This window comes from Malus domestica, chromosome 17, assembly GCF_042453785.1.
Source record: "Malus domestica chromosome 17, GDT2T_hap1".
NCBI classification, from domain to species: domain Eukaryota; kingdom Viridiplantae; phylum Streptophyta; class Magnoliopsida; order Rosales; family Rosaceae; genus Malus; species Malus domestica.
In genome coordinates this window covers 31,880,485-31,931,029 of record NC_091677.1, presented here as the reverse complement: position 1 = coordinate 31,931,029, position 50,545 = coordinate 31,880,485, and the positions used below count along the sequence as shown (strand labels likewise).

The window sequence follows — 50,545 nt, the reverse complement described above, 5'->3', positions numbered from 1 at the left end:
GCCGACCCTAGCTTCGGCCGGGGTCGATTGTCGTTGCCTTCTTGCTTTCTTTCTCTTTTGTTTTCCTTGCTTTTGCTTTTTCTTCCAAATTTCTACTCTGATCTGTTATATTCCTCTATCCTTGAAGGTATTACTCTTCCTTGCTCCGATCTTCAACCATGAATCCTACTGAGATTGTGCGTAGAGTTCCAGTGTATCAACCAGCCCGTATGTTTCCAACACCACCATTTTCTCATTGTTGTCCGCCAGTTCTGGCAGTGTCGTTTGTGGGTTTCCACGAGCTTCATACTAATAGTTGGCTTCTCTCTCTTAGTTGTCGGCTATCCCTAACTTATGGTTGTGCTCATGTAGCAAATCGAAGTTGCATGTGGTGTCTGTTGAGGTGGTGCTCGACAGTGGACAAGGAGTCTGACGGATGGACTGGAACTGGACTGGTGGAGAAAGCTGTGGAAACCTATGGATGCTTCTAGTTTCGGAAGCTTGGTGTTAAACTTGGGCCTAACTGTTTCTGGGCTAATTTTGTGTTTTCTAGTGTTTTAGGCCTATTTTTGTTTGTTAATAGTAGTCTTTGGCCTTGGTTTGCTCATATGTTTTTTTAGTGTTTAATAAAATATCATTTTACCAGCACACACAAGCCATTATAAGGTGGGTTTGTGTGTATGCAAATTCCAAACAAGGTTAGATTGACGAAATCACACTTGCAAAATTATAATTATTAAAAAAGTAGGTTGCCAAAAGGCCTCTGAGGCTTAAGTTAGAAAAGTAGATTGAAAGAAAAGGTTGCAAACCGTACTAGGCAAACAACTATGTTCTGCTAGTGATGGTGCATGCTAGTCTCAACGGTAACTTTCTAGTAGTTCGAGAGGTCCCTAATTGGTTGGAAAGCAAGAAAGCCGGATACCCAAGGAGAGGAGTCTGAAGAGTCCGCTTTGTACTAACTTGGGTTTGGTATGGCTTGGTGGTAGGACACCATGGGCACAATGGGCACTATGGCGACCGAATACCTTGTACCTACAAGAGAGGTAGATGCCTCGTCCCTTGAGATATTATGTAGTTTGCTCGCAACGTGAAGGGTAAAACTGTCATAGCGAGATTAAAGTCCGTGTGTCATTCTCGTATTAGATGCGGTTATTTTATGTCTCTCCAGGTTAGGTTGCCGAGTTTCACGAGCTGATCAATTACCTTTTTTTCTTATTCCTAAAGTAAGTGTGAGTAACAAATATTTAAAAGGACAAATTGTGACCGCCATTAAGGTCTTAAACTTTTGAAAATTAGACATTTCCCCCTTGCCGTTATATTCCATTTACTATTCCGTCAAACTTAGGGGTAAATTAGTCTTTTCATTCTTCATTCTTGTTTGTCAGCTATAACTATTATACATATAGGATAGCAGAAAACCATCCTTATGCATGTGTGAACATCGAGAACTAGGGCACCATCTTTAAAAAAACAAACGCGGCCTAATTACCATCATGGGGCATAACCCCTAAAGCCTAAAAGGAAACTCAACTGTTTTTATGAGAATGTTGTATTAGAAATCTTACTCAAACTTCTCATTAAGTCTTTGTTGGTTTGCACTGTATTGTCCAAGAGTTATAAATACCGGATCCTGAGCTCGTACTTCATTAAAAAGCATCGCATCATAACACTTAAATCTAATTACAAGAATGGAATTCCACCCTTCCTGCTCATGAGAGTGGCATCATCACTAGCCACATAACAGTCTTATCACGCATAATTAAAGAGGTTCATTCTGTCTAATATGGTGACCAAACTTTTGACTAGTACTCCATGACATAATACACACTTGCTAGCAGGAAAGGTTTTTGCAATTCTTCTCTTTGTGTGGTTGGAATTTGTAACGGTCTTACCTGTCTCGCATCTATTTCTTCTATCCTTAATGCGTACATTAGGTCCATGAAGGTTTAGTTTTTGAATGATTGTGTTCCATGAGAAGATATAACCAAATACTTCACCATTTGCAAGACAAACAAGACCGTTACAAAATCCAACCACACGAAGACAAGGATTGCAAAAACCTTTCGTGGTAGCAAGTGGGTATTCTCTCATGGAGTACTGGTCTAAAGCCTGGTAACCATATTAAGGTTGTGTTTTTGCTACCCTTAGTTTGTCGGGTACTTGGGCAACTCCTCATTGCCATCTCTTTATTATATATGATAAACATTGAGGTATGGTCTAGTATTATTTTATTTTATTTTATTTTTATACAAGTGATATTTTACACTAATCTACATTAAGGAGAGATGGAATGTTTAAACCCGAAACATAGTGGATTAAAAAAGAAGGTCCTCAGCTTCAAAGCAATCAATTAGTTGCTTGATGTAGTCTAATATAAGGGGGATGTAGTCAAACTCGGATTTGAGAGGATATTAAAAGACTTTAAAATCCTAGTGTAGTCAATTAAAAGATTTTAAAGGATTTTAGAATCCATTCAAATATAGGTGTAGTCAATTAAAAGATTTTAAAGGATTTTAAAATTCATCCAAATCTAAGTGTATTAAAAAAATTAAGGGGGGTGTAGTCAAATTAGGATTTGACATGATTTTAATGGACTTTAAAATCAGAGGGTAGTCAACTAGGATTTTAGAAGAGGATTTTAAAAGACTTTGAAATCATGGTGTAGTCAAATTAAGATTTAAGAGGATTTTAAAAATACATCAAAATCCAGAGGTAGTCAAGTGAGATTTTAAAAGACATTTTTAGAATTATTCTAAATCTATGGGTATTCAAACAAATAAAGATTTGGTAGGATTTCATGAAGAAGTGGATTTCATTGGATTTGAGAGCTTGAAGTATATATACCCAACACCAAATACAATCTCATCTCAACCCCTAGGATTTCTTTCAAGCTTATGTTCCATTCTCTCCCTTTGGCCCTTACTTATCACCATAAGCAGTAAGAGAACTACTTCTCTAGTCCATATATTGGTGAATCAATACTCACTCGCACACCTTTGACCCTTTCCACTATTGTTCTATATATTTTTATGCCTTAATTTGGTAAGGGGTCGGTTAAACTCATTGAATCTGCTATGGAAGTGGTAGGTTTGTCAATAGAGTTGCAGATTGACTTGAGCTACAGAAATATACCATTTCAAATCAAACCCAGAAGTTTGATTACCAATCCAATCGGCAAAGTAAGACCAAAATTCAAAACCCACCATCTATAATGTAAGAACACATCAACCCACTGGTAAAAAAATCAAAACCAAAGAAGAAGAATTTGATTTGCACCTGAAAATCCAATTGAATCACTCGTCGATGCCTCGAATTGAATTTGAATAAAAACAATCATTCTTTAGGGAGACAGAAAATGGATAAGACAATTAAAAAGTGTGAATTGGGTTGAGATGCCGGCTTGAAAAGGAAGCAGCTGCATAATCATGTTTTAGGGCACGGAGGGAGAAAATGGTTTTTCTTTTGTTATTTGAAAAAAATAAAAACAATCTGATAAAGATAAATGAAAAGAAAATATGTTGCGATTTATATACTAGTTAAAGTGTAAATAGTAGTTTATTGTCTCACATTGGTGAAGTACATATGTAATACCAATTGTAATTCCTATATATACTTCACTTTGGAGATTAATGAATACATAAGAAATTCCTAAATATTGTCATATATATTTTTCGTATTTACCATGTTTAGTTTAATATTGGTATTTACCATGTTTAGTTTAATATGGCATCAGAGCAGTTCACTCTTGGTGACATGTGTGTTTTAATTTTGTGCCCACATTTTTCGTGATTTCCTTCGTGAAAAAAAAAAGTGAATAGTGTCGCACTACAGTACAACACTTTGCTACAGTGCATGAACAGTGGTCTGCTTGTGAACAATGATCATCTACATTGCCGTAAACAGTGATTGCTACAGTGTCGTGAATAGTCTCTGCTACAATGTCGTGAACAGTTATTGCTACAGTGTTTTGGTAAATTGTTTTCATTCCGCTGCGTATCTTTTGTGCCTTTATTATTCGTGATTTTGCTCAATGACTCAATATAATCATAGTGTTGTTATGCATCTTGATGGAACAAATAAATGGATAATTGATACTAGGGCCACTGATCATGTGACTAATGACCCTAGAGTGTTTGATGAGTTATGTGACTATGTTCGTGATCCGTATATTACTAGTGCAAATGGAGCATTTTCCCCTGTGAATGGTGAATGCACTATCTTTCTGACTCCAACCTTATCATTGGTCCGTGCTTTACTTGTTCCTGATGTTAAGTGCAATTTTTTGTCGGTTGGAAAACTTCTTAATACCTTTTATTGTTCTGCTCACTTCTACCCTACGTATTGTTATTTTCAAGACATTCAAACTCAGAAGATAATTGGTTGTGGTAAAAGAATAGGAGGTTTGTACATCTTGACTATGGAGGATACTGTTGTTTCTGGTTCAAATAATCATCAAGTTTTAAGTGCTAAAGTGGATGACAAACATCAAATTTAGTTGTGGCATTGACGATTAAGACATCCATCATTCAGTTATATAAAGCATATATTTCCTTCTTTGTTTCACACTTGTAGTGATTTAGAGTTCAAGTGTGAAACATGTATCCTGGCTAAGAGTCATCGTGCTTCCTTTCCTGTAAGTGATTCTAAAGCTACTTTGCCATTTGATTTGATACATTCTGATGTGTGGGGTCCAGCGAAAGTTACTTCTAATGGATTCCGTTGGTTTGTTACTTTTATCGATGATTGTACTCGGTTAACTTGGATGTTCTTGATGAAGAATATGAGTTATGTTCCATTACTTCTTCAAGAATTTTGTACAATGGTGTCTACTTAGTTTCAGACCAAAGTTAATGTCTTCAGGTCTGATAACGGAGGAGAATATGTGAATCACACTTTGGCATGTTTTTTTCGTGATCATGGTATTATTCACCAGACGGCTACTCTGTTTACACCCCAACAAAATGGTGTGTCCGAACGGAAGAATCGTCAAATAATGGAGGTTGCTCGCTCCTTGATGTTGGATAAATGTGTTTCTAATCATTTCTGGGGTCATGCTGTTTTGGCTGCTGTGTATTTGATCAATTGTGTTCCAAGTAGTGTTCTTGATTTTCAGACACCGTTTGATGTGCTACAAAAACATGTTTATCTTGTTTCTGTATCAAAGCTTCCTCCGAAAGTGTTTGGGTGTATTGCGTATGTGCATGTCTACTCTTATCAGCAGAGTAAACTTGATGCATGTGCTTTCCGGTGTGTCTTTATTGGGTATGCTAACAATAAAAAAGGCTATAAGTGTTATCATCATCCGACTAAAAAAACTTATATTACCATTGATGTCACCTTCCATGAGGAAGTTTCGTATTTTGTGAAGCCTTCTTCCGACTCTCCACTTCAGGGGGAGAGAGGGGGTGAAGTACAAATTCGAAGATATGTTGTGGATGATGTGTTATAGGCAGAGTTGGGAACAGAACCTATTATGTTATGTGATACTGATCAGTCGGCTATAAATAGTGATCGGTCACTTGTCATTCCCAAAACTATTTCTACTGACGACATATTAGATGTGCCCATGTTTGACGACTTACCTTCTGATGATCAGTTGCCTGCTGTTGATATGTCTAACGAGTTGCCTGATGATGGTTCGTCCAATGATGATTCTTCTAACAGTTTGGTGCAAGATGTTGGCATACATGAGGTAAATTCTAACGATTATTCTACTTATCAGTTGTCTCCACGAGTGGAAAACCTAAAGTACAATATGAGCCTGATATGCATGTCAAAGCCAAATATCCTATCAATAATTATATGTCTACTCATCGTTTGTCCAAACCGTATGCATCTTACATATGTCAGCTATCTAGTGTATCAATTCCAACAAAATTGCAAGATGCTTTGTCTGACCCTAATTGGATTAATGCCATGCAAGTTGAGATAAAAGCTTTGGAAAAGAATTCTACTTGGTATTTGGTTACCAAACGGGAAGAAAGCCGTTTGATGTAGATGGGTGTTTACTATTAAGCACAAAGTAAATGGTTCTATCGACCGGTATAAAGCCAGATTATTTGCTAAGGGTTATACTCAAACCTATGAGGTGGATTATCAGGAGACGTTTGCTCCTGTTGCCAAACTTAATATTGTGCGTGTTTTTTTGTCCTTAGCAGCAAACTAGGATTGGCCTCTGTTGCAGTTTGATGTTAAGAATGCTTTCCTTCAAGGTGATCTTAAGGAGGAAGTTTATATGGATATCCCACTTGGTATTGGAACATCTCCTAGAAAATGTGTTGTATGCAGGTTACGAAAGGCTTTGTATGATTTAAAACAATCTCCTAGAGCGTGGTTTGGGAGGTTTGCAAGTTCAATGAAGGAGTTTGGGTATATCCAGAGTCATTCAGATCATACTTTGTTTCTAAAGTGACAAAATGGTAAATTAATTGCATTGATTATTTATGTTGATGACATGATAGTGACTGGTGATGATCAGAAGGAGATACAACGCCTTCTAAAGTACCTAGCTACTGAATTTGAGTTAAAAGAATTGGGTGAATTGAAGTATTTTCTTGGAATCGAGGTTGCACAATCCAAGCATGATATTTTTCTGTCTCAACGGAAGTATGTTCTTGATTTTAGCTGAAACAGGTATGTTAGATTGCAAACTTGTTGATACTCTGATTGAGCTGAATCATTGTCTGGGCTTATTTCCATATTAAGTTCCTACTTATAAGGAACTGTATAAGAGGCTTGTGGGGAGATTAATTTATTTGTCTCACACTCGCCCTGACATTGCTTATGCAGTTAGTGTGGTAAGTCAGTTTATGCACTTACCTAGTGAAGCTCATATGGATGCAGTAACCCGTATTTTGAGGTACTTGAAGATGGCTCCTGGCAGAGGCTTGGTTTTCTCCAAGAATGGTCATTTGAATGTCGAAGGGTATACAGATGCAGATTGGGCAGGTTCTATCACTGATCGGCGATCTACATCTGGATACTTTACGTTTGTGGGTGGTAATTTAGTTACTTGGAGAAACAAGAAACAAAAAGTGGTGGCTAGGTTAAGTGCAGAAGCTGAGTTTCGTGGTATGTCTCATGGTGTATGTGAGTTGTTGTGGTTGAAAAAATTGTTGAGAGATCTTGGGTTTAAACCCAAGGGTGCTATGAAACTTCATTGTGATAACAAGGCTGCTATTGAGATTGCTCATAATCCAGTGCAACATGATCGAACAAAACATGTGGAATTGATCGACATTTCATTAAGGAAAAACTGGATGCTGAAATTATTATGTTTCCGTTTGTGAGATCTGAAGATCAATTTGCTGATATTCTTACTAAGGCTGTGTCTAATAGTGGGTTTTCCAACTCGCTTGACAAGTTGGGCATGTGTGACATCTTTGCACCAACTTGAGGGGGAGTGTTGCAAGTTATATATTAGTTAAAGTGTAAATAGTAGTTTATTGTTCCCTATTGGTGAAGTACATATGTAATACCAATTGTAAGTCCTATATATATTCCACTTTGGAGATTAATGAATACATAAGAAATTCCCAAATATTATCATATATATTTTTGGTATTTACCATATTTAGTTTAATATTGGTATTTATCATGTTTAGTTTAATAAAAATGGTTTTTCTTTTGTTATTTGAAAAAAATAAAAACAATCTGATAAAGATAAATGAAAAGAAAAGACTATGCAAATCCATCAAAATCTACAAATAAAATCCATACAAATCCATAAAAATCTATATTATAAATCTGTCAAAATCTATATAGAATTGTAAGTACATTAAATTCCCTTGAAATCTGTCACTTAAAAAAAGTCTATTAAAATCCCTTGAAATCCATATTGACTACACCCCCTAAGATTTTGGAGGATTTTAAAGGTCATTTTAATTCTTTCAAAACATGAGCATTGTGAGGTTTAGAGAAACCATGCAATGAATGTAAAGGTGTGACTTGTGTGTGGTACTTGGAACAACACTATAGCTTTGAGATCCAAGTAGGGGTTTTTTTATGGAGCTTATCACAATTGGGAGGTTGTTTTGGTATATTTGAAAATTAGGTAAGACTTCGTGAAATATGCATATACTTGATATTACCCTCTAAGGGTGCGTTTGTTGCACCGGACTGTCTCGGACAGAACTAGCTGCAGGGACTAAGTTGGACTGGCTTAGACTAGACTAAGTTGGACTTATTGAAGCGTTTGGTGCAGTATCGGACTAAGAAGCAGGATAATGAAGAAAAAAAAAAACCAATGATATATAACAAAAAGGGTGTGCTATCCACACACCCCTTTTTACTTCTCACACACCCCTTGTTAATTTCTGTCCGTTGATCTTCTTCAATTCATCTGATCCGACGGTCGAAAACCAAAAAGGTGTGGGAAAAGTAAAAAGGGGTGTGTGGATATCACACTCCATAACAAAATATTAAAGTTATTTGCTTCAATCCAACAAAAAGTAGCAGATCTGTAATAAAAAGAAATCGAGGAACAAAGCTAAACATAAGCAATTCTTGGAAACGAAATTGAGAAAACAAAGAAACAATTCTAGAAAATATAACAGTTGACTCTAAGCCACTTATCCTTTACATTCCCAATTCTTGTCTTGCCTTTGGAGTGCAAGGAAGGAACTGAGGTTCTTTGCCATTAACGAAACTTCATCCAATTAACAAAACCCAAAATCCCCATTTATGGCTACGAATCCCCATTTATGGCTACGAATCCCTACATAGCCAAAGGGGAAATTGCAAAATAGCCCATAATCCACTCCAAGTTTCATCTTTTAATCCCATAAATTAACCAAATTTCATCCAAATTAACAAAATCCAAAATCCAAAATAACTAGAAGAAAAATAACCAGAATCCAGAATAACTAGAACCCATAACCCAATTTGAAAAACAAGTAATTAGACGCAAAAATGGAGACGATGATCAAGTTAGAGAGAGGGATGAGAGAGAGACGAACAGGAAAGTGAACAATGGACGCATGGGTGATGACGATGTTGGGCTGTCTAGGGGTTTTCTTTGCGTTCTCAAATGAGAAGTCGAGCCGGACGAGGATGTATCGAGTAGGAGGAGGACCAAGTCGAGCAGTACAGGGACACAATCAAGCAAGATGAGGATGCGAGCAACGATGGTCTTAGCAGTCCGCTGGTTTTTAGAGTGCCTCGCTAAGACCGTTTAGCGATGGATTTAGTCAGGGCAAGTCCCCCTAATCCCATTAAAATTAGTCCCTCCAGCTAACAAACAATAGACTACTCTAATCTTTAATCTAGTCTCGTCCAGTGAAGACTAGTGAGGCCAAACAAACATCCCCTAATTGATGTAATTGCTTATTTTGGAGAATGTCTTTTTAATTATTAATGATTTAATTATCATGATAATGTCGATTATTATACTTGAAATGCACATATCATTGCATATTAGAGAACTTTATAGGTGTATTTGAGATTGAGTTATGAAAACATAAATGATATTTGGCGTGGGTGAATTCAGCTATCGCAAGGATTAGTTTGGGTGACAAGGGTGCAATTATAGAAATGTTTTGAAGTAATGGATAATTAGGAGACCGATTTTTTTATACTATTGTACCAAACACATGCATTCATTACAGCACCTTTATGCTAAATACATAAGGGAATCGAGGTTTTGGAACCCCTTTTTCTATTCGAATGAGAAAATCCGAGCACCCGCCGAATTGGTAAGGCAGATGTATCAATCCAACCCATACGATTCATTCATTAAAAAATAGATTGACAAGACTGTTAATGTAGTAGAATTTGTCTTGGCTGTGCTACCGGAGGCTTTCAAGAAGTTTGCAATCCTTGTTGGCTTTATAAATGGTCTATAAAATTGGCATAACTCTTCACTATGGTCCCTCACAATGAAAATTGATATGAGTAGTTCCCGAAAGTCATTTTGGTCATTCCATGAAAAATCTGTCAATATCCTCGTTAAGTGGATGGGTTGTTTGACAAAAATACCCTTAAAAAGGTGGTCACGTGGTTATTCATGTGACAATTTAATGAGGATATTGACAGATTTTTTACAATATGACCAAAATGATTTATTGTGGACAAAAAACATAGACCATTTCTATCAATTTTCATTGTTACGAACCAAAGTGAGGAGTTATGCCAATCTTAAAGACATTTTGGCTAAAAATCGGCCTTTATGTTACTTGTGCCCCAATTCATAAACTTATACGTATGTACTTTGTGATATCAATACAATTATGCAATTCACATGATTTTACATAGACGACTATCATAAAAGGGAATTGGGATGGTTGAGTTACGTTGGGTAAGTTTGTATACTCAACCAATTCAGAAGCTTGATATAAGGCGTTGTAGGCATGATTATTCTATTCTAATGAATTATCGGGTTGAGTATTTGCTACGAGCACATTCGTCGTATTTAGTTGCCACCATTGAGTTTGGAATCCTGAGTAGACGGTTGGACAAGATAACTTCAAGTAATCATGCCCCATATGCCAAGGGGGACACACGTGCTAGCAAAATTGGCCGGGACACGGGGTTGTCATTTAGTGAAGGGGAGTTAAACTGCATTCATGAAGTATCACTTAAATATTAACTTATGAGAACATGCTAATTGAATTACATGTGTGTCATTTGTTTAGCACTAAAAATTATCCTTGCTAAGATATATGTTCCCGTTCAACAATGGTTCCCTCACCCTATTATATCGACCGCACAGTTCTGGAGCAGGAATGCGAGACTAGAAAGAAGGAAACACACTTAGACCAACCCAATACAAAAAGGCCCATCTTTGTGTTTTCAACCATATACCCAAAAACAATTATTAAAATTAGCATATGGGAACACACAAAGTGTGTAAGAAATTTTTTAATTTTTTATTTTGAAATAGAAGGAGAGAGGAAATGAGTGATAAAGAATGTGGGAGTTGAAATATTATTATTTTTTTAATTAGAGATATGTTAGGATTACGTATAAATGAGATTTTGAAAAAATATAACAAAATTTAATTGTATGAAATTATATTTTTACCCAATATTTCTTATCCATGTTTTATTTTAATTAGATGACTAAACTGTTAATTTTATAGAATTTTGGTTGCTGTGTTTTATTAATCAGTAGAGATAAACAAATTAAAAAAAAAAAAAACAAAGAAACCCCCAACATTTGTGACGTTCTCTCGTCTCGCGGGTTCTCTCTCGAGTCCATTGAGAGGTTCATCGTTCATCAATTTTGATTTTCCGGAGCAATCAAGCAATCAAGACTCCCCTTTTCTTCTTCTGATTCAATTTCCACTCCCTTACTCTCACCTCTTCGACTTCCCGCTGCCGAAATTTCTGAGGAAATATAGCAATTTTGGGCTTCTGATTGAAAGGTAAAATTTGCTCAGATTCTTCTTCTTCTTCTTCTGTTGCTTTTTGGGCATGCATTGTTTCACCTATTCGATAATCGTAACCCGTCTCGAATCGCTGATATGTTGAAGGTTAGATCTTAGAATGTACTGATTGGGTTGGAGAATTTGACTATTGTAGTATTCTAGGGTTCCCTGTAGGGCAAATGAATGCCAAAGAATTGATCTTGTTATCAAACACATTAGTTTAGTGTGTAGGATTTTCACTTAAACCCAGTACTGCAAATTATCGAATAGTTTCATAGTGCTGCTCAATTCAATGCTAAACAATTTACTGTTTTATGCAGTAGCTAATCGAATTCGAATATGCAATACCTGTTTCATTTCTTATTTACGAGTTCGATACAGTACAAATTTGATGGTTAATTCGAATGGAATTATATTGTAATTTATACTTGTGATGTAGCAGGTGTACTATGTAAGGTTTATTAGTTTGATAATTTGAACTTAATATTCTTTCCTATTTACTTTTTTCAAATATATATAGTTTGAGGCTGTTTTTGTATGAATTTTTGTAGGTAATTACCATATTTCTTTTTCTTAAAAAAAAAGTGAATGTGAATGGATGGCACCATTTTAAAATTCCGCCTTGGGTCCTCAAAAGTTCAGGGAGAGTCGCCCCGAGAGATCACCTCTCGGACGAACCTGTCGAGTGACACCAGTGAGAATGGGTGGCTCATACGGTTCTTTGACTCAGCATTTTTCTGTGAGTGGATAGCTGTTAGCTACCTGTACAAGCATGACCATGCAGGGGTGCGCGACTACCTCTGTAATCGAATGTACACTCTTCCCTTATCGGGAATTGAGAGCTACTTGTTTCAGATATGTTACATGTCAGTGCACAAGCCAAGCCCGTCTTTGGATAAGTTTGTTATTGATATGTGCTCTAAGTCGCTTAAGATAGCTCAGAAGGTGCATTGGTTTTTATTGGCGGAGCTTGAAGACTCAGATGATAATGAAGGAATTAGTAGAATTCAGGAGAAGTGTCAAATTGCGGCCACTTTGATGGGTGAGTGGCCGCCTTTGGTACGTCCTCAAAATGAGTCAGCTAGCCCTGGGAGCAAGAACCAGGTATTGAATAGAATATTGTCATCAAAACAGAAATTGTTGTCACTAACGTCTTCACCACCTGCCCAGAGGTCATTTTCTTTCTCGCCTTCATCGGTAAACAATTTGCAAGAGGATGGTGGTCAGTTCTCTCCCGATGAGAACAAAATTTTTAAAAAATTCATACCAGGGCCGAAGGTTCGGGATGCATTGCTCTTTAGGAAGTCAATGGAGAAAGGTGATGATGACTCTGAAAAAGATGGATTCTTTAAGAGGCTTTTAAGAGACAGTAGAGGTGATGATGAGACAGGTTCTAAAATTAGAGATTCATTGCTTTTTAGAAAGTCCTCAGAGAAGGATGATGATGATGCAGAGAAGGTTGGCTTCTTTAAGAGGCTATTAAGGGATAGTAAAGGCGACGATGAGGAATTGACATCGAGCTCAGAGGGTTTTTTTAAGAGATTGTTTCGTGATAGTAAAAGTGATTCTGACGATAAATCAATCTCTAAATCAGTGAAAGATGAAGAAAAAGAAGGGTTCTTTCGGAAGTTTTTCAAAGAGAAGTTTGAGGACAAAAAGGACCGGATTGATAAGAATGAAGATGATGATGCACCATACTCTGAAGAAAAAGATTTGAAATCTGCTGAAGATGATGAAAAAGAGGGGTTCTTCCGAAAAATTTTCAGAGATAAGTTTGATGACAAGAAAGATGGGAATGATAAAATCGAGGAGGGGAGTGCCAATGGAGACGAAGAAGAGCCTTCTGACTTCCCATTGTTTCGAAGATTGTTCCGTGTGCACCCTGAAGATGCAAAAAGTACCGTTGCAAATGAAAACAGCAGTACCGGGGGCTTGCTAGAAAGTAGTCCGGGGACTGAGAACTTTTTTCGCAAATTGTTTAGAGACCGTGACCGTTCAGTTGAAGACTCAGAGCTATTTGGTTCAAGAAAACACAAAGAGGTAAGCCCGTATCTACTTATCTATTGTTGCTTCGCTGTTAGTGGTAGTATGGCTTTGCAGTTTGTGCTTTTTGTTCATTTTTTTTTCTTTTGTTTTTGAGAAGGAGGCTATTTTATTGAAAGAAAGACAATGAAACAAAGGCCAAACAAAGTGGTCAGGAAGACCACTAATAAAGAGAAAAGTACAGAAAGAACAAGAGCCTGGTAGCCACTACTCCCACTAATTGTAAAGGATCATTGTCTTCTATACATTAAATTTGTTTTAATTAAATAACTTTTTCCTTCAGTTTTTTTAGATTCAGTGTTATGAGCTGAAATATGTAATAATTAGCTCTTGAAAATGCTTAAGCTGCTTTGTGTGAAATTCCCTCAACTGTCAAATTCTTGAATTACATTACAAATTTTTCTTTCAATGGTGAACATATCCAGTGAGGACGAGCCTTGGCTCAACGGAAAGGTTGCTCCTTTGTGACTGAAAGGTCACGGGTTTGAGTTGTTGAAACAGCCTCTTTGCAAAAAAAGCAAGGGTAAGGCTGTGTACGATAGACATTCCCCCCCGCGGGCCCTCACAAAGTGAGGAGCCTTGTTGGCTTGGGGTTGGTGTATGTAATCCAATATGATCTAGTTTGTGATTTTTACGTTTTAGTAATTAGTTTTTCTTGAAAGTTAGAAACATTAGAACGTTACTTTTGGTCATATAGGCATTGCCACTGGAAATATAGTTCTAGATGGCCACTGAACTCTCTGATCTCGTGTATAGGTTGCAGTTGCCGACGTTATGGGTATTTGTGCTAGTCGATAATTGGTTTCTTTGTTTATTGGGGAGTTAATCAGTAAATAATCAGGCTGGGATGGCATGGAATACCAAACATGTTCGGTGATGAAGTTAGGAAACACTGATTTTGTGGATTTGATATTTACATTCATCTGTAGTGTAGTTTTGATATATACATATGTGCAAATGCATAAAGATTTCAGTGTTTATTCATATGTTTAGTTTTAGTTTTTTAAAAGCTTAATTTTTATTTTATTTTATATAAACCTCGTAACAACATATATAAATATTTTTATATGAACCTCGTAATACCATTTTTTGTGAAATTAACTTAAACTGGTCATCCGATCTCCATTTTAAGTTAAAATTTCAAAACATGTATTATCGAACATAATGTACGAACGGTAGAGGTGTTCAAATTTGAACTTTGACTGGGTAGGGTTATATTGCAGATTTTCCCCTAGTTTGACTGGTTGAAAGAGAAGTTGATTTCCCCAACTTCAATAGCAGAAGAGCGGTTAATTCTACCTATTGTTTGTTTTATATTTTGTGTTGTGATATTAAGTGATGCATTGACATAATAATACCTCTAATCTTGCCAACATATCATGGCACGGTTTGAGCTCTTGGCCTCTTAGACTACACTCATTTGCAAGATGAGGGAATTATAGGCAATACAGTTACATTCTATTGTATTCACTGTGGTTAAAGTTCATTTCAAAGAGATGCATACCTTATTTGATGACTCATATTTATTCACTGTTATTATGTTTTGACAGAAACGCCCTGGTTCTCCAAAGCAACAAAATGAAAAGTCAAGTGCTAAACCCCCACTTCCAAATGCTACAGCATCCCAATACCGTAAAGGGGCTTATCATGAGTCGCTGGACTTTGTGCAGTCACTATGTGAGACATCTTATGGCTTAGTGGATATATTTCCAATTGAGGATCGCAAGAGTGCTCTTCGTGAGGTTGATGGTCATCTGGCTTATCATATACATTTACCCTGCACACACAGCATATAGAGGCATGGCTGATTGACACATGCAAAACTATTTACTATCTTTTAACTTTTTATTTTCCATCAATCCTTCCGTTGATTATATTAATGCTCAAGTCATGCTTACCATATGTGTAAAATATCAAGTCAATCCAATATCTCTAGCAATTCCATATTCATTGTATTAATAGTTAGCTCCATACTAACTGTTACAAGGAACCTAACGAACCTAATACAAAGGGTCTTAACTTTTTATTTCATATCACAAATAAACGTGCATGTTTTATTATTTTTAATCTTTTGTCTGACATGTGTTTGTTATTCTTGCATATCTAGTCACTTGCAGAGATCAATTTGCACATTGCTGAGGCTCAAAGTAGTGGAGGTAATTCTTAGTCAACATTTCTGGGCCCTTTGTGTTAAGTTTACCAAAGTATGTTTTGGAAATTGAAAAGATTGCGGAAATGTTTTTTTAAATTCCATAAATTCGATTTCTGATCAGTATGGAATATGTATACATAGCATAATATTAGTTCCAAAAAATATTATTTCAAAGATATTGGAAATGTTGCAGAATGCCATACTTGGAAGGGATCATTTTCGTAGATTTGAGATTTGTTTTGTCTGAGAATCATATAGCATAAATTGATCTTGTTTTCTTTTGTTTCACTTTTTCCCTCCCAAAATTATGTTCATGGGAAGTTTTACTACTGTGTGCGCATTCATGTGGTCTGCCTTGTGCATTATCTTTTATTTTAATGTGAAAGTCTTGATTCCATGAGAATCTAGGTATAATGTTATTTGAAAAGGAATCCAATGAAACTAAGATGTAGAAATTGGACGGAATTCCTACTATTCTGAATATTGCTTTACCCTTTTAGTTAAGCGAAATTCTACAGTCTAATGCTTTTGGGGCATCTGTATTGACAGTTATCTCCACATACTCTTAATTGAATATTGCTGATGATAATATTAGGAGTTTGCTTTCCAATGGGTAAGGGGATGTATCGCGTGGTTTATATACCGGAAGATGAAGCTGTTCTTTTGAATTCTAGGGAAAAGGCACCGTATCTCATCTGTGTTGAAGTCCTGAAAAGTGAAATTCCTGGGTATGCTTACAGTTCACTATGGTCTAAATAACCAACCACCCCCCCCCAAGTTTCCATGTTTGATAATCAAAATTCCCTGGTAATTGTTTGAAGCTGAAATAGATTCTATTTCTTTTGCTTTATTTTGTGAAAACTGTTTAAGCAGTGCAAAGGATGCATCTGGTTCTCAAAGGCTTTCTCGAGGAGGAATTCCTTTAGCAAATGGGGATGCACTTCTGCCAAGACCGCCTCCGTGGGCATATCCTTTGTGGACTGTTCAGGAGGTCTATCGCAATAGTAATGATAGGATGTCGAGTTCTACAGCTCAAGCAATTGACCAGGCGATGTCATATACGTCCGAGGCGAAAGTGAAATTTGTTACTGTAAAAATATCTGTGGAGAATAAATTGCATAGTCATACAGTAAAAGCAGAGAATATATCAAGGAGTTATCAACGTGGAGAGGCTGCGACTTGTGCACAAGGGAGTGATTTGGAGTGGGTAAGGGTGGTGCTTACAGCAGACCCTGGTGTTAGAATGGAGGACATTGAGGATCAAGGACCCCCTCGGCGGAAGGAACACCGTCGTGTACCAAGTACAGTGGCTATAGAGGAAGTAAAGGTGGGCTTTGTTAGGTCTTCATCACCAATTGATGTTAATTTGGCATTTATTGATGTTTGAATGAAACCACATTTATCTTGTAGCTTATCTTTTTTTGTACTAATATCCTCCAAATTTGATGTAACTGGTTCCAGTGTGCATATGTTTGTCTCATTTCTTACATATAGTACTATTTTCTTGTCTTCAGCATGAAATCCCATGGTTTTGAAATTTTTCTTGATGTACTGTTTTTCTTTAAGTTTTTTTATTCACCAATATCAATAGACTGATAAACACACACACACACACACACACACACACAACACACCCAAATTTGTTCTGGTGAACTGGTTTTTTCTAAGTTTGATTATTCACACACACAACACACACAACACACACACAGAGATAGTCATTTCTTTGGGGCAATTTTCTCCTCCCAGTCATTCTACTATATTATATAGTCAAGTTCTGTGTTTGGAACATTGATCAGGGGCTTTTTTTTCCGACTCTGTAGTTTTGATGGTTGTCTAACCACATAACATTCTAGATTGTCTGAACATTGACCATTTTATAATGAGGTGAAATACTAACGATATGATCTTGCTTACTGTTAGGTTTTTCCAGCCCATGATAAGTTGTCCTAAGTCTATAAGGAATTATAGTCTTAGAGGATTAAATTGTTTTCCCAATTGGAGTTGTTTACCCAGTTGGAGTTAGTTTCTCAATTGGAGTGGGATTCATAACTAGATTCCAATTAGGATTAATAATCCTTATTGAAGAAGACCTTTATTATGTCAATATAAAGGGGCTATCGTGCTAAGTTTGAAAAAAGGGAGCAAAACAATAAATTGTATACCACTCAAGGGATTAGAGTGAGAGTGAGAGAATATTGTAAAGTGTGTGCGAGAGAAAAGAAAAGAGATAATGTATTTCTTGTTCTTGTTCTTTCAGGTTTTTCATCAAGTCCTAGTTCTAGAGATTTGGCAAGATTATTGGTTGTACTCATTATTGATATAGTGAAAGATTGTTGTTGCTGTCCCGTGGACGTAGGCACATATTGCCGAACCACGTAAATTCTTGGTGTTATTTATCTTGGTTATTTGTTATCAATTTCCGGAGTTTGTTCAATTTTCCCATTCTTAAACGCGATATTCTCAACACTTACACTATATTACAGTCATTTCACATTTTATTCAAACGGTTGAGAAACTTGTTCTTGTATAAGAGTTGTTGATTTATTTCTTTTTTAAGAATGCTTACGGACCAGGACCTTAATCTGGCACCTTAGACATTCCTGTATAAGAGTTCTATTAGAGAAGAAATCATATCGGTATTATACTTCATGAATCACTTTGCAAAATGGAAAGCTATTTCCTGTTTTTCTTGTTCAACTTGAGAGACAAACCTGATTCCCTTCTCTTGTGCACGGATTTATTTCTTGCCTCATAAATTGACATTGCAGTAGCATAGGTGCTTATACATTCATGCACAGGTTAATTGTAATGGCATTGAAGCCTTAAGTTAAACAAATAAGATTGATGCTTTCTGAAATAACGTATTTATCTGTATCATTTTTGGATTCTTTTATGTATTCTTGAATATATATTCTAATTATTCCTTGCTCTGTTCATAAAATTTAACTTTCTTCAGGCTGCTGCAGCGAAAGGAGAAGCACCTCCTGGACTTCCTCTGAAAGGGGCTGGTCAGGATTCATCAGATGCACAGCCAATGGTGACAATATCTATAATTTGCAATTGTGTTAAGAGTTATATCATGGAGATGCTTAATTATATTATCTGACAACATTCAAAATTTTGACCAGGCTAATGGTGGTATTCCCAAGGCCAGCAATGCCTTGTCTGGCGAACTTTGGGAGGTAAAGAAGGAGAGAATAAGAAAAGCTTCAGTTCATGGAAAGTTACCTGGTTGGGACTTGTGCTCCGTGAGTACTTCCCGTCTCGCTGTTGTTTCTGCTTCTTTCCTCTTTTAATATAATCGTTTCCTTTTAAAGAGAACTTAGTACAATCAAGACTGTGTTGGTAAGGTTTTCACTTATGAACTAGATTTCTAGTAAAGTTGAGGAAATGTGGAAATTGAGTGACTATGTCAGCCCCGTTTCTCACTTGAGTGAGATTACTTTGAAACATAATTTTGAAAAATTACGTTCTTAAATTTATTTTCTCATTTTTCAGATGAAGCTGGTTAACAACTAACATAATTGTTAGTCTATTATGAAATTTTATTGGATAATAGAAACTGTACAGAAAAGTGGACAAGTAATCCACCATGAGTAGAAGAGAAAAGAATTTTAATTTAACAAACTACTTCTAGCTTAAGACACCAGAATTAATCATGACACTACAACTTTCCACGCTAGAACAATATCAAATAGAGGTTTGTCCCTGAAAACAGGAAAAACAGAAGCCCAAAGCACCACCATGAGTAGAAGAGAAAAGAATTTTAATTTAACAAACTACTTCTAGCTTAAGACACCAGAATTAATCATGACACTACAACTTTCCACGCTAGAACAATATCAAATAGGGGTTTGTCCCTGAAAACAGGAAAACCCAAAGCACCACCCAAAAGCTGGACCTTCTTTCACACCTCCTCCACTTTCAATCCTTTAACGTCCTTGAAGATCCGCTCAAGCTGTCAGGTACAACTGCCAGACCCCAAAGGCTCAAGCTTTTCGGGAATGGTCAATGATTTATCTTGAGCTAAGACCAGCCGTGGCTTGCAGCCTTATCTTGCGCATTCAGAGACAGGCAACGAGAAACATATAGGTGCAGCCCCACTCTATAAATGAAAATTTGGGTATTGGGAATAAATTTTTTTCATTCCAGGAGTTTTTTTAACCAGAGATTCAATACCACATTAGATCACCATTGGACCTGAAAAGCTTAAGCTGTCGGTGATAACAAATAATACATGGCAAACTAACTTGGTCACCCCTTGAAAGGGTGGAAAGATTAAATTTGGTTATTTTTTCGCTTGTCTTTTTCTCTTCCAAAACTCCGCCTATGTCTTACATGGCCGGTCCCAAGCCCGGATAAAGGAGGAGGGGGAGGGCGTCAGGTAGTCGACAGCCGGCACTCCATGATCACGTCGAATCCTTATGAAAATGAATCCAGAACAAAATCGCGCTAAAGCTAGGGCGTCACCCGTAAGTGGCGCGCTGTGTGGCCTGAGCACAGTGATAAGTGAGCAAGGGTCGCTGTATCTCCATCGGCACCCGGATGCAGTGTTAAATGAGCAAGGGGGCCATAGAAACTTCTTTTCGAACGACTCCACTCAAAGTTGTTTGGGAGCATATGCTCCTATCAACTTTACCCGGGACACACAAAAGAAGTACTTTGATCCTATTAGACGGGGGAGGGTGAAGAAGCTAGGACAGAAGGGTAGAGTTCAAGAGAGCAAAATGCGTTTAGGAACGTGGAATATAGGAACCTTAACGGGAAAATCTATGGAAGTAGTGGAAGTTATGGTGAGGAGAAGGATAAATATTATGTGCCTACAAGAAACTAAGTGGGTTGGTAGTAAGGCAAAGGATCTAGAAAACTCAGGGTTTAAACTTTGGTATTCGGGCACAAATAGAACGAGAAACGGTGTTGGCATCATCGTGGACAAGACCTTGGTACAAGATGTTGTAGATGTCAAGAGGGTAGGAGATAGAATCATGGCAATCAAGATTGTAATAGGACAAGAACTTATCAATGTGATTAGTGCGTACGCACCTCAAGTAGGGTTGGATACGAGTTCGAAGGAGAAATTTTGGGAAGATCTTGGAGACTTGGTGCAAGGAATTGCTCAAACGGAGAAGTTATTTATAGGAGGAGATTTAAATGGACACGTGGGCAGGGAGACAGGCAACTATGGAGGTTTTCATGGTGGCCATGGTTTTGGGGAGAGAAACGAGGATGGGGAAGCTATCTTGGATTTTGCAATGGCATATGATCTCTTCTTAGCCAACACCTTCTTTAAGAAGAGAGAAGAACATGTGATCACCTACAAGAGTGGGTCGTCAAAAACACAAATAGATTTTCTTCTAATGAGGAAAGGGGATCGTATAACTTGTAAGGATTGCAAAGTTATACCAGGAGAGAGCGTGGCTAATCAACATCGCTTGTTGGTGATGGATGTACATATCAAAAGAGTAAGACAAAAGAACAAGACTTGGAAGTGCCCAAGGACTAGATGGTGGAATCTAAAAGAAGAAAAACAAGCCATTTTCAAAGAGAAGGTAATCACCCAATGTGTGTGAGATAGAGAGGGGGAAGCTAGCCAAATGTGGGATTCCATGGCTAGTTGTATCCGAAAAGTAGCAAAAGAGGTATTAGGAGAGTCCAAGGGCTTTGCCCCACACCAAAAGGAATCTTGGTGGTGGAATGAGGAGGTACAAACGAAGGTGAAGGCTAAGAAGGAATGTTGTAAAGCCTTATACAAGGAGAGGACCGATGAAAATGGTGAAAGGTATAGAAAAGCGAAGCAAGAGGCGAAGAAAGCTGTCAGAGAAGCTAAGTTAGCGGCTTACGACGATATGTATAAACGACTAGATACCAAAGAAGGAGAGTTGGATATCTATAAACTATCTAGAGCAAGGGAAAAGAAGACAAGGGACCTAAACCAAGTGAGGTGCATCAAGGATGAGGATGGAAAGGTTCTTGCTACAGAGAACGCGGTTAAAGACAGATGGAGAGGTTATTTTCATAATCTTTTCAATGAAGGACATGAAATGAGTGCTTCTTTAGGGGAGTTGAGTAACTCAGAAGAGTGTAGAAACTACTCTTTTTATCGTCGAATCCGGAAGGAAGAAGTGATTGTAGCTTTGAAGAAGATGAAGCATAAAAAAGCAATAGGCCCAGACGATATACCAATCGAAGTGTGGAAACTTTTGGGAGAGACAGGTATAACATGGCTCACTGACCTTTTCAATAGGATTTTGAAAACGAAGAAGATGCCAAATGAGTGGCGAACGAGCACTTTGGTGCCTATCTACAAGAATAAGGGCGACGTACAAAATTGCATGAACTATAGGGGTATTAAGCTAATGAGTCATACAATGAAGCTCTGGGAGAGAGTCATTGAGCATAGATTGAGGCAAGAGACACGGGTTTCGGACAACCAATTCGGGTTCATGCCAGGGCGCTCAACCATGGAGGCAATCTATCTCTTACGAAGATTGATGGAAAGATATAGAGATGGGAAAAAGGATTTACATATGGTCTTTATAGATTTGGAAAAAGCGTATGATAGGGTCCCAAGAGACATTCTTTGGAGGATTTTAGAGAAGAAAGGAGTACGAGTAGCATATATCCAAGCTATAAAGGATATGTATGAAGGAGCAAAGACTGCCGTAAGAACTCATGAAGGACAAACCGAAAGCTTTCCCATAACTGTAGGATTACATCAAGGCTCATCCTTAAGTCCTTACCTTTTTGCGTTGGTAATGGATGAGTTAACAGGACATATTCAAGATGATATTCCTTGGTGTATGCTTTTCGCAGACGATATAGTGTTGATAGATGAAACTCAGGAAGGGGTAAATGCAAAGCTTAACCTTTGGAGAGAAGTGTTGGAATCTAAAGGTCTTCGCCTAAGCCGATCAAAGACAGAATATATGGAGTGCAAGTTCAGTGCAAATGGAGGCCAAAACGAGTTAGGGGTGAGGATCGGAGATCAAGAAATGCCAAAGAGCGACCGTTTTCGTTACCTAGGATCTATCTTGCAAAAGAACGGAGAATTAGATGGAGATCTCAACCATAGAATACAAGCTGGATGGATGAAGTGGAAGAGTGCATCCGGCGTGTTGTGTGACCGCCGTATGCCACTGAAGCTCAAGGGAAAATTTTATAGGACGGCAATAAGGCCGACGATGCTGTATGGCACAGAATGTTGGGCGGTGAAACATCAACACGTACACAAAATGGGTGTAGCGGAGATGAGGATGCTTCGTTGGATGTGTGGGCACACGAGAAAGGATAAGATTAGGAATGAGGATATCCGGGGTAAAGTAGGAGTAGCCGAAATTGAAGGAAAGATGAGAGAAAATCGGTTACGGTGGTTTGGACATGTGCAAAGAAGGCCTACTGACGCTCCGATTAGAAGATGCGACTATGGGACAGAGGTTCAGGGCCGAAGGGGTAGAGGAAGACCTAGGAAAACTTTGGAAGAGACTCTAAGAAAAGACTTAGAGTACTTGGATCTAACGAAGGACATGACACAGGATCGAGCACAATGGCGTTCTAAGATTCATATAGCCGATCCCACTCAGTGACTTGGATTTTCCAAGTCTCCAACCGAGAAGTTTTCCTCACTCGGGAAATTAAGGGAACACTACCCCAACCTACATGCTCCACTCAGAAAGCTTCAACATACAAGCTTCAACAAAAGAAAATTCAAAGAACTTAGCGAAGAAGGCTTTGGTGTATTTAACACAATACGTTGAAATGAAGGAAAGCTTATTTATTGATATCCCCGATAAGCTACAAATATGTACATATACATGAGTCAAAATAAACACACAAGAGGGAGCCTTCACAAAGGTTGCTTAGGAGAAGTCTCAGCAGTCGGTAGAGCCCCAGAAAGAGAAGGCACCGGAGGGGGATCATTTGGAGCCTCAGTACTGGACAGAACCCTAGAAGGAGGAGGCATCAGAGGTTGATCATTTGGAGCTTCATTACGCGGTACAGCCCCAGAAGACGAAGGCAATAAATGCCTTTGGAGCAAACCCACAAATCTCTGATGATCAAGTAAAACCTGACCATCAGTTTCCTTCATCTGGTCAAGCTTCCTCTTCATGTTTGTAGCATAGTCATGTGCGAGCCGGTGCAACTGTTTATTCTCATGCTTGAGCCCTCTAATCTCCTGTTTGAGACTCATCACTTCAGCCGCCAATGATTCAACTTGGTGGGTTCGAGCAAATAGGCGTTGGGCCATATTAGACACAGAACCTGCACACTGAACACTGAGAGCCAGCGAATCCTTAACAGCTAACTCATCAGACCGTTTGGAAAGTAGTCTGTTATCTTTGGGAGTGAGAAGGTTCCTGGCCACCACCGTAGCGGTCATATCATTCTTCATCACGGAATCCCCAACGGTAAGAGGACCAGTAGGGGAGACGAAGGATGGGCGCCATATGTTGTCTGGAGAAGGCGGGGCTGCCTCTTCAACAAGGTTCAAGTCAAAACGACGGTCGGAGGGGCCAGACATTTTCAAAGGTGTTGAAGAGAGAAGAGGTCGGACAAATCAAGATCTTAGAAGTGCAAGAATGAAGCTTCTACTGGTGGAGATTCAAAAATCAAGATCTTAGAAGTGCAAGAATGAAGCTTCTACTGGTGGAGATTCAAGTGTGCTTTAGAACTTAATGCCAGCCCCTATAAAAATCTACACTCGACGGAGCTTCAGAAATCGAAGAGGCGCCTGCTCAGAAATCGAAGAGGCGTTTGCTTTCTCAAAAGCTGAGCTGCTTAGAGATCACGAGGGTTGATCTCAGAAATCGAAGAGGCTTTTGCTTTCTCAAAAGTTGGGCTGCTCAAAGACCACGAAGGCCGATCTCAGAAATCGAAGAGGCGCTCGCTTTCTCAAAAGCTGGGCTCCCCAGAGACCACGAGGGCCGATCTCAGAAATCGAAGAGGCACCTATTTTTCCAGCCTTGTCAGCACCTGTCACACGCACACTCAGCTTTGCGGAAATTATGGGCATTCTGTCGAAGACTTCTGGGGAAGTAGAAAACACATGAATCTTACTGTTCAATCACCCACTTCCCACACGCAACAATAGCTCATGGGTACCACAGATAACTTTGCCAAAGTTCTCTGCCAAAGTTGAGCACGTGAAGCTTGCAGCTCCCACTACATCGCTCTGACCAAGAAGGGTAAAAGAATAGCAAAGAAACAGCACTAACAAAGTTTAGACCCATAAATTTTGAAGGTCTAGCTACCATATTATTACCCACAAGGGTAAAGGAACAGTACCACTGCTGGATAATTGGAAAGTCCCTGTGTGTCAACCTCTGTGCTTCGTGGCAAGGTAGACTAGCAAACATGCCCAATCTTTACTCACATTCGAGAAAACACTCCCAATAAGATTGCTTGCTCCAAAATCGAAGAGGCACCGTCCTCCGAATCTCGAGAGCCAGACTCCCAACATGACTACTTTATTAAAAATCGAAGAGAGGGTAAAGGAACAGTACCATTGCTGGATAATTGGAAAGTCCCTGTGTGTCAACCTCTGTGCTTCGTGGCAAGGTAGACTAGCAAACATGCCCAACCTTTACTCACATTCGAGAAAACACTCCCAACAAGATTGCTTGCTCCAAAATCGAAGAGGCACCGCCTTCCGAATCTCGAGAGCCAGACTCCCAACATGATTACTTTCTCAAAAATCGAAGAGACACTGCTCCCCGAATCTTCGAGAGCCAAACCCCCAGCATGATTGTTTTCTCAAAAATCGATGAGGCATCGTTCTCCGAATCAATCGAAGAGGCGCTCGCTTTCTCAAAAGCTGGGCTGCTCAGAGACCACGAGGGCCGATCTCAGAAATCGAAGAGGCACCTACTTTTCTAGCCTTGTCAGCACCTGTCACACGCACACTCAGCTTTGCAGAAATTATGGGCATTCTGTCGAAGATTTCTGGTGAAGTAGAAAGCACATGAATCTTACTGTTCAATTACCCACTTCCCACACGCAACAATAGCTCATGGGTACCACAGATAACTTTGTCAAAGTTCTCTGCCAAAGTTGAGCACGTGAAGCTTGCAGCTCCCACTACATCGCTCTGACCAAGAAAGGTAAAAGAATAGCAAAGAAACAGCACTAACAAAGTTTAGACACATAAATTTTGAAGGTCTAGCTACCATATTATTACCCACAAGGGTAAAGGAACAGTACCACTGCTGGATAATTGGAAAGTCCCTGTGTGTCAACCTCTGTGCTTCGTGGCAAGGTAGACTAGCAAACATGCCCAACCTTTACTCACATTCGAGAAAACACTCCCAACAAGATTGCTTGCTCCAAAATCGAAGAGGCACCGTCCTCCGAATCTCGAGAGCCAGACTCCCAACATGACTACTTTCTCAAAATCGAAGAGAGGGTAAAGGAACAGTACCATTGCTGGATAATTGGAAAGTCCCTGTGTGTCAACCTTTGTGCTTCGTGGCAAGGTAGACTAGCAAACATGCCCAACCTTTACTCAAATTCGAGACAACACTCCCAACAAGATTGCTTGCTCCAAAATCGAAGAGGCACCGCCCTCCGAATCTCGAGAGCCAGACTCCCAACATGATTACTTCCTCAAAAATCGAAGAGACACTGCTCTCCGAATCTCGAGAGCCAGACCCCCAGCATGATTGCTTTCTCAAAAATCGAAGAGGCATCGTTCTCCGAATCTCGAGAGCCAGATACCACAGACCACTTTTTCAAAGTGCTCTGACAGAGTTAAAACATGTGAAACTGACAGCTCCCACTACCGTGCTATGACCAAGCAGGGTAAAGGAATAGCATTACTACTTGTTGTTAGGGAGACGCCTATATATGTCAACCTCCATCCCCAACGGACAGGCAGACCTGCAAAAATGCTCAACCCTTCATCATATCTGAGAGGGCACTCCCAACGAAGCCTTTCGAAATATTCAGCTTTCTTTCCCCCCGATAATACCTCTGCAAACAAGCTATACTAGAGCAAGAATATCTCATATCATCAGGGTTAAAAGCAAGAGTATCCCATATCATGCTTTTTCCCTGTCTTTTCCTTTGGCCTTGTTTTTACCTGCAAGACAAGGAGAAAGAGAGCAATCAGTCAGCACTTGGAATCAAGCTTCCAGCCAGGAACTGACTGCCTGGAACCCCTTACCTGATTACTTACCTGGCATTGCTCTCGAGTACTCATCTTCAACATCTTATGTTTCCAAGGAAGATTCCGCATCTGCTTGAGGAACAGATAGGGCAAGTGCGAAGGATACAAGGAAGCATGTGGAGACAAGCGTAACAGCACACGTGCCGATACATCCATTACTCTGTCAAAAGCAAAAGTATCCCATATCAGCAGGGTGGAACGTAGTCTAGATTTGATGGACTTGTTTTGACCCTCAAATTCTTCAGTCGGCCTTATACTCTGGAGGAAACCAGAAAACCCTCCAGCTCAGTTCAAGAATAAGCCTGTGGAAAGTTACTTCTTCAAAAGCAAAAGTATCTCATATCATCTCTTCTCATTTTTCTTCTCTTTATCCTTCATGCTGTTGCAAGATGGGGAGAAGGTGAACAATCAGTCGGAGCTCTGATTGCTTACCTTGTCTGTCACCTCTTTCAGCAGACCCCCTAGCTCGGCGACTTGGGGGACTCCTACTACATGGTTTGTATCGCGCTTGACCAAGCCTGAAACTACAAGTAAGCTTCAAGTGAAATTGATACATTACTTTGTGCATCTCCACCAGTTAAAGATACCACCCCTGGATGGAGGAAAAGTACTTCCAGAGAAGATGCCACATCTACCTATGAGACAGATAAGGCAAGTCAAGACGACACCACACTCCGATACTTAGAACTTTCGTGATTACGAGATCATTCTCCCACAATATTTCCTAATGTCATTTGTACTAAATCATTCACTTGTACTCACTAAAGGAGAGCTTGAACCTATGTACTTGTGTAAACCCTTCACAATTAATGAGAACTTTTCTATTCCGTGAACGTAGCCAATCTGGGTGAACCACGTACATCTTGTGTTTGCTTTCCTATCTCTATCCATTTATATACTTATCCACACTAATGACCGGAGCAATCTAGCGAAGATCATAAAAAGCGACCGTTTTCGCTACCTAGGATCTATCTTGCAAGAGAACGGAGAATTAGATGGAAATCTCAACCATAGAATACGAGCTGGATGGATGAAGTGTAAGAGCGCATCCGGCGTGTTGTGTGACCGTCGTAGGCCACTGAAGCTCAAGGGAAAATTTTATAGGATGGCAATAAGGCCAGCGATGTTGTATGGCACAGAATGTTGGGCGGTGAAGCATCAACACGTACACAAAATGGGTGTAGCGGAGATGAGGATGCTTCGTGGGATGTGTGGGCACACGAGAAAGGATAAGATTGGGAATGAGGATATCCGAGGTAAAGTAGGAGTAGCCGAAATTGTAGGAAAGATGAGAGAAAATCGGCTCCGGTGATTTGGACATGTGCAAAGAAGGCCGACTGACACTCCGGTTCGAAGATGTGACTACGGGACAGAGGTTCAGGGCCGAAGGGGTAGAGGAAGACCTAGGAAAACTTTGGAAGAGACTCTAAGAAAAGACTTAGAGTACTTGGATCTAACGGATGACATGACACAAAACCGAGCGCAATGGCGTTCTAGGATTCATATAGCCGACCCCACTTAGTGGGAAAAGGCTTTGTTGTTGTTGTTGTTGTTGTCTTTTTCTCTTCCAAAATGTTTGAGGTGTTTATGTTTATCTAAATAAAGTGTATGTTTGGATGTCCTTGGTTTTCTTCTGTACATTGTTATCCATTTATCGGTTCTACAATTGTATGTTCAAGACTTCTTGGAACTGTATTGTATTTAGCTTCATATATACTTCGTGCAGGTTATTGTGAAGAGTGGTGATGATTGTAGGCAGGAGCATCTTGCTGTGCAACTTATTTCTCACTTTTATGGTAGGTGTCTTTCTAATTATTTTTCTTGTGTTTTGTTGAAGGCAGTTCTGTCTATCTCTCTTTCTTCCTTCTCCCTCGCTTACTACTCAGTCTTTGGTTTGAGTAGATCAAACAAGATGCTTTCTTAAAACCTTTTGGGAAAAAAATGCATTGTGGAAAAATTGAACTCTGTCTCTTGTTTCTTTCTATTAGAGTTTGTGGAGAACCAATCAAAATCGGTGTGAAGCTAGTTGAACCTCTAGGTCTGTTTGATAGTTTAACCCTCGGATTGCACTATGTGTGTCAGGAAATGCTCTTTATATGTGTTGTGCAATCAAGAATGAGAGTTGTCTCTTTGTTTTTACTTGGTATTAAACTGAGTCTGCTGCCATAAATGTTTGGGCTGGGTTTAAGGCACAAATCAAACTGTCCAACTTCAAACAGAACTCCCACGCCCTAGTTATTTTCTTATAAGAGCACTTTAAATAGAGAAGGTACTAAGAGAAAAACTATTCCATAATATACGGCTATACGGAAATAGGTAATTTCGGAATCCGAATGACTATACGGCTAGTTGAGATTTATCCTTATTATAGATATGTTATCCATATAGCCAAAATTACCTATTTCCGTTATTGTATCTAATACATCTAATTCACTTCAATTGTGGGACTGAAATAGGTAATTTTGGAATCCGAATGACTATACTGCTAGTTGAGATCCATCCTTATTATAGATATGTTATTGTATCTAATACTTCAATTAATGTGTTAAATGAGTGATTTAACTATCATTTTCTGTTCAACCAATGTTGATATTTTTGCTCATACAAACCACTATTAATTTTTTTTATCAACCTCACTGTTTCATTTTTTTTTTGAGAAGAAACAATTTTATTAAAGAATAGAGAACAGCACAGAAGTGGATAAGAAGTCCACTAACTGTATAACAAGGAAACAACCATTAGGATTTGGCTACAGCAGCCATTTCTAGACCTAGCTCACTTAACTGCTGCTAATAAATCCCATAGAATTTGAGATAGAGAAACATTATCAAACTCTTTAGTGACCGAGGCCCAAAGAGCTGCCCAATATTTTACTCTCCCCCAAAGTTCTTCTGCCCCCACTCCAGTATAATCTTCAAAAATCCTCTTGTTGCGTTCCAGCCATATATGCCAGAAAATTGCCGATACCAGACAACCCCACAAAACTTTGGATTTTTTCCTTTTTCCAAGTGCCTGAAAGTTTGTGCTTAGTAGCTCGAAACACCCTTTAGGAATGACCCAACTTGCTTTAACCTCCTGTAACAATTTCCACCATAGTTGGATCGAGTAGGAACAATGAAGAAAGATGTGATTTACACTCTCCTCCTTGGCTTTGCACAAGCTACACCAATGCGGTGATAAGCACATAAGAGGGTTTCTCCTTTGAATTCTGTCGCATGTGTTTAGATTCCCGTTGGCCACAAGCCATACAAGTATTTTAACCTTCGGAGGAACTTTTGATTTCCAAATCTGAGGGTAAGGTGGAAAATAGTGCACACTCCCATTGTTGCTCAGTAATGAACGATAAGATTTGCATGAGAACAAACCTGAAGCCTCCAGATTCCACCTTCTGATATCCATCTTTAATGGAGACAATCGAACCTCTTCCAGTTTCTGTAATAATGTGGCCACCTCTACTATCTCCATCTCATTCAAGTTTCTCCTAAAATCAAAGTTCCAACTCAAAGGACTTGATGAAACTTCCACGAAGCTCGAGATGTTTTGATTATGCTTCCTCGATAGTAGGAATAATCTAGGGAATTGCTCCTTCAGCGGTCCCCCTGTTAACCACCCATCCTCCCAAAACCTCACCCTCTCTCCGTTGCCCACCTCAAACGTGCAGCAACTGAGAAACTGATGAGAGCCACTCGAAATGTCTTTCCATGGACTTCGACTTGAAACCCTCATTTGAGGAAGTGCATCCCATCCATTAGCTTGTAGCCCATACTTACTTCTTATCACCTTGTGCCACAGAGACTGTGATTCCCTTGGGAGTCTCCACAACCACTTAGCCAATAATGCTTCGTTTTGATTCCTCAAGTTCCCCACCCCTAGACCTCCTTCCTCCTTGTTTTTAGTAACTAACTCCCACTTGGCCAAATGTGTTTTCTTACCCTCCTCCATGCCTTCCCATAGAAACCTCTTCATTAATTTTTCTAGACGTCCTCTTACCCCGCATGGAATTTTGAACAAGGACATATAGTAAATCGGCATGCTTCCCAGGACTGATTGAATTAGAGTTAATTTACCTCCTCTGGATAGGAAAGCCTTCTTCCAACTTTGAAGTCTTCTTTCCATTGTTTCGACCACCGGATCCCAAAACTTTATTGCTCTTGGCCTACCTCCAAGGGGAAGCCCCAAATACTTTATCGGCCAGCATCCTACCTCGCACCCCCAAGAAACTGCCAACCTGTTTCATCATCCCCAATATTTTTATCGACCACAATATTTTCATTTTTTTTTGTTTCAAATTTGTTTCTCTCTTGTGTTCCCATATTAGACAGTTAATTAAACAAGCTGGAAATATTAATTGAACTGAATTCAACTTGTTATGTTACTTTCCAGATATATCAAAATCATTTCCTTGTTGCATTCACAGTAGTTGTACCCACTCCTCAAACTAGTTGAAGACTATAACATTGGATTTGATGGCAGATATATTTCAAGAAGCTGGTCTCCCTCTCTGGTTGCGCCCTTATGAAGTCTTAGTTACTTCTTCTTATACAGCTCTCATTGAAACAATTCCAGATACGGTAATTCTGTTCTCTAGTTCTATTTAAGTGAATTAAGAATTTCAAAACTTCCCCACCTCATCCATAATATACTTTGCTGTGTTGTAGGCTTCAATTCATTCTATCAAAAGTAGATATCCCAACATCACGAGCTTGCGAGACTTCTTTGCTGCTAAGTACCAAGAAAATTCTCCTAGTTTTAAACTTGCTCAGGTAGTCTACTACTTTATGAACCAGATGCTTATCAAAATGTCTTTTAATGCTCAGCTTTGTCCTCATCATGGTTAATTGTTATAATTGCAATGGAGGACTGCACTCTGTTTTTTCTATTTGTATGATTTTATATTTTTTTTGAAGTGCTGGGGTGGGGTGAAGGTAGAAGGATATGGAAACTCTTGATAAGATTGAGAACTGAGAATTGCCTTTAATGACTCTCTGCTTCTCTGTTTCTGGATATAAGGGTTATGTGTTGGAAACTGTAGAGGTAATGACGTTTAATAAGGACAGGAAGATCAGTTCTTCAGTCAATTGGGCATAGTCACTACCCTTTTCTAATAATATGACATTTAATTATTTGACAATAGATTCCTAAGGTTCCAAGTATATAGAGTTTCCAGATTGAGGTTGTTTGTAGACATTGTAGGACTTGGATCAATTTGGTTGTTGAAGCATATTAATATGCTCTGAAACAAGAAATGTGATTCATACTGAATTAGCATTCTATATAATTGCAAAAGCATGTCATATGGTATTATCCTGCAGTTGCTCTTTGTAATTTCATTTGACCAACTGCCCTGCTTACAGTACATGCATATCTGCTCGGGCCACTTTCTGCAGTATCTGAAGCCAAGCTATTGTTTTGAAGTTTTTGAATTATGATACCTTTACCCTGTCCTTTCTAAAACTCTGTATAGTTACTTCTGGATGAGAGTATGCATTTGGCATACTCATAAATTGTTATTTGGTTAGAAGCGAATGAAATTGGTTTTGAAGGTGCTTTTCACTTGTGAGTTGTGTATAATTCCATGGATTATCTACTATTCTATCAGATTTTGATTAGTCTTGGCAGAAAAGAACAATAGACACCTTGATGTGGCTAAAATTCCGTAATAGGTTTTCCATCTTGGTCTTTTTATATAAATTTTATCTTAGGAGTTCTCAGTTCTCTTTTTTTGAGTACCAGATTCCTGAGTCTCATACCAACTTAATGAACCCAATCAATATTTTGGTCATCTAAATGAATTTAAAGAAAAATGCGCGCTATGGAAAACTGTCCAGAATCCAGATTCAAGTAGTGCAATGAGCAAATTTGATTGTGTCTCCTAGTTACATTTAGTTAATTTCACTGAATCTAATGTTCTTAGTGAATAGAAAGGCTTGATTTATTTATTTATTTTACAGAGGAATTTTGTTGAAAGTATGGCTGGATATTCTCTAGTGTGTTACCTTCTGCAGGTATGGTTTCCCTTTCTCTAAATCTATAGTCTAGCTCTATCTATCCATAACTCAAACAAGTTAAGTGTTAGTTCTGTCATGGAGGGGCAAACCTCTAATGAAATTAAGCTTCAATTCAGTTGTTAGTTTCAAAAATGACATTTTGTGTATATATGTGATACGTTATGTACATCACAGTGTTTATATTTTTTATTACGTACATGTTGCTTCAGCTTAAAAATCCTTCATTATATGATGTTCATGTAAGAGGTCGCACTTGGTGCGATGGCAAGTGCCTTCGCTCATGAGCGGTAGGTCTCGGGTTCGAGACTTGAGAGCAGCCTCTCCATAAATGGGGGTAAGGCTAGCCGACATTCACCTCTCCCAGACCCTGCATAAAGCGGGAGCCTTGTGCACTGGGTACGACCTTTTTTATATGATGTTCATGTAGAGGTCGCACTTGGTGCGATGGCAAGTGCCTTCGCCCATGAGCTGTAGGTCTCGGGTTCGAGACTTGGGAGCAGCCTCTCCATAAATGGGGGTAAGGCTAGCCGACATTTACCTCTCCCAGACCCTGCCTAAAGCGGGAGCCTTGTGCACTGGGTACGACCTTTATATGATGTTCATGTCTGGTTAAAATCGTTCATGTTGGTTGCTTGTTAACCTGTAATACATATATTAGCAAACTCTCATTTACGTCACTAGTACAAGGATATACAGTTTAATAGCAATAATGCAATTAAGAAATTACTTGACTTTCTGACGATGTATTGCTCCTGGTTGTTATACTCAAGATTGTCATCCCCAAATATCATTATTATTTTCTTTGGTATAATAAAATAATCTCTTTCCTAAACATTTATACACAAGAGATAGTACTATAAGTTAACCCTGGAATCTGCCATATGTTGCATACGTATATGTATGAAAATATCAAATGTTAATGAAGATTTAAATTATCTACTGTATGTTTGACATTTGTTTTCATTTTCAGAAGCATGTACTCGAGGCATGTTTAGTTTCTCAAATACCTTTGATCCTTAGTGTTTTTTCTCCTTGTTTAGTCCTTGAAGGTCATAGAATAACTTTTCACCAATGTGTTTGTTGTTTAGATAAAGGATAGGCACAATGGGAACCTCTTAATGGATGAAGAAGGTCATATTATACATATTGATTTTGGTTTCATGCTCTCCAATTCGCCTGGGGGTGTAAATTTTGAGAGTGCTCCATTCAAATTAACACGTGAACTTCTTGAGGTACGAGACATATGCTTACATTGTTTAATCTCTTGCCATATTTGTGTCCAATAATCTTCCTTGCTGCTTGTAAACATTCTAGGGTGAATCATTTTTTCCATCTAAGTTGAAAGTCTGATTATGCTAGGTCATGGACTCTGATGCTGAGGGAGTTCCTAGCGAGTTCTTTGATTATTTTAAGGTAACAATAGAAAAATTTAGTTTGTTTTTGTTCAGGTTCAGGGACATCTATGTCTTTGGATGTTATATTTTCTGGGGGTAAGCTCTCGTGCTGTTTTCAGGTTTTGTGCATTCAAGGATTCCTTACATGTCGGAAGCATGCAGAACGCATTATTCTTCTTGTTGAGATGTTGCAGGTAAAACCAAATTTAGCTGTCAGTGCTTTGATCTTTTTTTCTTGTTGTCAAATATGGGATAAAAAGAAATTGAGGATGTGGCGTCTTCAGAACTTCAGGAGCAGAAATGATTTTCACACCCTTTCTCGCCTCATACAAAACCCCTCATGTTCTGTAGCCGTTAGATCGAACAATTAAAGTAAAATATACAGTCAGGATTAACAGAGTGGCAAGAGGTGAAAAAGGGCATGTTGAAATCACTATTTTGATGAGTCAGGAATTACTATTTTACCTTATTGGTTTGGCGAGCTGTAGTTAGTTCGCGATTCTTGGTTGTTTTAGCTTGTTCATATATGTTATACTGTTTGTTTGCTGATATCTTCTGTGTCCGTTTCAATTCAATAAAATGTTGTTATTCATGGAAAAAAGAGAAAAACTCAACAATTTGCCCGTGTAATCGACTGATGAGCATGCAAAAGTAGGGAAAATCTCTTATCAAAATACCCCCTTTTATGATGGTTGGTTTACTCAGGCTACTGTTGTAAAATGTTTTTGGCCCAGGACTCTGGTTTCCCATGCTTTAAAGGTGGTACACGAACAATACAGAACCTACGGAAAAGATTTCACTTGAATTTGACAGAAGAGGTTTGATTATGTTTTCTTATTTTGCTGTTCAAGTGTACTATGTTTTGTTGCTATTGTTGTAACAGTGTTGTTTGATGCTTTATATCAGCAATGCGTATCCTTGGTGCTTTCGTTGATCAGCAGCAGCTTGGACGCGTGGCGAACAAGGCAATATGATTATTATCAGAGGGTTTTGAATGGAATATTGTGAGGTCAGAATTTGTTGATAATCACATAGTTTTATCCGGAAAAGCCAGCTCTGTGAGTGTTTGATCAATCTCGCACATGCGAGCTGCCTGAGTTTTCGTCAGAGGTGAAAAAAGGATTGCTTATAGTGGTTTTGGCCTATTTTTCTGGGTGAGGAATTTGTAATTGTATCGGCAAAAAACCTTATTCAGCATCTAGAAGGCTAAAATTAACTCAGCAGGGTATTGATTATTTCCCTTGTTTGATGTAATATGGGACTCTGCTGGCTGGTGGGAATTCACTTATTCTTGAGGGAATGTTCGACCTTACTCCCCTTCGTCGGACTCCCCATACTGTACAGAGTGATTGCAATTGAGGACGGACTAGAAACCAAATGGCTACGAAAGCCATAGTTTCTGGGTGCCATTGGAACGTATTTTACACTGGTTTGTGATCTGAAGGATATAGCACTATCCAATCCTGTAAATCTTCCATTTCCAGTCAGAAACAAAACATCTTCGGATCGAAGTGTGGAATTGTTCCAATCTCCCAAAAGTGGCCTTTCTTCCAATTCCGGTGATGGATATCATCCCTCGTTCTTGTATCTGAAAGCTCGTGTCAGCAAAATTCTTGAGAATCTCTATGATTGTATCATGTGTAACTGATCCGATTTTACATTGGTGAAATTTGTAGATTCCAGGTTCATTATACAAGGAGATTTCGAGCGGAGGCTGTGCAACACTTTTCGGGTTATTTTCGTCAACCGCTCTCAGAAACCAAATATGGAAATTTATTCATGTTGATCGATTACATAAGAGTCGTCACCCGCTCTCCTGTGAAAAGTAAAAACGAACACCTTATTGGGACAAGCTGGTGCTAGGGTTACCTAAGATGGCATATAAAACTAGGAGTAGGCGCAGTTCAATTTGAATATATTTGACACAAAATATATCGAACCAACTAGCTTTAGCGGTTTGGCTTGGTTCGTTTGAGACCATTGCTCTGCCACCATTGAAATCGAACCAAACCATTGTTTATCAGTTTGATTCAATTTGGATAAAGCCTATTCAAGTGAATCAATAAAAACGTCTAACATTTAAAGAGTTTTAATTTTTTAAACATCGATCCACACATCGCACACATTTCAATTTAATCAAAATATTAAGTTTTTCAGAACATAAAAATTTCGACAACTCCACTAGGACCAAGGTTCAATTCAATAAATTTCTCTGAGCAAACATTTATCAGTTACAATTTCAGATAAGCATAAAATACAAACAAATTTCTTAATTGGTAATAGTTAATACAGCTTATAATGTGTATAAGACCTCCGAATAACTATAATAAATTGACATATTAAAGGATATACAATTGATTCAGTTTGATTTTGGCAACTTTCAAAAAAATCACAATTGAACCAAACCAAAATAAATTATTTCGGTTCAGTTTTTAAATTGTTGAGACTTTTCTCTTACATAAATCATGACCAGAAAAATAGAAAGACCATAGGTGCCTAGGTGGATCTCATGTAGACATCAGGAAAGTCAACAATACATAGTGGGCGTCAAGTTCAACTAAAATATTATGTTGGGATACGACAAGTATATGCCCTCACACAAATTGTGCGTAAATTTTTTTTTTAAAAAAAAAAAGAGATGTTAAAATTACCTGTAGTCTAAACAAAAAAAAAAATTTTTAGTTTTGTGAAATTATGTTACTGCTCTTAACTTTTTCGTTGTGATAGAAGACTAAATAATATTTTCACTCTTTTTTAGTTGACAAATAATGTTATATTAATGTTTATATAATCACCTTTCTCAAAAAAAAAAAAAATATATATATATATATATATAATCACACATTTTTTCTTTGGGAGTTTTAACGAAAAGCCTGCTGTACTGTTTACTTTAACGAAAAATCACATTTTTACACTAAAAAGTCAAACCTGATACTATTCATCCTTATCATTAAAACTCAAAGTTTTCAAATCATTTTCATTAGTTTTCTTTTTTTCTTTTCTTACTTGCACACCTCCGTTTAATTATAATCATTAGATTGAATAATCAAACGAAAACTACCGGACATTACTAAATGAAATGTGTACGAAAAAAAGAAGGGGGTTGGTTATTATTTTTCAATTTTATTAGGATGAGGATCCAAATCCTGTTTGTTACGAGCTACATGGGGGGGTTAATTTGGCATGGCAATTTACCAAATATATGAAGGCAGCCGTGGACAAGTCAATAGACGTAATCAACGAAATGTGATATGAATTAACCATGAGTACAATACTTTCGTAGTTACTAGCCACCTCAAAATATAAAATCACACTTTTAAAGTGTAAAGAAATCCCGTGACTTTGCTGAAATGTCAATAAGAGTATCATGCATAGGAAGAAAATGTTTTAAGTTCCAAGGACAAGAGTCTCAGTCTCTCTTGTATCCTGTTTATATATTCTTTATGATTATCTCTCTCATTCAAAAAAAAAAAAAAAAAAAAAAAAAAACCCTAACTTTGAAAAGGTTAACAAAGGAGAAAGAGAAGGTGTTTTGCTTTGGCGAAAACTAATGAAAAAGGAAAACTAATGAAAAGGGTTTGAAAACTTTGAGTTTTAACAATAAGGACAAAATAAAGGGTAAAGTGAATAGTACCAGGTTTGACATTTTAGTGTAAAAATGTGGTTTTTCGTTAAAATGAACAGTATCGCGGGCTTTTCGTTAAAACTCCCATTAGAAAATACTTGTGTCCCTCCCTCCTCCCGCGAACAACCTATTTGTTCTCTCTACTTGAGATCAATGTATTTTTATTGTACAAATATCATAATCGGAACTATTTATTCTCTTTCTTATCATTTAAAAATCATATGTGCAAAAAATATTCAATTTTGAGATCTTTTAGTCATCCATGTGAGTCAAAACCAGTCAACAGCTTTGATATAAAATAGCATTCTTATGATGAACCATACATGTTTTGATACATATAAATAACTAAACGATATCTAAAGTAAATGATTTTTTTTACAGAGATGATCTTTAGATTATGATAAAGATAATGAATAGTTCCAATTATGATATTTATAGGATGAAAATATGTTAATCACAAATGGGGACAAGTGGATCCCCCACGAGGAGAAACACAAGTATTGTAGTAAAACTGCATACTATAAGAATTCAAGCACGTTGTTGTTGCAAGTTATAATCTGAATAAAGCTAGCTTGGTAGCCGTGAAAATTTCTAAAACGAACTAGTGAGCTTTCTACTGTAGAGGGATACGATATAACGTATACCACAGTACGTAGATGCGAATATTTAACGAGTTAATTCGACATTAGCATTAGAAAATTGCAAGCATTACTTAAGGACAACAATAGCATTATAGAAACAGTACTAATTAATCAAACAGACCTAGCTAATTAATAAACTTGGATTGAATACTTAATTAGCCTTTTAATTGATACATCCCATGATCTCATGGACAAATTAATAGACCATGGCCAAATTAGTTACCTAGATAATATGATTATCAGAGTCCCCCAAAAGCCATTATTACTTCTGCACATACCAACAAGAGTAGCAACCCCATGCTGTAGTGATGACGTGGAGCAGCTGAGTAATATGCATAAGCATCGGTTTGGTACTGATACACATCTCCAGGTAGACCTGTCGCGTAAACAAACCTCGGAGGTGGCGGCGGTACATCTCCAGGTAGACCTGTCACGTAAACAAACCTTGGAGGCGGCGGCGCTACTGGCACGTATTGGCTTGGATTAGGGTTGCAATCTTGAGTTGTCGTTGGAGTCTTTGGCGGTGGCGGTGGCGGTGGAGACAGCTGTTTCTGTTCACATGGGTTGACACAAGGGCACGTTCCACATTTTATCCCGGCGTCCACTTCCTTAGACACCAAAGGTTGATGATCATCAGAAGTAGTGGCGGTGACACTTGCTAAAGAACAAATCAAAAGCATGATAACGAGTGTTTGATGTGGTGGCGATGCCATTGATTTCCGGCTAGAGAGAGAGAGAGAGAGAGAGAGAGAGAGAGAGAGAGAGAGAGAGAGCGTACAAGTGGGTGGGAAAAGAAAAGGAATGTAAGGGGCGTTAAATTTGTTTTTGGATATGCCAGCTAGATAGCTTGTGGCTTACGTTTGGGGTGCATGGAAGTGGTAAAGGCTTAGGTCATGCGGTTAGGTAATTTTAGTTATTTCGGGAACATGTAGTTGGATGAGCGAGAGGGACTTGAAATTGTGAGCCTCTTTAGATGGTTTGAGAGATGTCTCGCAAGCAAATTGCATGTGGATGTATTAAATGCATGAGAGGGACCTTACTACTACTTCTAGTTGCCATGCCCTTAAAAATATATATGAATATAAACTGCTTCAAAACCCTTGACCACATTATTTAATTTAGATTTTCTCTTTAGTAGCGAGCGTTTATTATTTAAGATGAAGAGCTATATCAATGATTCAAGATATGCTTTTGGAAGACAGATATACGTGAGGTCAGGTACTAAGTCATTCCTTTCATTCTTAGCTAATTTATGAATAAATTATTGTTCCTATTGTGGAATTGATGGATCAATTAGCAACTATTTCCCTTCATTAATTAGTTTATAAACTAAATTCAAGATGGGCATATTTTTTTTCTTTTCTAGCAAGTGATATTTTGCTAAACTAATATAAAATATGGGAAGAAGGATTCGAAGTCGGATCCATAGGATCAATCCAACTAATTTAATTATGTTTTCCTTAAAGGGGACGTTTTCTTATAATCATTAGAAGAGCATCGCACATCTATACGTAGGTTGGAGTTTGTCATGGCCTCTTAGCTTCCATGTTAATTGGCTAATTAACAACATACTGAACTTGCATGTAATTACACTAAAATAAATGTTAACGAATGTGTTATTATCCCCCTCCTCAAAAGATTCTTTATTACGCCAGATCCATCACTGACTATAGAAGAGGGGTTTCCATATTTTTTTTTGAACAAATGATATTATCTACACTAAAGGGAAAGGGTTGGGCTTAGCCTCACAATAAGCTAGCAATAATGTGATTCAAATTTGCCGTTGGCGAGAATCGAACCTAAAACCTCTCACTTACAAGTGAAGAGAATAACACTTTTTTAATTTTTTAACAAATGATGTTATCTACACTAAGGAGAGTAGGGTTTCGAATTTGGTAACCTACTTCAGCATTTGAACTTGAGATACCACTAAACTGTTTATCTAGTTGAACTTACTACTAAGGTCTTTCTCCACTTGTAGGTAACATATCTTGGATTCGACTCTCATATACAATGAGTTCGATACTAAATTATTATGGTTGTCTCATTGTGTGACTTAACCCATGTCTCCACCCTTTTAGTATAAATAATAGAGTTCTATTAAGAAAAACATAATATAGTTGCTTGCATTCAAATTAGCGTAGTTAAGGAGTAAGATATTCTTCAAACATATTATAAGACCACAAGGCATTTAAAATTTGTGGGGTTGCTTTAAGAAGAAGATGACTCAAGAGCTTGATGGTTAAGACTTAAGATTGCTTTATATGTCTCCAGCAGGAATGCTTCTATTCCATGACCTTCGAATAAAGTCTATGGCTGGCATTGTTCTTCCACCTTGGCCACTATCAACAATTGAACCTAATTGTAACTTTCACAGTTTATATGTGGCTTCTGCCTATTATAATAATGCTTTTATTATTCTTTACTATTATTAACTCAGGGAATATTTTTACTCACTACCCTAGTGATGATGATGCTCACCATCATATTTATCACCATTAAATGAGTTTAAATTTCGAGATCTGTATAGTGGGTAGACATAAATATCAAACTTAAATTCATCCAATGGTAATAAGTAGGGTGATAATCATTACTAACACTTGACGGTGGTAAGAAAAAACGCACCCTATTAAATGACTATATATGTTCCGTCTGCTCAAAAGTTAGTAGCTTGTAAAGGATTTCCTGATCAAAAGCATTTCATCAAAAGTGGATACCCAAAAAGCAGCACTTCATCTCTGGTTGCATTTCATCAACAACGGAGGGAATCGTATGCCCTGTCTAAAGATTAAAAAGGGAACCTTTAGCTATAACTTTTCATTTTTCTTTCCAACATCACATTAGAGGGTTTGAAATTGTGTGGTAATGGAACATATATATAGGTGGAGGAGCGAGAGGGACTTGAAATTATGAGCCTCTTTAGAGGGTTTGAAATGGTCGAGAGGAAACTGCATGTGGATGTTGTAAATGCATGAGAGGGACCTTACCTTACGTTGTCTAATTTCCATGCCCAAAAAAATATAGGGAGTTTTAACGAAAAGGACCTAGCATTATTCATTCTTAATAAAAAGGATAATTTATGTATGAAAAGTCCATAATGGATCAAGTTTTTTTCTTTATTTACTCTTATGCCATTATTTGATTATTGTAGCGGGGTCCACAATGATGTTGACATTTTTGTCTGGAAATACATTATTTTACATGATGCTATTCAACTTATGCTAATTTGCTACCAGTTCTTCATGCTTCCATCATGTTGTTGATGTTATACAGCTCATCTTCTGTCAAATTGTTCCAGTACTGTTCATCTCTTCTACTAGCTATGCATCTTTTTCTTTATCTTCTTTTACCTTGTAGTACATTTCTGTTGTTTTTTCTTTGAAAATTTGAGGCTTCCAATATGGCTGATGACTGATCCTTGTCTTGCAGTAAATATACATTTCTTCTTCTTCTGCTACTAATACCATATCATACCTAAAATCTTCAAACTCATCTAAGGCTAGCATTTGGATCCCTTGAAATTTTAGAATATTTTGTATGAAGGAGTCCACCTATGTGAGGAGGTAGGGTATAGTCTAAGGGACTCTTCATTAATCATGGCTATATGCCTAGCTTTTTCCTTATGCATATGTACATACCAATCTAGAGGACTACTAATAAAACTTATGCAAATTTCTTTCCACTTTTCCAGATAATCTTATGCTACTTTTATAAGTTTTTTAGGAAATGATTCTAGTTGGGAAATATGGTTAATGAATATTTTATCAGGATAGCCAAACTCTAATAGTAAGGCCGGGGTAACTTCTACCACATTATGCTTTTTTCTGATGCTCATAACTAAAATGTCATGGTCTAAAATCTCTTATGTTAATCCTGGCCACAACTATGCTAACCTCTGGTTTACAAATACAATTCTTTGTACTATCACAAAGACATGGTGGATACATCTTTGTAATAATATCCATCCCTGGTTTTGGATCAAAGATGGACTGATACAAAACACATTGTAATTGTAATTTTAACTCTTTTATGAATTGTGATGCTCTGCTCAGGATCTCATTTTGCATATCTGGTGGCATTATCTTAATTTTGCTTTTGAAATTTCTTCTAATAGGATATCATCTATTATTAAGTCTAAAGATATATTCTTAAGAAAACTTTCATATCTCTTTTGTTTTTCTTTGTCACTCAGATGCTGATGCTGCTCCATTTCAATGTCTTCTTCTAAGAGCTCAATCTTAATCTCTTCTATGGGCTCATTAGCCTCTTATTCTATGGGTTCAATAACCTCTTTTTCTTTATTCTTATGCTGATCAGTTTCCAAACCTATTTTCAATTCTCTTTTTAGGATATCACTTGCCTTCTGCTGCATTCTAAGAGATTGGAGTTCTTGGTTCATTTTGGTAAACTTACTAAGTAATGACTCATGGTCCCTAGAAAAGACTTGAAGGTTGTGCTCAAGAGAATGAATATGATGCTGGTTTTGATGGATACTAAAATTAAAACTATCAAACTCTTGTTCTAAGGCTCTAATTAATTTTTCATGACCTAACCTCATGCTTGGCTATTTGATTTGGATATTCCAAAAATTATCTAGGAGAACCTGCTACCTATCAGAAAGCCCTGGTACTCTTAACCTATTTCTCAGAGTTGGATTTCTGATTCCTTCAACAATATTGCCATTAAAGTTGAAAGTTGGTACTGGTGGTGATGCTGATCTGTTTATGCTATTTTGGAAACTATTGAATAATGTAGGTCCATGTTGCATCATTATGCTATTGAAAGGTGCTCTTCTGCCTTGTGGTCTTGTGCCATTTGAGGATTATGGTCAACGATATTCCATTCCTGTTCAACAAATTAATCTTGATAAGATATCAGCTAATGTATTGTCATTACTTTTTAGGAAATTTTAACGAAAAGCCCACGGTACTATTCACTTTAATGAAAAACCACATTTTTACACTAAAAAGTCAAACCTGATACTATTCACTTTACCCTTTAGGGTGCGTTTGGTACGTGGGATGGGACAGAACAGAGTGGGACGGACGCGTTCCATCCCACGTTTGGTGCGCTAAAATTATGTGGAACGCGCGTCCCACGGAACGAAAATGGGTTAGATTTTGGTTCCCCCTCCCCCTGGAACGGGTTTTTCCATCCCGTGGGACACAAAATTATATTTTTTTGGACAACAATACCCCTCTTATTTTTCATTAATTACATTGTCTACCTCCCTTTCTCTCCCGTAACCTCCCTCTCTTCTACCCTTGTCTATCTCGTAGCCCTCCTCTTCCTCTACCACAAACCCATTAACCCAACTGCTAACCCAATCCCAGCAAACCCATCCGACGACGATGACGTCACCATAGCAAACCCTCTTTTTCTCAGGCGCCGTCTGGGGTCACGAACATGACCCGCATCTCGTCATTTCCGTCCATGTAAGCAAGGTGGATATGATCTGGAACATGACCCGATTCGAAGCTAAGTTCATCATCTGAGGTGGCGAGCAGGTGGGCAGTGCCGGGGAGAGGGTTGTGGTCCTGGTCAAGGTGGTTGGGGTCGACCTCGGACTTGTTCTAGTAGAAAATCCGGAAGGAGTAATTGAATTGGAGATTGACCAGGGGGAGGGAAATGGAGCCCGACCTAGATTTCCATGTGGGGGCGGATGAGAGAAACTTATAGTCTATAAAGTTGTTGTGGTGGGAGGAAGGGGGCGAGTAGATGCCGAGCTAGTCGAGTCGGGAGGGCGTCAGACCATTGGATTAGGACGGAGTCGCTCGATTTGGAGATGGAGGTTGGGGAGAGAGAGAGTGAAACAGTTTGGTGGGTCGGAGGGAAGAAGGTGTACAAACAAGGCTAAGTTAGTCATTTAACACGAAATTCGAACCGTTCCGTCCTATGCATACCAAACATAACACGAACCTCTATTTCGTTCTGTTCCGTCCCGTCCCCTCCCGTCCCGTCCCGTCCCGTTCTGTCTGCGTACCAAACGATACCTTATTTTGTCCTTATCGTTAAAACTCAAAGTTTTCAAGCCCTTTTCATTAGTTTTCCTTACTTTTTATATGTTCAAAAATTGGTTTAAAACCATTTCCTGTAATTGAATCAATAAAATTAACCCATCTTCGGGCTGCCTGTTTATTAGCATGTATTTTGTTATAATGAGAAACTATATTTTGACAATCTGTTCTAATAGTAAATACTTCATTACGTAAAAATAAAGAAAATGCCTCAAGTGAGTTAATTATTCCTAAAATTTCTAAATTCATTGACAGTAATCTTGACTGTACATCACTAAATTTTCCTAATGAATACCTACAAACTTGTTTGTCAGATTTTGGAGACTCTTTATGCTTTTTCTGGTATAGTATACCTGCCCATCCTGATGATGAAGCATCTGTTTCAACTATTTTGTAACTATCATCTAATGGTAATGTTAATGGCTTAAGTTGAGTAATTTCTTCCTTTATATTTTGAACTCATTTAATATCTTCACTATTAAAATATTTTTGTCCTGTTTTGCTAGTTTTACTATGTAATACTGCTATTTTTCTTTCTAAATCAGGGATAAAATTTCTTGCATAATTTAACAATACTAAAAATGTGACGACCCGTCCCTACTTTTCACTGTAATTTTCTTTTTGTTGGTGTAATTTGACGGTCATACCCTTTTTGAACATAAGTGGAATCTGACGTGGATGTGGTTTTCGGCTTTCAGTTTCATTTTCCTGGTTTCGTACTCAAATAGTACTCGTCGCTACGAATGCGTGAGCGCGTGTTAGACTCGAATTGGATCTGTAACGAGAAAGTTACTCTCCGTTAAAGTACATTAGTCACGGGTAATTTTGTACATGCGCGTACGGATTTACGGTGTAGAAACATTGTCGAAAGGACACATTTGTACATTAAAAAATTGTACAAATCCATCCAATCCCTAAAAGGGATCCGGTCCCTTCTTTCACACCCATCAACCATCAAACTTTTGCTTTTTCCTTCTTTTCCCCTCCACCAATCAAATTGTTTTCCCTCAACCTTGCACCCAATTAGAAATCAGAAGGTTCTCTCTCTCCTGGTGAACAACCACAGAGACAACACCACCACACAAACGTCGCTCTGTGACGCCACATTACCATCACCACTACTAGCAGGGTTGCTCCAATGAGATATGCAAGTTTCTCAGCCTAAGAATTAGGACTTATACTGTCAATGACCACTGCCACTGCTCACTTTCCTTCTCCAGCGAAACTTTATTTTTTGATCAAGGTAGGCCACCAGAACCCTCTTTCTTATACCCTTTTTGTTGTCCTGCAACAATCACTAGGTTATAGGTTTTTCTTGTTGATGATTTGATTCAGAAATGATTTAAAGAAAGAAACTCCCCAGATTTTTTGGAGGAGAACCGTGGCCATCAGGCCACTTTCAAACCATTTCCCCGACCAACACAGACCACGACTAAGCTTTTAATAGGTATAGCCTTGTTCACTACATTTCTAGCTTTATATTCGTTTTTGTATCATTGAAAATGGTTAAGAATCGAGCTAGAAATTAGCCTTCAAAGTTGGGAAGAAATTCCTAGATTTCTGGAAATTTGGATCCGTGGTCATTTGGCTACTTTCAGGCCAAATTCCTGGTCAACACAGACCATATTTGAACTTTCTGTGAATATGGATCGATTCATTACATTCCTAGCTGTAATTTGGTCATTGTAGAATTGTTTTGGTTGAGAATAGAGCTTGTTTGTACCATACTTAAGGCCTCCGTATTTAGACCTCGTATAAATACTTGGGGGACTCAAATGTAATTATGTGATAAATGGAGGGGCAAATATGTAAAAATAGGAGGAGCCTTTATTCTATAAAAGGGCCTCCTCACCTTCACAAGCCTCAAGCCCTCTCACCCTCACAAAGCTCATCTCTCTCAAGCTTTCATGCTCACAAACAGAGAGCCCTCTCAAACTCTCTCTTTCTCTGGGGGACTCCCCCTCACCCTTGTAATCCATACATACAGTCAGAGAAATACAATCAGTGTGGACGTAGCCCAAACATTGGGGTGAACCACGATACATCTTATGTTATTTACTTTCTTGCAGATTCACGGTTGGATTTACGTTGTTCCAAGACCCTTCCGGTTTTGTGCATCAACATTTGGCGCCGTCTGTGGGAAACGATACAAAAAGCTGTGTCGGTTTTCTCTCATTTTTTCACCTCCGTCGTGAACCTGCAAAATCTGTAAAAAAAACCCATTTTCCATCTCTCTCTCAACAACACAACTACCACCCCGTCTTTTCATGTATCTGACTCTTTCTCTCTCCTTTTTTTTTATCTCTCTAGGCAACCATGCCTCTCACAGAGAGCTCAACTGCAGGAACAGAGCACATGAAATGGAGAAGACCCAGAACCCAATTCAACCAACCCATTTTAGAAACGGATCCAGCCACCTCCCCCTCTAACGAAAAATAGAAGAAAGAAACAGAAAGTAAACAGATGGCTTCCATGGCGTGCCCAGCAAGCTCTTCCTCCTCCTACAACCACTACAAGAATTACAGCAAACTGAAACAGTGTACCAGTTTCTCCATTCCCCATTGTATCATAGTTTCTCATGAGCAGCAGCAGCAGTAGCAAAACGACCATAAACCCACAGACCCAATTGGTCGAAGGGAAATAATACTGAGGAGCAGCGAATTGGCGGTGATGGTATTAGCAAGGAGCAGCAAATCAACAAGCTTTGGCTCTCTGCCCAGCTACTAAGAATTGCATATCAACCTCTGAAAATGTCAGTGACCTTACCCATTATGCCCCTCCCTGCTTTAGCTCTCTCCCTCGCTGTGATGGTGTCCGCGCCAAGAGACTTTAGCTTTCTTGCACATACGGTCTGACATGGACATCAGCCTTGGGTATCAGAGAGTTCTTGGTGGTAGTGGCGTCAGGAGGTGTGAACCAGCAGAGGAATCAGATTGTTGATGCTGTCGTCATTGCAAGAATTCTTGGAGCTACATCGGTTGTTCCAGTATTGCAGATTAATCTAATTTGGGGAGACAAAAGATGTCTCCAGCATTGGAGCGAGTCATGACCCACCAAAAGATTCGTCTGGTTCCATCGCCACCAAGTTGCAGATCCAAGTGCGGGAGCTACTCGCTATGTAAAGCAAAAAAGAAAAGAGAAAAGATCCAGAAAAAAAAAAAAACAAAAGCAACAAAGGTGCAGAGGAAAGGCAAAATCAATCAAATGAATGAGTTGAGAAAACCGAAAGCAAAAGCAAAGCAGAAAACAAAAGGCAAAAGCAATCAAGTGAGCTGAGAAAAACGAAAGCAAAAGCAAAGCAGAAAACGAAAGCAAAAGCAAAGCAGAAAACGAAAATGAAAGCAAAAGCAAAAGCAAAAACAAAAAAAGGAAATGGCATTATTCCCTTGTCTGTCATCTGCCAAAAGAAAGAAAAATAAAGAGAAAGGAAAAGGTAAAACGTTCAATAGGCGCAATACGCACGTGGAAAAAGATATGTAACAACCTAGTACGCAGTAAGTGCAGTACACACCAATGACTGCTTTATTTATTTTTGTAATTTATTTTTCCTATCTTTCGAAGACATCTGTATAACCCTATCAAAGGGTAATAAAAAAAAAAAAAAAACAAAGGCAAGCCCAAAATAATGGGCTGGAATGTTATGTGGAGGGCGAAGGCCCATATGCCCAAAAGAGCCAGACCCTCTATTATCACCAACCAGATGATCAAAAGTACGTCTAGTACTACAAAACATTATTTGGCAGCCCGCCGCTATTACCACAAACTAGGTGATCAAAAGTACGCCCAGTCCTCCAAAATTATTTGGCAGCCTGCCACTATTATCACCAACCAGGTGACCAAAGGTATGTCTAGTACTACAAAAAATTATTCGATAACCTGCCGTTATTACCACCAACCAGGTGATCAAAAGTACGGCCAGTACTCCAAAATTATTCGGCAGCCTGCGGCTATTACCACCAACCAGGTGATCAAAAGTACGTCTAGTACTCCAAAATTATTCGGCAGCCTGCCGCTATTATCACCAACCAGGTGATCAAAAGTACGTCCAATACTCCAAAATTATACATGAGCATCACTCATGTCAATCATACATAAACATTCATGAGCATCACTCATGTCAATCATACATAAACATTCATGACCATCATTCATGTCAACATTCATGAGCATCACTGATGTCAATATCCATGAGCATCACTCATGTCAATCAACATAAACATTCATGAGCATCACTCATGTCAATCTAGCTTCAAAAACTTCATTTACAGAGCTCTAGCTTCAAAGCTTCACCTACAAAGCTTCAGTGCAGGGTATACAAATACCACATCTGAACAACCGCTACTTCGGCCCATACATGGATTCAATTTGAAGTCTCCAGCCAACAGACCTTATTGACTAAAAACTTGGGGGACTACATTATGTACCATATATTGGGTCTCAACTGGGCCTCATGAAAAATACTTGGGGGACTTAAGCCTTTATTTATGTATTGAAGAGCGAGCCTTTATTCTATAAAAGTGACTCCCTCACTTTCATTAGAGAGCACCCATTCTTCATGTACTAAGGAGCGAGCCCTTATTTTATAAAAGGGACTCCCTCACCTTCATTAAAGAGCATCGCCGCCAGTTAAGCAACCGCTTTGCCGCGAGCATCACTCCTAACCCATTATTCATGTACTGAGGAGCGATCCCTTATTTTATAAAAGGGACTCCCTCACCTTCAACGCCACAAGCCGAGCCAACCAAGGTAACATAAGCCACAAGCCAAGTAGCCTCGCAACATGTGCTACTTCTAGTTGAGCATCATTTCAGATTGAGCACCGCCTCATATCGAGTATCAGTCCTAGACGACATCTAGTTACTTTGGCCCACACATGGACTGAATTTTAAGTCTCCAGCCAAAAGACTCTCTTGACTGAAGACTTAGGGGATTACTGTTTGTACCATACTTAGGGCCTCCATATTTAGATCTCGTATAAATACTCGGGAGACTTAAATGTAATTATGTAATAAAGGAAAGGGCAAATATGTAATAAGTGAGGAGCCCTTATTCTATAAAAGGACTCCTCACTCTCCTCATTAGGGGAGGCCAATTCTTAGGCCTGACTCTCACCCTCTCAAAGCCTCACTCTCACATTACAGAGACTCTCACCCTTTTATCCTCTCACAAATAGAGAAATACAATATCAGTGTGGACGTAGCCCAAACATTGGGGTGAACCATGATACATCTTGTGTTATTTACTTTCTTGCAGATTCATGGTCGGATTTACATTGTTCCAAGACCTCTCCGATTTTGTGCATCAACAGAGCTCGTTAGGAGCTCTGGTAGTTGGACCTTCAACCTGTAAAACACATGAGCTCGTGAGGAAAGTGAGTAGAGCCGTACTCGCAGGCGCGTGGGGGCGCGTGGAGAGCCCAGCATGGTCGGCGCGTACAGTGTGTGGCTGCCAGTGTAGCCACTTGTAGCGGCGTGTCCGGCCTCCGATTGACCTTTTGTCAATCTGTGTAGGTCCGTGACGTCGAGTAGATCGATTTCATGTATTCAAACCCTATGTTTGAGCAATCTACGGAGGTTTTATTTAAGTTTTCATGTGTGTGTTATTAAACTAAGTTAATAAGTAATTTCACATATAGGGGAAACGTATCCCGAGGACGTACGAGGTTAAGCAAGGCTAGGAGGCTTCATTTCGACTGCGTATCTGTGAGTGGGCAATTTGTTTTTATACTTATACATAATTATAGTTTTCATAAATGTGTATTTACTTCACTTTACGTTTATATTGCCAAATAAATGATAACTGCAATATTAAATATGATAAATGCTGCTATATGGTTGGGATATTACTGTAATGACATTCATACATATCTGTACATGCTCATCTTGCTGCACCGATGTTAGTACTCACCCTAGGGCCAGGGCCAGTCCTTCACGTGTATGTTCATATCGCACCATTCGCTCTCCTTGGATCCAAGTTAGGTGCCAGTCCTGTTGGGTAGATTGCATTAGGCAATCTGACTTGTATGTGATCGTACTTCTGCACCAGCCTTCACGTGATCGTAGTACTAGAGCATATTGATTACACGCAGTCCTGTTTGTGTCAGAAATTATCTGTTCGAACTCGTGTGTCAGTTTAGATGGATGAGCACTTAGCTATACTT

At 38.5% G+C, this 50,545-nt stretch overlaps 1 protein-coding gene across 3 annotated transcripts; it reads left to right on the top strand.

Moving 5' to 3' along the window:
• The first annotated feature begins 11,088 nt into the window (after positions 1-11,088).
• Positions 11,089-35,824, top strand: LOC103426188 (phosphatidylinositol 4-kinase beta 1-like). 3 transcript variants are annotated; one of them, XR_011578337.1, is made up of 17 exons: positions 11,089-11,341; positions 11,896-13,384; positions 14,938-15,129; positions 15,495-15,543; positions 16,135-16,267; positions 16,413-16,866; positions 18,496-18,576; positions 18,668-18,787; positions 28,427-28,496; positions 31,084-31,271; positions 31,359-31,463; positions 32,652-32,705; positions 33,797-33,940; positions 34,068-34,121; positions 34,222-34,296; positions 34,837-34,920; positions 35,009-35,824. XR_011578337.1 is itself a non-coding variant. In XM_029097840.2 (17 exons), the coding sequence occupies exons 2-17, from the start codon at positions 11,939-11,941 to the stop codon at positions 35,108-35,110; spliced, it is 3,261 nt and encodes a 1,086-aa protein (XP_028953673.1). In that variant the 5' UTR covers positions 11,089-11,341; positions 11,896-11,938; the 3' UTR covers positions 35,111-35,824. The 3 variants fall into 3 exon arrangements, 2 of the variants coding, with proteins under 2 accessions (XP_028953673.1, XP_028953672.1); XM_029097840.2 differs by having other exon boundaries at positions 31,174-31,271; XM_029097839.2 differs by having other exon boundaries at positions 16,410-16,866; positions 31,174-31,271.
• Positions 35,825-50,545: the final 14,721 nt, after the last annotated feature.

What these genes read in the sequence shown, in the direction of transcription:
- LOC103426188 (XM_029097839.2), top strand. Translation starts at nt 11,939, where the DNA reads ATGGATGGCACCATTTTAAAATTCCGCCTTGGGTCCTCAAAAGTTCAG. An exon ending in TAACACGTGAACTTCTTGAG is followed by an intron (nt 33,941 to 34,067) that starts GTACGAGACATA and finishes TGATTATGCTAG; the next exon opens with GTCATGGACTCTGATGCTGA. An exon ending in ACTTGAATTTGACAGAAGAG is followed by an intron (nt 34,921 to 35,008) that starts GTTTGATTATGT and finishes GCTTTATATCAG; the next exon opens with CAATGCGTATCCTTGGTGCT.